Here is a 72,089-nt window from a genome sequence, read left to right as displayed (position 1 = left end):
GACGTCACAGTGCAGTGACGTCACCGGGCCTGCTGTCGAACTTCCAGCATGTCACTCATTAGCTACCCCAACATGTCGTCGGTTCTGCCCTTCCAATTTGAACCAGAGCGGAAAAGTGAAGAGCAGGACAGCACTGTCGGTCGTTCACAAGACGAGCAGCAAAGGCAAAATGCAGAGCACGAAATACTTGATAAGACAAGAGTTGGGCAAAACTGGTGATGTACCTGCGGCAAGTGCGTCTCAATGACAACGGAGCGAGAGATTATATGCTGTTGAAAACTCTGGTTTTTGTAAGCAGATCTTCAAGAAGAGCTATTCTGTGATCAAACTTATTCCAATATAATTATTTAGATTGTTAGCATCCAGAGCTGTCGTGTGCTTACATACAGTACAGGCCAAAAGTTTGAACACACCTTTTCATTCGTGAATTTTTTTTTATGACTAATGACATTATAAACTCTCACTGAAGGTAATACAACTATGAATGAACACATGTGATAGTCAGGATCGGAGTCGTGTCGTGGCTGACTGTCCTCATTAAATTCGTCATCTGACGGGAACAAATCCTGGGATCGACCTGATGAGCTGACAGTAGAGGTGAATTATTAGCTTCCTCTGTGACAAGTGGTACGCCCGAAGGTTCGCCTACTGCTGTAACAACAGGAGCGGCCAGCAGTTTGTCTTTGCCGCTTCACTGCGTGCATTTCACTCGCTATCCGAGCGCGTTGAGGCTTCTTGTGAGGGAAAATAGTTGGAACAGCATTTGATTTTAGTCTCCGCTTATATCCAGCTGCTCCGGTGAGCACTTTCATAAGTTGTCGTCGACTAAAAGCCTCGAACGCGGTAGGAGAAAAATGGCGAGAACAAAGCCTTGGGTCTTTGGGAAGTTTTGTCAGGCATTTTCCCAAACCTTTCTCCTCTTCTTGTGAATAGGAAATCTGTGGAGACTGACATCACTCCGCTTGTTTCCATTTGACTGGAAATTGCATCCAAAAGCAGCACATCATGGCATTTTACTTAGCGAGTTTAAGCAGCAGTATACAATTGTGCACAATTGGAAACATCCCAATTATGTCATCACTCCGAGCCCGTTAGACATGGCGCCAACTATCGGTCAAAATATGTACTAAATATTATAAAATATAGCCATTGATTTAACATTTTATGTGCTTCTCCCAACATATTTTAGTACAAGAGAACAATTGTGGTTTAGTAGAGCCTACATGTCTTTAAGATTGAGGATCCCTTTAATATAATTGATTCGGCCCACTTACAATGAAAATGACAAAAGTCTCATTGTTCATGAGATGTGTGCTATGTTATATGTGAGAGTCCTGCTATAACCATGGGAAGAGTCCTGCTTTGGCCTGGAAGAGGTCCAATTGTGGCATAGGCAGGGGTGAAAGTGACTAGAATTTCTTGCCAGAACTTCCTGACGTGAAGGTCGCCACGGAGCCAGAAATTTTCTTTATTTTTTTATTCATTGGGGGGGGGGGGGGGGGGGGGGGTTTCAAACCTCTTAAACTACTGAAATGCAAAGTAAACTGCTTTAGCACAGTTATTTCTATAACACATACAAAAACTGATTTTCATTCAAAATTGTATTTTTTCAATGATTTGCAAAATAAAATTTAAGAACAACAGCAATAACCCCAACTTCCATTTCCTAATTCTTATTTTCCCTCATTGCCTCACATTTTAAATGCCAAATCTCCATTTTAACTACTTAAGAAGATAGGATGTATATTAAAATTGAAGTTAATGTAAACATTTACTTTTTTTTTTTTTTTTTTTTTTTTATAATAAAGATATACCGGTAAGTAACATACATTCAAAAAAATAAGTACAAATGACTCATATTATGCAGAGTGAAATGGAATATATTTTGAATATCACACAAACATTGACCTTTTTAAACATAAATGAACAAATATAAGTCCAAAGAGCACATTGACAGCTAAGATGTTCTGAACCTCCCCATCAGAGCAAATAAAACTAAGCCTCCTCAATTCTTTTGTTGCCCTTAATGATTTGATCCATTTCATGTTGCATTGCCCTTTTATATCACATCAATTCAACAACCTTTTTTTAATTAAAAAAATTTTTTTTTTTTTTTGCTGTTCCAGAAAACATACACATTTGAACCAATCAGAGCTAACTATCTCTGCTGATCACATGTCAGTATGTCAGCCAATTGAATGGATAAATGAGTCCAGGCGTTTTGCTTTGCTGCATGCATTCACACATTGACGTGACTCATAATCGTCAGACTCAGATAACTGCAGCAACTTGGGAAACCTCCATGCCATCCGTGGGATGAAATAAATAATAAATATTGCTGGAAACGAATTACACTACACAAGCACTTTATTATGCTTGTTGTTAACACTTGTGTATGTAAATCTGATGTTGGTAGATTGTTTTCTTCTTGGAGCTGAAATGCATGTGTGGCAGCTTAGCATTTTTTATTTTTTTACATAGCGTTTTGACGGTTGCCGTCATATTTTCGGAATCAAACCACCGTATACCGGAACAGCATTCCGGCCCTGAATCTCATACCGGAACAGCATTCCGGCCCTGAATCTTATACCGGAACTGCATTCTGGCCCTGAATCTTATACAGGAACTGCCTTCCTGACCGTTCTGGCCCACTTTCACCCCTGGGCATAGGTGAGTTAATAAATAAAACATAATGAACAACCACAATGGGAGTGTATCAAACTCACACATTAAAACTGTTCCTTTCACTATGATAAGGGGTTAGCATTTGCGTCTTAACTCCGCTGCACTGTTGTTGGCTAGCTAACCTGCAAGGCCCTTATGGGTTGCGTAGCGTAAGTTAAGTGAACTGTGTCACATTATTGGCTAGACACCTGTTGCTCATTGAGTTACGCTACAAAATGGTACAGAAAACAATTTTGTTGGTCTAATTAACTACAAGTAAAATATATCAGTTCTAGAATTAGATACTAATTAATATTGTAGCGTTTGCAAAAATTGTCTGCGGAATGTTGCTTCCATAAATCAGCACAGGAGTCTAGCTCACTTTTCACTTTTTATTTTCACATTTATTTACAATCATTGCGTAGTAACCCACCAATGGGAGCGCTGCGTTGCCGTATCGAACGCACCAATAAGAGTGTCGTGCTGGTGTATGGAACACACCAATGGGAGCGTCTCTTTTCCGTATCGAATGCGCCAATAGGAGTGTAGTGCTGCGGCGCCGACAGGAGTCCTAGGGACACTACAATACGTTTCTGTAGAATTTTATTTTGTGTGCTGCATCCATTTTCTTTTGCACTGAGTTTGTGCAAGCAATGCACGATTGCACACATGCGCTGCTTAGAGGTAACATTGGTCGGCTGGGCTGCAAAATTCATCAAATTTTAAATTAACCTCTTTTTTTTTTTTAACCTGTCTTGTTTAGCTGTTTGGCATGGAGAATGGAAATCTAGGTGTCCAGTTGGTCTGAACAGTTTAATGTTTCACATTGAGATTATGACATACTCCCATTGTGATCATTCAACATACCTCGTTTATTATGACAAAGCAGCGAACAGGAAGGGGATATGGGGAAACAGAAGAAAAGAAGCACAAGGAAAGAAAGAAAAGAAACCCAAACAACAACAAGAAATTAATTGAACGCCTTAACTAACTATTAATATGTTGGTGCTATCGTCAGCAGTGTTGGGAATAACGCCGTTATTTTTTTCAGTAACGGGGTAATTTAACTAATTATTTTTTCCGCCGTTACAACGCTGTTACTGTTACTGACGGTCAAAAGCGGTGCGTTACTTACTTTGAATAAATTGAAGAAACTACCAGTCGTAGCGAGTCAACTCTGCTCTGTTTATTTGTCATCCAAGACTTGGGGTGCGTTCAGGTTCATGGCAATGAAAATAGTAAACACACATAGCCTACCTTTGCAAGAACAATGGAGTTGCCGTTTTATACGGTCATAATGTGCAGGTCCTGCACCCATCCGCAGCAAAACTGTTCGTAGCTTTGTGGCGATGTAACATACACCAAACAATAAATACAGCAGAATGTCCATTTCGCGTAATTTTGGAAGCCCATCAACATCTTTACTCCATTTGTCTTCGGCTTGCTCGTAAGGGTCAACATTGTTCACATCCTTAAGTTTGATCACATATCTGTTCTTCGCCTTCGTAACGAGTTTGTCTCTTTATCGAACTGGCAAGTTAAAGTTTAATGTCCCGCGAGCCAAACCTGCTTCCAATATGGCTGCATTGTTGTCAAATCTAATGTGATCCCCCATTCTGTGACGTAAACGCTCGAGCCTAATAGCGCACGTACTTCAGAGCTGGTGTTTTCACACACAAACCGGAACAGCGCGTGCGGAACAGCGTGTGCGGCAAACACACACGCAAAACAGATGCAGAGGGATATGATGGCAGAGCATTCAGAGGAAAATTTGTCCTTTACGAGGTGGAGATATAAACACTATTTCAAGTTGGTCGAAATTAAAGGAAAAAACTTGCATGTAAAGAGTAATTTATGTCCCGGGGCAAAGCTTTTGTCGACATCTGTGATAAGCAATTCAAATCTGTTTATTTTTGTTGCACTTCAAGTGTAGGATAAATTTGTTGCTGGTGAGGTGCAATAAATATTACAAGGTTCTATAACACAACTATATCCCTCCTCCCACATCCAAGCAAAGGAGCCATCGTCACCCCCCCCCCCCCCCCCCCCCCCGGATCCAGGGTGGTCCCCTGGGCCACCCGCCCTCCCATCAACCGGCCTTCAGGGATGGGAAGAGGGGATGCACCACCTACCTCACGCCCACTCCAGCCCACGAGCCGCAGCCCTTCTGCCGGTCACCGTTTAATCGGGCTGGGAGCGACTTCGCTGGGCTCCGCTAGAACTCGGCCCAATCGCCTGGCTCTCACTCGATTCCATTTGTGGCACAAGAAAACACTTGAGTTTGACAGGAGAGATTCTAAAAGCTTTGTAAAGAGCTTCACTAGTTTTGGCGAAAAATAGTTTTTTTGTTGTTGTTGTTGTGAACTACAGTTCCACACAAACGTATATCGAGATCTCATTTAGTTTAGCAATTGGAGGCGTGACAACCATTTTTCAAGTGTCTCAAAGTTACAAGAGAGCACATTTATACAGGTTTCGTTGGCCAAGACGTGTGTCTACGTTCACCGAAGAGAATGCTATGACGACCCCAACACTACCTGCCGCCTAGAACGCACCCTCCCATGGGCAGGGGGCGGATCTAGAAAAATATTTATGGGGTGGCTAGAGAGGATCAGGAATTTTTTGAGGGGTTGGTAAATATTTCACGATGGTATAGTATTACATTATCGACTCCTTAATACATCCCACATTTAACACAATCAGTTCCAATTTACCTAAAGAAATAAAAAATATAAGTTAGTTTTTATGCGTATGACAATTTTGTTGATGAAACATCGGATTTTTTTCCATTCGAGAAAACTTTTTTAACAAAACGGGATATTGAAATTATAATCATTTTGCATTTTGACCAGCCGAAAATAGCGTGCCTCAGGTGGACGACGGGCTCGATGCGAGGCGCGCGCCTCCAGCCGAGAGCCTGCCGCTTAATTTGACTCAACATGGGAAATCTCACCCACGCGGCTACCGGTGCCCCACCCCTTTCCACCTCGCTAAGACCGCGTGCTCGCCTGCCTAACGGCTGGCTATTGGGGTCCCACCGGAGTGCCGCGACGTGGAAGCGATGTGGCTGTTACTCCCGCTCCAGCGCGGAGGCTGGTGGGGTGGCCGGGCAGTGGCCCGGCACTAGCCAGGCCAGCAAGCGAGTGGGCATGTGGGGGGTGGGGTGGTATGGCTGCGCAGCGGCATGCTGACGGCTTTTTTTTTTTAAGGTGTTTTCAGTGGTCAACTAAGGAAATAAAGTACTCGGTGGTGTGCCTGCACAGTCGGCCAGCACACACATACGCACACACACACACAAAAAAAAAGCCCAGTCAAAAGGGGCACTTTGGGCATGTAGGGGCAAAGGGGCAGGTGCTCAAGCACCCTCCGCCGCTCCCTCTGCACGTGCCTGGTTCCGAGCATGTCCAACCAGCGTGAGGCCCTGGGGATGACCCAGGACACGCTGTAAAGACTGTCTCTTGGCTGGCCTGGGAACGCCTTAGGATCCCACCGGAGGAGTTGGTTGAAGTAGCTAGGGAGAGGAAAGTCTGGGTTTTCCTAATAAAGCTGCTGCCCCACCGACCCGACCCCGGATTAAGCAGCAGATAACGGATGGATTGTTCCCCATCGACCAATTGTTACACCCCTTGTGGCTCTGCCCCTGGCCATGATGATTCAGAATCGGCACCTTTTCCCCTAGGATTTTTTTTTTAAGCTCTGGTAGTGGTGGGCTCCATCGGAGTGGGACAGCGTGGCGTTTCATATCATGACAAATAAGACGTTTTTGTAACAACATTTATTTTTTTCAAGAAGAACCATAACAAAGACCTATTTGCAAAGTTTGTATCCTGCCTGCACTTGATTTTCCTGGATTTTGTCAAAAAAAAAGCTAGTTGAAGGCTCTTTCATAACGGAAATCAGCAATGGGTGGTCACATTTATAGTCAATGTGAGGCATACTTCTAGTCCCCCTGCTGCCGGTTCCTCAGGTCTGTCTTCACCTACATAAGAATAAAAAGAAAAAGATCAAGAAAATGAAGATATATAAGCATCTCTAACTGACATTGTACAGTTCTGAACATTGTATAGTTGACCAAATGCCTTACTCTGTTCATTGCAGGAAAATCTCTCTCACAGTTCACTGTTGAGATGGGCACTGTCAACGCAATGGCCGACCGTTGGCTCAAGCAAGAGTACAGCCCTCCCCATTCATTAGTCAGTGATGCCATCTTTGACATCATGTTGACCTGGTCCATATTCTGAAACACATTCAATGGATTAGCCTATACTGTTTCAATTTTATGTTTTCACAGATTACATTACGTAAATTCAATTTAAGTTCTAAAGTGTTTTTCTGGAAGTTACTTATCTGATTGTTTTAAAATTACTCCCTAGTGCAGGGTTCACTAAATCCGGACCTCTGTGCAACTTTTCCTGTCGTGTTTTCCATCTCTCCCTCCTTCAACACACCTGAATCAAAATAATCAGGATCATTATCAGACTTCTGGAGAGGTTACTGATGACATATTCATTTGATTCAGGTGTGTTTGGGGAGAGAGACGTGGAAAACACGACAGGAAAAGTGGCACCGAGGTCCGGATTTAGTGAACCCTGCCCTTGTGCAAACTATATAAAAAAAATATAATAATAATAATAAGAATGATTTGCTTCAATGAGATGAAAAATACTTATTTCGCCATCTGTTTTGTAATGTTTGGGATAAAGAATATGCCAATTTACAAACATTTTACCTTTTTCAACACCGTAATTTAAGGTAAAAACAATACAATTATGATGAATAAAAGTAATTGTAATTAATGAGACCGTGATTTCCCGAATATAAGGCGCACCCGTGTATAATGTGCACCCCAAATTTACTTGTAAAATCTAGGGAAAATTATTGTACCCGTGTATAACGCGCACCCTAATTTTAGCACCAATAAATAGAAGAATACAGGAAAACAGAGCTCCTGTAATAAATGTTTCTTCCATGGATTGATACCGTAAAATAAAAGTGGTGATTTAGGTCGGAAATCAGAAGAGCGCATCGCTGTTGACTAGAATGTAACAATAGGAACTATTGTTATTTGGATTTGAGTTTCCCAAGGGACAGATATAGTTGACAGACACAGAAAGTTTGTGTTGTGTTACATTTGTTACGGTCCGAGTTGCAATAAATGTTGACTCAAATGAGTTCAAAAAACTAGATTCTGTGCTTTACGAAGAGTGAAAAAAAGCAGAATTTAACACAGACGAAATCATTCGACCAATCAGAGTGAAGTATTACCGTGTAGCGAGTTATAACAGAATTCACCGGCTGAACTTATGTTGGCACGTTGTATAGTTCCCAGGGGGAGGTATTTTGTTGAGGGAACAGCCGGAAAGATAGTTATATTCCGCGGGTTGCATGTGAAACAGACATTGCTACCGTATTTTGTTGCAGCCTAAATGTCAATAAAGCAACACGGATTAGCTCCGTTGTTTGATACTCTGCCTCCGACTCCTTCCCTAGCTCGCCACGACCGAAACAAAATGGTGACGTCACGTACCGTAATGGTCGTCAACGGATCGCCGCATACTTTTCTTCAACACAACATGGCCGTGTCAATAAAAAAAAAAAATCGGTCTTTATATATATATATATAATATATTTATATTTTTGTTTCCATCCCTATACCCGTTTATCAGTTGATCTTGGGGAAAAAAAGTGTGTGTTACTATATTTGGGAAATTCCGGTAATTTGTGGTGACCCTTCGTTCTATGTTCATAATTCACCAATGGAACTAATGTGGGGTATGTTGTGTTCCGGGGGTGACTTTTTGTCGCGCGTTTCCTGCCGAGAGACTAGAGAGAGACAAGGGACACGAGCGGCCTAACACGGCAACACAAATTCAACTCAGTATGTGAGAAGACTCACCGACATTCATCCGCTACAAGTTGCACAATTCTTAATACTCACCTTGATTTATGTGGTACAGCCAGGTGCTTGAACTTGGCCATTTCTGTCCATGTTGCGTCCCAAGCAGATTCCCTTTTTGCTTAGTTCTTCTTCCTGGACTTAGTGCGCCTTCCTGATCTGCATCTCCAGCTGTGATCTTGCCTCATTCAGTTTTTGAAAATGTTATCTTAATATTAAAATACGTACAACGCTTGCCATAACCATATGGTTATTTCTACTCCTTGGAACCTGAGAGCTACAGTAAATACAGGGTGTTCCAAAATGTTTGACCCAATTTCGTAGGCCAATAATTTTGACAATTTTTGTTAGAATGACCTCAAATTTTCACAGCTTGTGTAGAAACGTTTCAAGTTTTTGTGTGTAATGTTTGGAATTTCTATCTTTTCAGGTTAAGAAATATCGTTCACTTCAAAAGAAAAGGCATTTTGCGCGTTAGAGTATGCTCGGACTCAGTCACCGAAGACAGTGCAGCGTGCCTTCTTCACAAATTTTGCAAAGAAGGCACCAACTAAACAACAAAACAGAGAATTACAGCTGCACTGCATGGAAACTGTTACCGAGGACCTGCTACAGTGAGTTTGGCACGAGCTCAAATACCGACTCGACGTGTGCAGAGTCACAGGCGGCGCTCATATTGAACATTTATGAAAATCTGTCATAGAACCAACAAATATTTCTACTTTTCTTTGTAAATTTAACCAATAAAACGTATGACCTTCAACATAAAATGTATTTAGTTTCATTAAGATTCATCAAGTAGTTTACGAAATGGGCATTTAGTATTGGGTCAACCATTTTGGAACACCCTGTACATTTGGAACTGAAGGGCACCAGGGAGCGTGAGCCTCACGTTCCAAAGTATTTAATTAGCACGCTAATTAAATATTTCAGAATGTGACGGTCTACATCACCACTACTATAATAGTCTTTTTGTTACCCTACCCCCCTCTTCAGATACCTTTCTCATTCCAAAGTACTTAACACTACTCATCTGAAATTAGAACGAGTGACGTCAGCAACGATCAAATGTTATGCTAGGACACCAGGTGTTTCCAATATTCGGTTTCGGCCAAGAATTTTGCTTTCGGTACACGCCTAATTAATTTCCTTCTTTTACTAACTAACACGTACTCTGTGACCTGGGCTAGCAGTATACTAGTTAAGACTCTTCAGAATTTGGACTGAACTTTTGCAGAAGGATTACTTTGTACATCATCCATTACCGTCCTATAGCTGGTGACATAGTTCATAGGGTCAACTCAAGCAAATCCCAGCAATTGCAAAGGAACATCCCTACATAGAGCGTGGAGTGAAATGTCATGGAATTAAGGTCAACTCCTGAAGCCATAACAGTACTTATATGAAAGCTACTTCTTATTTACCAGTCAAATAAGGGCGCTTTCACCTCAAATCAACAGGACCAGGGTCCAGCTGGAGAGCTACTTCTCAACAACACTTGCAAATGACTTGTTGAAAAGGTTCAGCATTCACACTGCGCCAGGCTAACTTTCCGAGTAGCATCACGTGGACCAAAGGCGCAGTCATTGAATGGACAAATAGAAGAGGAAATACCTCCCTCCTGGGAGGGGAGGGAGTGTGAAGCGTCACAGCACCACACTGTGACGTAATGTAGCATAAATTAAGTCGCCACTCGGCCAGCGCAGGGGTCAGTCCCTCCCGGCTCTATGCTGAGCGAACTGGAGTACAGTGATATGAAAAAGTATCTGAACCTTTTGGAATTTCTCAGATTTCAGCATAAAATCACCATCAAATGTGATCTGATCTTTGTCAAAATCTCACAGATGTAAAAACAGTGTCTGCTTTAACTAAAACCACCCGAACATTTATAGGTTTTTATATTTGAATGGGGATAGCATGCAAACAATGACAGAAGGGGAAAAATAAGTAAGTGAACCCTCTGAGACTTAAAGAACAATTGAAACCAATTTTTTCCAAACAATTTAAGTCAGTTGTGTGCCCAATCACTGATGAGTGGTTTAAAGCTGCCCTGCCGACTATAAAACACACACCTGATAAGAATTGTCTTGATGAGAAGCATTGTCTGATGTGCATTATGGCTCGGTCAAAAGAGCTGTCTGAAGACCGGCGATCAAGGATTGTTGATTTGTTTAAAGCTGGGAAAGGATACCATCTACCATCTCTTAAACTCTGGATGTTCATCCATCGACAGTCAGAAAAGTTGTATACAAATGGAGTTTAGCACTGTTGCTTCTCTCCCAAGGAGTGGCCGTCCACCAAAGATGACGCCAAGAGTTCAGCGCAGAATACCCAGAGAGGTAAAAAAAGAACCGAAGAGTGTCTGCTAAAGACTTACAGAAATCACTGGCACAGTCCAATATTTCTGTGCACACATGAACTCTATGTAAAACTATGGCCAAGAAAGGTGTTCATGGGAGGACTCTGCAAAGGAAGCCACTACTGTCAAAAAAAAAAAAAAATCTTGTTTAATGTTCGCAAAAAGCCACTTGGACACTCCACAGAAGTTTTGACAAAATATGTTGTGGAATGATGAAACCAAAATTGAATTGTTTGGGAGTAACACACAACTTCATGTGAACATTTGGAACAGCTCACCAACATCAACACATCATCCCCACCGTGAAGCATGGTGGAGGGAGCATCCTGATATGGAGCTGTTTTGCTACCTCAGGGACTGGACAACTTGCAATCATTAATGGAAGAGGGAATTCAAAAGTTTATCAAGATCTTTTGTAGGAAAACCTCAGGTCAACTGTCAGACAGTTGAAGCTAAAAAGAGGATGGATGCTGCAACAAGACAGTGATCCAAAACACAGAAGTAAATCAACTTCAGAATGGTTTCAGAAGAACAAAATGCACGTTCTGGAGTGGCCAAGTCAAAGTCCGGACTTGAACCTCATTGAGATGCTGTGGCATTACCTAAAGACAGCCATTCATGCCAGACATCCCGGAAATCTGGCTGAACTACAGCAGTTTTGTAGAGATGAATGGGCCAAGATTAGTCCTGATCAATATTCCAGACTGATCTGCAGCTACAAGAAGTGTCTGGTTGAAGATACCCTGCTTGCAGTATCACAGCCTGGAGCATCACAGTTCCAGGCTGTGACGCTGCACATAAATTAGCAAAAACGCACCCTGTTCCGGTGGGTGCGCTTAAAGCGGACCGAGACCCACAATTTATGAGCAGACCAGAGTCCGTTTGTTTGGTCCGAACAAGTGTTCGGGTACGCGTTCACATTTACAAAACGAAGCAGACTATCTGAGAAAAAACTCAGGTCCGTTTAAAATGAACCAAACAGTGCTAGTGTGAAAAGTCCAACAACTACAGTACAGTATCTGTATGTCGACATTCTGCTAAAGTGATTTTAACTGACGGGTTGGACTTGTCAAACGCACTTGTAGCACACAATAGCACATTATGCCTGTTAAATTGTTTTCCAGCCAACACTCATCTCCTCTGTCTGCATCTGAAATGAATTAATCTGCCTTGGAAGAGAATTATTCATGAATTTATCTGCTCATTGGAATGGTTAGTCTTGTTTTGCATCACAGCTCTCCCCTGATGCCGTTCTGCTGGGACTGTCTGTCAGAATCATCCACTTTTAATGGCACCACTTCACCAAAACAACAAAAGACACTAAAAGTTTGCTTTTTTTTTTTTTAGACAATTTTTTTTTTTTTAAATATAATTAAACCTTCTTAAAGGATATTATTATAATCCCTTTTCCCAGCAGTTATTACAGAGACTTTGTTTCTCTGTTGTTTTGTTTATTTTCAACAGTTAGTTTGTCATTCCGCGGTGGGACGGAGGTGAGTGTAGGTTAATGATGAAACCCCAAAAATGCGATGATTGAAATGTGTTTAGATATCAGAGCTAGAGTCCCAGATGGATCCCAATTCCAGATGTCTACTTCTCTCTTATTGAGAAGAGCGGGTTCAGGAGTTTATTCTTGGTCCTTTGAGGAAAAGCATTAGCAGCTTATTATGCAGCTACATTGATAGCTGGACTGTGTGTTTTAAAAAAAAAAATAATAATCCCGAGGTGGTTTGGCAGTGTCTGGAAAAGACATAAAAATGGACTAAAAACAGTAATAAAGGTTAGCAGAATACTTGCAAATAGAGGAATACCGATATGGGATTTTCAAATGCCAATGTCGATATCTAACAAAAGATGCAGGCGATTGCCGATATCCAAAGCCAATTTTGTAAGCCGATATTTGAGGCTGATATACCATATTTTCCGCACTATAAGACACACCTAAAAGCCTTCAATTTTCTCAAAAGCAGACAGTGCGTCTTATAATCCGATGTGCCTTATACTGTATATGGATCAATATTGGTTAATCATGGCATGACATTCCCTTTAGCGCCGCAGCATCTAGTGCAGGGGTGGGCAAACCGGTCCTCGAGGGCCGCAGTGGGTCCTGGTCTTTGTTCCAACTGACCCAGCACAGATAGTTTAACCAATGAGGTTTCAGCAGAAATGAGAAGCACCTGACTGCAATTGACTGATTGCACTTGTAAAACAGCAGATTGGTGAAAAGGTGTGCTCTTAATGGGTTGCAACAAAAACCCGCACCCACTGCGGCCCTTTGTGGAATAGTTTGCCCACCCCTGATCTAGTGGATGTATAAAGCAACCCAAACAACTACTACTGCGTCTTTTAATGTGGTGCGCCCTCTATATGAAAAGTTTTTAAAGTAGGCCATTCATTGAAGGTGCGCCTTATACTCTGATGAGCCTAATAGTGCAGAAAATAAGGTACCTATTATTATTATTGTTTTTTTGGATCACGTACATTATGAAAAGCGATTTTTAAAATTTTGCTTCAAGAGCTTCAAATTTTCAATGATGACCTGAGACTTAAATGATTAGTTTGGGCTAGTGCTGACATGATAAAATGTCTGAGTGAGTGCCCGTCCGAGACTGGTGATTCCATACTTTTTGCTAGGGGTTGTATCGTATATGTCACACAATTGAAATTATGTCTTTCATCGGTCAATTCCAATGACATATATGTCAGACAATTCCAATGACATCTTTATCCATCAGAAATAACTGTCAGTTCTATTGATGCATTAACGTAATTTGTGGAGGGATGGGTGGGGTGCAACCACGCAATAATCCAAACCGGCCACCACAACCCCCTCCAATTTTAAATCACAGTTACAGACTACAGTGGTACCTCGACATACGATTGCATCGACGTACGATCCTATCGACATCCGACGTAAAATTTGTCATTTGTCTCGACATATGACGACATGCTCAAAATACGACGATTTATTACAGCGTCACAATCCCATCGTTTTCGCGCAGGACGGACGCACCAGGGATTCTCTTGTGACAGAAATCGACACGGGTCCCAAGAAGGTCAGTGCACGTGGTGAAAATAGGAAAAAGGTGACGCTTACTATTGAAATTAAGAAGGAAATGATAGGAAATAATGAGCGTGGTGTGCGCATCAGTGAACTGGCTCGACAATACGGCCGGAAAATGTCTGCGACCTCGACGGTCCTCCTCCGACCTCCGTTCGCCAATTTATTATTAGTTAAAGTGACAGTTATTATGATTGTAACATCGGCAAGGAAGTCGCCAGCGTGGTCAGGTTTAAAATCATTTATTTCGGAACTTGTGCAACACAACACAGCTATTGTCCGCCGTAACTGACGTCACAACAACAGAACATGGAAAGAGAAAGTAAAAACACTTCCGCAGCTCTCTTTTTCTCGTCAGTCATACGGTGCGTTAGGAGCAACATGCAAAACACAACCGCCACATTAGAAACCGATTCAGGTGTTTTGGGAGGGACACAGATGGGGCAGCCACACAGTTTTTTGACCACCTAAACCGTTTGAATAGTTTAATACACTTACAAGACTTATGACCACAGACCACTGAAAACAACTTAAGTCACTTGCAATAAGAAATTCCTGACCCTTATTTGGATTGTGAAATGCCTGGATCGGAATAAACAACAACTGGATCATTATCAGACGGTGCGTCTGAAATTTTACACCCTGATTCGGCCAGATACTTGGACATTGAAAGCCAGTACGTTTACATTATTATTGTAATAATTCCGACTTTTATTTATAATGTATTTGTTTTGCTATGTGTAATTGCTATTTGTAATTGAACCTGCAATATTTATGAAGGATTTGGCGTAGGTTTTTTGCGTTGCGGAAAGAATTCTTATGGGAAAATCACACTTGACATACGACCATTTCGATTTACAAATTACGTCCTGGAATGAAATGAATTCGTGTGTAGAGGTACCACTGTACTTAAGATGATTATTAAGGATAAAAATACGACAATGTGGTAGATTTTCGCAACAATATTCAAAAATAGTGACACTATTCTTTCCTCTCACCCCTCCCCTCCGTGCTCAGATTTGTTTTTGTCCACTATGGACTTGTGTGTCCCTCTGTGTGTTACACATTCACAGTGGTATAACAAAGAGACCTGCTCAACCAACAATTTAAAATTGTTGGTTTGAGAAAATGAAAACGTCTCCCCAGCAGGAGGAAGGATACTAAGGATACTGCTAGGGCTCTAATCCCGCGCATCACTCACAAGTAAGCTTGCCAACTCCGTAATTGGTAGAGCCGGTCGGCCTGATAATATTCATCCTTTAATTTTTTTTTTCTGTACGTAAAAAGTCATTTAAAATAAATAAATAAATAAATAAATAAAAATGTAATTATCATATTTTGCTAATTTTGCCCAAAACTGAATTAATTAGGTACATATTTGAACGTGAGGAATAAGCGGCATGGAAAATGGAAATGATATGATACGATACGATACAGTGGTATTTTTATAAAGAAACCACACACATACAGTGTTATGAAAATGTATATGAACCTCTTGGAATTTCTCACATTTCTGTATAAAATAACCATCGAATGTGATCTGATCTTTGTCAAAATCCCACAGATGAAAAAATTGTCTGCTATAACTAAAATCACCCAAACATTTATAGGTTTTCATATTTTAATGAGGACAGTATGCAAACAATGACAGAAGGGGAAAAAATAAGTAAGTGAACCATCACATTTAATATTTTGTGTCCTGCCTTTTTGGCAGCAATAACTTCAGCCAGGCACTTCCTGTAGCTGGAGATCAGTCTGGCACATCGATCAGGACTAATCTTGACCCATTCTTCTCTACAAAACTGCTGTAGTTCAGTCCGATTCCAGGGATGTCTGTCATGAATCGCTGTCTTTAGGTCATGCCACAGAATCTCAATGGGGTTTAAGTCCGGACTTTGACTTGGCAACTCCAGGACCTGTATTTTGTTCTTCTGAAACAATTCTGAGGTTGACTTACTTCTGTGTTTTGGATCATTATCTTGTTGCAGCAACCTTCCTCTTTTTAGCTTCAACTGTCAGACAGACGGCCACAGGTTTTCCTGCAAAACATCCTAGATAAACTTTAGAATTCATTCTTCCATTAATGATTGCAAGTTGTCTAGGCCCTTAGGCAGGAAAACAGCCCCAAATCCTGATGCTTCCTCCCCCATGCTTCATGGTGGGGATGAGGTGTTGATGTTGGTGAGCTGTTCCATTTTTCCTCCACACATGACGTTGTATGTTACTCCCAACAATGTTACTCGCAACAATGTTTTTTTAGACAGCAGTGGCTTCCTTCATTGAGTCCTCCAATGAACACCATTCTTGGCCATAGTTTTACATATAGTTGATGTGAGCAATGAGATATTGGACTGTGGCAGTGATTTCTGTTAGTCTTTAGCAGACACACTAGGGTTCTTTTTTACCTCTATGAATATTCTGCACTGAACTCTTGGCGTCCTCCTTGGTAGACAGCGACTCCTTGGGAGAGAAGCAACAGTGCCAAATTCTATCAATTTGAAGAAAACGTCTCTGACTGTCGATTGATGAACAACTTTTAGAGATGTTTTTGTATCCTTTCCCAGCTTTATACAAATCAACAATCCTTGATCGCAAGTCTTCAGATAGCTCTTGATGGAGCCATGATGCACATCTGACAATGCTTCCCATCGAGACAATCCTTACCAGGTGTGTGTTTCATAGTCGGCAGGGCAGCTTTAAGCCACTCATCAGTGATTGGGCACACACCTGACTTAAATCGTTTGGTAAAACTTGGTTCAATTGCTCTTTAAAGTGCCTGTGACACGAAAAGCATGTTTATTTCGTAATACTTATTACTTATTACGGTATTTTATGCTCCTGAATGAAATGGACCCCTTGGATGTGTGAAATAACGATCGATATACTATTATTTATTCAATTTTTTTAATCCCGCGCTGCGAAAATGACAGACTTCTGCCTTCTGTCTTGCATTGAGGAAGAGGGCGCTGTGACATGTACGGGTGAGGGAGTCCTCTTCGCTATACAGCCGTACTGTTGTATGAGAAGGACTAAGGATTCAGCTGATTTTGCGGATTAATTCGTTTATTTTTTTCATCACGCCAGCCAAACGGCTGCAGAAAAATCTTGCTTTACAAGGGAGAGGTGTGTGAGGCTTTTGGGGGTTTCAAAAGGTTCCCATTCACCGGTGGATATTGGCTAAAACAAGCCCTACTACTGTGGGACCATGGGACTTACGAGGAAGTGAGTAAACATCGTGTTTTGTATTATGTCAAATACTGGGATCATTTTAATATGTAGGTGGCTTGCATTTTGTGGCTGACATGCTCCTTGTCCCCCCGGCCGACGACCGGCGGCTTATCGCACATCCCCCTGCCGGGAGAGCACTATACTCGGCTTATTGCCCTCTTCATGTGCCCGGTGTTCTGTCAAATTTTCCGACCGATCGGAAATTGCAACTTGGAGTCAAAAATAGCCGCGAATACAGCGATTACAAAGTAAACACTACAAACTTTCTTTAAATAAAGGACTTTTTACATTTGATCATGGATGGGCATGTAAAAAGCTCTCCTCATTCACATATTGTCATGTTAGCTGCATAACAACTGCAGCCACCCTCCTCTTAGTAGTCTCTCGCTGTTTACGACTTCGCCGTGTAGTAAAGCATTATTTTGCCATATTCATGTAACCATTTGGCAGCTACACGCTCCTCCAACGTCGGCCGGTTTGTCCGGCGGTCATTGTCCAGCTGCTTCCCTGCAAACGAACCCTCTGCCCTCAGCAGGGGAACGACGAGCTCTAACTTGTTCGCCGCCAGGCGGTTTGCCGATCAGCGAAGACAATCGACAACCCAGTCGTCATGTGAAAATCCGGGCTAGTTATGTGTGATTTTCCGCTTCGAAGACTTTGAAACATCACTCGGTTCGGGTTAGCATGTCGGCTAGCTGTCACGCCTCTTGGTTTGTTTAACTTCTCCAAAGCCAGGGAAGGGAAATGACATAAGCCCGACTTAGGTGGCATAAAATATCGTTCGGGAGGTGCGACAGTAAAGGAAAAGTCGACAGTTTTGACCATTATGGAGTCATTTTGCCATGTCGTCCTGAATTAATGCATTCTAAATATTTCATATTCCATTTAGCACAAGACTGTTATTTGTCACGACCATGCCATTTATTATTATTGGGGGAAAATACTTGGATAAACAGAATATCCTGTAAAAATATTTGAGTAGAGAGACTGAAACAATGACATTTTGCGGCTCTCTTCGTCGCGTTTTCCTCGTTCTGAATAATTCCTCCTCAATGGGCTGAATAGTAAAACCGATGAAACCATTCTCCCGCTGAAGTCATCCACCTGTTGGGGACGCTAGAGCCCTATAATGGTAGGCGTGGCTGACCGGCATCTTAAAATACTAATTTCTCGTCATCTGCGCTTTGCTAAATTGTTGTATATAATCGAATTGTCTCAAAATATGATTGTAATTCACACAATAATGCTATTTAAGAATTTTTTTCTCCTGTCGTACGCACCTTAAGTATCCTTCGGTAGATGATTCACTTACTTATTTTTAAATATGAAAACCTATAAATGTTTGGGTGGTTTTAGATAAAGCAGACACTGTTTTTACATCTGTGTGATTTTGACAAAGATCAGATCACATTTGATAGTTATTTTATACAGAAATGTGAGAAATTCCAAGAGGTTCATATACATTTTCATAACACTGTATGTGTGTGGTTTCTTTATAAAAATACCTCTGTATCGTATCGTATAATATCATATTATTCAAATATGTACCTAATTAATTCAGTTTTGAGCAAATTTATTAAAATATGATAATTACGTTTTTTTTTTTCTTCTTTAAATCACTTTTTACGTACAGAAAAAGAAATATTAAAGGATGACCATTATCAGGCCGACCGGCTCTACCAATCATGGAGTTGGCAGTTTTATGCAGAAATGTGAGAAATTCCAAAAGTTTCAGATACTTTTTATACCACTGTAGAAGCAATGCCAGCAATGCCAAGGCAAAGGGTATAAAATAATGATATATATATATATATATATATATATATATATATATATATATATATATATATATATATATATATATATATATATATATATATATATATATATTTTTTTTTTAATTAAATTAAAAATTAATTATATGCATGTGTATTTTTCAGCCTTTCAGTTTGGGTTCTTCGGCCAGGCGTTTCCAGTTTTTTTTTTTCAGCCAGGAATTTTGCTTTCGGTGCATCACCACTATTAAGACTGAAGGTATTTTTATTCGTCCTGTGCCGTCACGGTTCATGCACAATCGCATAATTAAACGATTATTTTTTTGTTTCCTCACGGCTTTGTTCCAGCTTTGAGTGTTTGCCCAGTGTGAAGTGGAGTTTGACAACTGCGCTTCAAGGTGTTTCAAAACATTTAGTATCAGTAAAACCTAAAAGGGAGAGCAAAATAAAAGTGGAGACTTGCCTGAGGGAGGCAAACCAAGACTTTGTTTACTGCCAGGCAAACTTAAGTCCTCGGGCCCTGTTGCATGAGCAATTGTTGAGATGAGCTGGCTGTTCGCCAAAGTTGGAGTAAATCAGCACTGTCAGTAAGCAACAACAACATGGGGTGGGGGCCATTTACGTTAGGATGGCGGGGAGTGCGTGTTTGTGTATGCGATCGACGTAGAGATATTGGGCAAGCAGAGAAGTAAAAGGGTGGTGGTGTGGCTGAAAGCTGGGGGATGGAAGAAAACTTAGAATAGTGTGGAGAGAGAGAGAGAGAGAGAGAGAGAGAGAGAGAGAGAGAGAGAGAGAGAGAGAGAGAGAGAGAGAGAGAGAGAGAGAGAGAGAGAGAGAGAGAGAGAGAGAGAGAGAGAGAGAGGGGAAAAAAAGGAGGGAAAATAAGGGAGGACCAGGTCTTCTGTTGTGAAACATGAGCTCGGAAAAAAAGAAACCCTCAGCGTTTAACACTCTACCCAATGTTTTTGCAGTTGTTACTGTTCGAAGGAGGACCGTTGCGTGAGACACACACACGAATGAGCGTAATTGTCCCAGTGCCCCACCCCTGTTGCTTTGCTTGTTTTTCTTCCTCATCGTCATCCCCTTTTGCTGTTATCAAGGTGAGGCGCTAACCTGACAGGCAGCCTGCCTCGTGTCGGTGGCGTCCCGCTAGGCCGCCTGCGTACGTGCCTTTGCCACTGCTAGGAAGACGCTTCTAGAGAGCGGGCATGAAGTGAGCTCGTCTCTCATTACTGCACACCTCAGGCCTCGGCGGAGCCGAGGGCTTCTCATGTGTTTTTGGGAAACCACACGGGCTGTGTATTTTTATCTCTGCTACAGGAATCTTTTTTTTTTTTTTCCCTTCCTGCCAATTAGTTCTCAACAATGACCCCACTTGTTTATGTAGTGTCTACTGAGTGACATCTCCCTGATAATTAGGCTGGGCTTGTGTCTTTCTCAGCTACACGCCAAGTGCATGATTTTCTTTTCAGTGTGGAGAGACAGCTGCCCACTGTGTGAAGGCGTACAGGGCGTATTGCTTAATTGGCTCCAAATGGCTTGTGTATGAGTATGAAAAGTGATAGAGCTGGAATATAGAGGGGTGAACAATAGCCAGCAGGAGACAGAGAAGACAAGTTCAGCAGGTTCATGAGCGCTACTCTGAGGACTTAAATCCCTCCCCTTGACCACAGGATACAAGAGTTTGTGAGTCAGAGATTTCTGTGTGTGTGTGTGTGTATATGTGTGCATATGCATGTGTGTGTCACAGCTGTGAGGCCGCGAGTGACTGCAGCTCAACAAAGCGCCGAGCAAAGCTGGCCTGCTCTTAGTAAACAAAGGGAACTCACAGTGCTGTATAGCGACTGCCCAACCTCCCTTTCACACAGCAAGTAACGAAAAGAACCAGTGGAGCACAGCGGATTAAAAGAAAGAGGGTGTAAGATAAAGTTTTAATATTGAGGAGAAAACTAATTATTACGTTTGCGCTACAAATATGACGTATACTTAATACAATGTCATCAAATGGTTGTTTTACAGTCTATAAAACTCTTCCCTCCCCCTTCCCACATCTCCCCTTGGTAGGGTGGGAGGCTGTTCATCTCAAGCTAAGGTCCTCTACCATCGGCCGGGGAGCTTGAGGGTCCTGCACAGTATCTTTGCTGTTCCTAGGACTGCGTTCTTCTGGACGGAGACGTCTGATGTTTGTCCAGGTATCTGCTGGAGCCAGTTCTTCAGTGTGGTGGACATGGACCCCAGTGGTCCTATGACCACATGCACTACTGTCGTTTTCACTTTCCAGGCTCTCTTTAGCGCTTTCTTGAACCCTTAGTATTTCTCGAGTTTATGTAGTTCCTTTTTCCTGATATTGCCATCATCCACCGTTGGGGATGGCTACATCGATCACAACGGCGTATCCATGATCACAATCTCCGGCTGGTTGGCCACGACCATCTTATCTGTTTGTATCTGGAACTCCCACAGCATTTTAGCCCTCTCATTTTCCACCATCCTGAGAGGTGTTTCCAATTGCGATCTAGGGGTCTCCAGTTCATACTCAGCACAGATGTTTCTCAATACTATACCAGCTACTTGATTATGGCGTTTCATGTACAGTGGTATGATAAAGTATCTGAACCTTTTAGAATTTCTCACATTTCTGCATCAAATCACCATCAAATGTGATCTGATCGTTGTCAAAATCACACAGATGAAGAAAAACTGTCTTCTTTAACTAAAACCACCCAAATATTTATAGGTTTTCAAATTTTAATGAGGATAGTATGTAAACAATGACAGAAGGAAAAATAAGTAAGTGAACCATCACATTTAATATTTTTTGCTTTTTTTGATCAAAGAACTGTCTGAGGACTGAGAAGCAAAATTGTGAGGAAGCATGGGCAATCTCAAGGCTACAAGTCCATCTCCAAAAACCTGAATGTTCCTGTGTGTACCGTGCACAGTGTCATCAATAAGTGTAAAGCCCATTGCACTGTGGTTAACCTCCCTAGATGTGGACGGAAAAGAAAAATTGACGAGAGATTTCAAAGAAAGATTGTGCGGATGATGGATAAAGAACCGTGACCAGTTCAAGCTGTCCGGCAGTCCGAGGGTACAACAGTGTCAACCAGTACTATCTGTCGGCATCTGAATGAAAAGGGACTCTATGGTAGGATACCCAGGAAGACCGCACTCCTGACCCAGAGACATAAAATGCCAGGCTGGAGTTTGACAAAACTTATCTGACAAAGCCAAAAACATTTTGGCTTTTCGCTTTGCTGCCTCTGGCACTGGACTGCTTGACAGTGTGCATGGCATTATGAAGTCTGAAGACTACCACCAGATTCTGAAGCATAATGTAGGGCCCAGTGTGAGAAAGCTGGGTCTCCCTCAGAGGTCATGGGTCTTCCAGCAGGACAATGACCCAAAATACACTTCAAAAAGCACTAGAAAATGCTTTGAGAGGAAGCACTGGACACTTCTAAAGTGACCAGCAATGAGTCCAGACCTGAATTCCATAGAACACCTGTGGAGAGATCTGAAAATGGCAGTTTGGATAAGGCACCTTAAAATCTCAGAGACCTGGACCAGTTGGCCAAAGAAGAATGGTCTACAATTCCAGCAGAGCATTGTAAGAAACTCAATGATGGATATCAGAAGCGTTTGTTCGCAGTTATTTTGTGTAAAGGTTGTGTTACCAAGTATTAGGCTGAGGGAGCTTTTGACTTTTGTCCAGCCCATTTTTGGAGTTTTTTGTAAAATGATAAAGATTGCTTTTCATTCTCTTTCGTGTTTTTTCTTGCAAGCAAAATAAATGAAGATATTACTACCAAAGCATTTGTAATTGCAATCATTTTCTGGGAGAAATTTAGCATTATCTGACAGAATTGCACGGGTGCCAATATTTTTGGCCAGCAGTGTATATTGTGCAGGCCTATGTCATGTGATACATTAAAACTGTTCAGACCAATAGGACACTCAGATCCCCATTCTCTGTGTCAAACAGCTGAACAGGACCGTTTAAAATGAATAAATAAAGAACCACTGCCCTAATGGTTTTAGTTTTGTCCAATGCTTAATTTAAAGTTACTCAGTACTTCTTTCAAAAAGTAACCGAGTTAGTAACTGAACTGAACTGAGTCCTTTTCACACTCATATGCAGAGAAATTCCCATTTTAGGTGACGCGGGATTTGCTCGGGTCATTGCTTTCACGCATGAAAAGATGTAAAGATGAAAAGATGAAGCGGGTTGGACGCTTTCACAGACTTGTCCCGTGTTGCCCACTGGCACTCTCTGTGCGGGGATGGCTGCTGGAGCGATTTTATAAACCGGACATATACGTGTTTTTTGGTCAGCATCGGCTGTCAAACTGTTGGTCAAATCATGTCTTGTTCCGGAGGGAGCATTCCCAACGTCCTAACTCCAGCCAATTTAAGCTCATCCAGACTGTAAGTGGTGGCAAGTGGTAAAATGGGGCCTAAAAAAATCAGAGGGGGAATGAATGCCCGGCCCAACCCGGCCCGAGCCCGTTTAATTAACTACATTTGTAGGCCCGAGGCCGAATCTCCCCCACCCCCCCCCCCTGAAATTTTATCTTTTATTTGTATATTTGTAGGCTAAAGCACAAACCCCTGAATTTTTATGTTTTATTTGTGGGGACTCAGGATAAGGATGAAAAGGATGGGATGTGCCAGTCAGACCTGGAAAGCACTGCTTGCTGCATGGGAAAACGGACTGGTTGCGTTTTGTGTGATCACATTTGTGACGATGCCTGTGTCTTTTGTAACGAATTCTCAGTTGGTAGGAAAAAAAAATCACAAGTTTTCTCAATGTTAAAATAGTCTACATATTTTTATGATCATTTTAAATGCATTTACAAATGAAATAAGGCTGGAAAAGTCTGTTAAACATAAATAAACAGATGCGGTTTTGCGGAGACACAGAGGGGAATATTAAAAAGGGGGCATGGTACCCTCTGGCTCTGCACTTATACTGTTTGCAATGACCATACAGCGCCTTCGCTTTTTTATCCAAATTATTTACAAGTATTTCTTTGTTTAACATCCATAAATCGTTTGAGTATACATATATAAATATATATTTATTTTAAAAAGTTAACGAGTGAGAACCCTGGCCCGGCCCGACCCGAATGTGCTATTTGGACATTTTAATTTATGTTTTCAGTTTAATTTAGCTCTTTCCGGCTTGCTATGTTTATAATTGCGATGTTTGTTTACCGCTTTGCGTTTTACTGTGAAGAGGGAGGAAGTAACGACCGGCCCGCTATGATATTTACATTTATCAGCCATCGTGCTGTGGCCCTGGAATGTAACGCCTGCTTTCACACACACCGCTTCCCGGGTAAGTCCCGGACATGACACTAGGACGCGACCCATGAAATGTCCACGTAATCTCAGACACGGGAAATTGTTTTCACATACAACTGCTACACGGATTAATCCCAAAACATTCACGGTGTTTCGGAGTATGTGAAAGGGGCTGTAGCGAAGCGTTTGACTCTTTGTCAACATTACAATACAAAGCAAAACATTTTTTTTTTTTTTAAGTTTTTATATTATTATCCGCCCAAATAAGCCCCGGAACACAGGGACGCCAAAATCAAGAGGTGGCGGATCCTGTTTCGGCGTGTTCTGGCACAAATTAACCCCTGGTTTTGTCCCATTCATTAACAGTGTGTTCATGTGAAAACAAAGTTTTCAATCTTTTTATGTGGGTAATGAATGACCAGTTAAAGGGTACTCTGCCCTTCACCCAAAGTCATTTAGGATAGGATCCAGAACTGATCTTGAACAGGATAAGTGGTAGAGAAAATTGATGGATGCCTTTGTTTTTTCTTGTGTGGGCAGCGCTACCATAGAGTATGCCAGCCTAACAGGCTGACCTAATGACAGACTGCACCATCCAGCATCTGGAATACAGGCAGTTTGACTCATCTTCCTTCAGTAGTCACGGAGCATGAACTTAATTGAAAGTGAGTAATTCTTCACGCATTAAAACTAACATGATCTTTTTCTCAGAGGAGCCATATTCATCTTCAATTGTTATCCTCAGCTCAAGTAGCTCAGATAAATAGGTAAGCTGGCAATGGAACATTAAGTGATTGTCTGTGTGGTGGTGTTAGGAGCTATTTGAGAAGTTCTTTTGTCTGCAGGGGTGGGGGGTGCTGGGATGGAGTGTGTCAACTCTGCGACTGCTAGTGCAGAGCAGGTGCTGAGGTGCATGTCAACGCCACTTTGCTGTTATCCTCTCGCTCTTACGCAGCAGCCTAATTCACTTAGCGTACTGCATCTCGAGCAAGTTGAAGCCGTGGTTGGATTTGTCGGTCTTTAGCCCGAACAGAAACCCGCCGAGTAGAGTCAGGCAAGTAGGAGTTAAGCTTTCGTGTTTTGATTGACTTTGCAGACATAAACAAGAGCCGCACTTGTGCGTGACCTCTGAGCCGACCTCAGAGATAGAGCTCCTCTAATGGGTGTCTCTTTCAGCAGGAGGCCAGTCCAGTGGAACAGAGGAGCTATTGTTTGGCCCCGGGGAAGCCAATTCTCTCCCCATTAAAGAGCTGAGCCAAGATGAGAAGACCATTGGGTCCACGAGGCTGCGTGAAACAGCCAGGCAGATCACTAACATCTTTAGCAGAATCTCACATTTTCTCTGTAATATATGCAAAATCAAGCAAATATGACACGTGTCCTGCGTTCCCTCACGTAACACACCCAAAACGGGATTAGGAGTGGAACAGTTGTGTACCCGAAGCTAAGCATGAGGAAAGAAGCAGTTTTTCTAGTCTCTAACCACATCCTGCGCTTACGTTTGCATTGATGGGGTGCAGACAAGAGTGTTTTCTTCCCCTAGCAAGCGACCAAACAGGTGAGTCAGGTATTAACGATGCGTGAAACCGTACCTGGCGCATATGACAATACAGTGCCACGTGTCTGCCCCGAGGTTACGGACTGGATGACATAGCAGCATGCTTGGAAACCAAACAAAAATAAAACGTGTACATCCACAAGCCACAGTGTTAGTACTTTGATCAATTTAGGATCCAAATGTGCTCCATTTTAAATGACACTGTAACCATTTAACAATGTTTATTATTGCAGATGATGTTTGTTGTAAAACTACAGCATTGCACCCAGAGTTGTATTTACTCTTCTATCCAGGCACATGATAGAGACATAATATGAAAAACAGCTCTGAGCGTGATGCAGCTCACTGCTATTTTACAAAGCGGCAATCTTAAACCACAATAATAAGCACATTGATGAACAGGAACAATATTCTCATTGAGGACATAAACAAAAACAAATACAACTTGCATCTGCCATATAGGCCTAGCTACAATAACCTTTCGACAGGCTAGAGTGCGAATTCCAAAACCGGAAAAAACTAACATAAAGAGTGCCAATTATTGCATGTTTGCAACTTTTGAAGGTAATCTTCAATGGTTATTAGCATTACAAAAAAAAAAAAACAAAAAAAAAAAGCAGTGACGACCCTAAAATCAAAAGTCTTAAAAACAAATCTTGATGATCCTTGAAAATCAAACTAATGTATTTATTACTCAAATCTTATTCTCATAGTAGATACGCAGATTTTATGAGGTACATTTACCAGTGATAAGCTGTGGAGTTTCATGTTTATGTGTGTCAGGAGCAATCAATCACTTTCATGCCTTGAGGGCATCCATGCTGCGGTGTAACAAATCTGTATAAGCTCAGCAGCCTGTGCCTTAATGCAGTGTGAGGTAACTCTCATTCTGTTGTCATGCAACACTTGCTCATGTATGTGTGGAGGGCAGGCAACAGTTATTGGAGAGGTTTGGAAGCCCCGCTGTGCTTGCTAAATTAATGACCTAACAGCAGGAGGGACATGATTTGGACAGCTAGGCCAGCCTAACAAGCCTTTTTAGCCTCCAAACACAGAATTAATCCTTTTTAGGGGAAAAAGTTTATATGACTAGTGTTGTCAATCTTACTTTAAAAAAGTAATTAGTTACAGTTACAAATGACTCCTCCCAAAAGGTAATTGAGTTAGGAACTCAGTTACTTCATTGTAAGAGTAATTAGCTACTCAGCAAAGTCAATAAGTAATGTTCTACACCTTATTACATTATACATTTTATAAAATTGACACGCCTCTACAGCATTGCGTGGACATCGGGGACAGTGCCTCTGGAATGACAGACCCTTTTTAAGAAGGGGGACTGGAGGGTGTGTTCCAATTATAGAGGTATCACAATCCTCAGCCTCCCCAGTAAAGTCAATTCAGGGGTGCTGGAGAGGAAGGTCCGTCGGGAAGTCGAATCCCGGATTCAGGAGGAGCAGTGTGGTTTCGTCCCGGCTGTGGAACAGTGGACCAGCTCTACACCCTCGGCAGGATTCTCGAGGGTGCATGGGAGTTCGCTCAACCAGTCTACATGTGTTTTGTGGATTTGGAGAAGGCGTTCGACTGTGTGCCTCGGGGAGTCCTGTGGGGGATGCTCCAGAGTACAGAGTACCCAGCCCCTTGGTAAGAGCTGTTCCGTCCATGTACGACCAGTGTCCAGTTTGGTCCGCTTTGCCGGCAGTAAGTCGAATTCGTTCCCAGTGAGGGTTGGACTGCGCCAAGGCTGCCCTTTGTCCCCGATTCTGTTCATAATTTATATGGACAGAATTTCTAGGTGCAGCCAATGTGTTGAGGATGTCCGGTTTGGTGGCCTCAAAATTGCATCTCTGCTTTTTGCAGATGATGTGGTGCTGTTGGCTTCATTAAGCCGTGACCCCCAACTCTCATTGGAGCGGTTTGCAGCCAAGTGAAGCGGTTGGGATGAAGATCAGCACCTCTAAATCCGAGACCATGGTCCTCAGCCCGAAAAGGGGTATCTTGGGGTCTTGTCCACAAGTGAGGGTAGGAGAGAGCGGGAGATGAACAGACGGATCGGTGCAGCGTCTGCATCACTGTAGACACTGCACCGGTCCGTAGTGGTGAAGAAGGAGCTGAGCCGAAAGGCGACGCTGTCAATTTACCAGTCGATTTACGTTCCTACCCGCACCTATCGTCACGAGCTGTGGGTCGTGACCGAAAGAACAAGATCCCGGATATCAGCCGCAGAAATGACTTTCCTCCTCAGGGTGGCCGGGCTCTCCCTTAGAGATAGGTTGAGAAGCTCGGTCATCCGGGAGGGACTCCATGTTGAGCCGCTACTCCTCCGCGTTGAAAGGAGCCAGTTGAGGTGGCTCGGGCATCTGGTTTGGATGCCTCCTGGACGCCTCCCTGGAGAGGTGTTCCGGGCATGTTCCACTGGCTGGAGGCCCCGGGGACGACCCAGCACACGCTGCAGAGACCATGTCTCTCGGCTGGCTCTCGGAATGCTTTGGTGGGGAGAGGGGAGTCTGGGCTTCCCTGTCAAAGCTGCTGTCCCCGCGACCCGGCCCCGGATTAAGCGATGATGATGGATTCTGTGACATCATTCACATCAAAGATGTTTATATTAACTGATTGAAACAAACAAAATAAAAAAAACCATGTAGGTTACACTTTTTACATTTTTAAAAAATTTCACCTACATAAAGATTGTAACAGTATACAAACTTTCAATTGCTGTAAGAAAAATAACTTCTTGTAGTTACTGTTGAACCCGCACTGAACCGTGACCCCCATACCGTGGTACGTACTGAACCGCGACTTGTGTGTTTCGTCATACTCCTAATATATGTATATTTTATACATTCATTCATTCATTTTCCATGCCGCTTTTTCCTCACGAGGGTCACGGAGGTGCTGGAGCCTATCCCAGCCACCTATGGGCAGTAGGCAGGGGACACCCTGAACTGGTTGCCAGCCAATCGCAGGGCACAAGGAGACATACAACCAATCACGCACACACTCATACCTACGGACAATTTAGAGTGTTCAATCAGCCTACCATGCATGTTTTTGGGATGTGGGAGGAAACCGGAGTACCCGGAGGAAACCCACGCAGGCACGGGGAGAACATGCAAACTCCACACAGGAAGGCCGAAGCCCGGAATTGAACCCTTGATCTCAGAACTGTGAGGCAGACGTGCTAACCACTCAGCCACCGTGCCGCTTATTTTATACATATTTTTAAAAATATTTTTATATATTATATATATATATATTTTTTTTTTAATATGCAGGTGAAGCTTTTAATCTCCTTCCTACCTACAGAATTGTCCTAACCTATTTTTATTTATTTTTATTATAGACATATACAGTGTATATATATATATATATATATATATATATATATATATATATATATATATATATATATATATATGTATATATAAAAAAATTTTTAAATGATATTTATCTAACCTATCTTTGCTCTCATTGTTTTGATGGAAAAAACATCACACACAAGGTACATTCATACATCATTCAAAAAAATGGCAAATGACTATCTTTGGTAATAAAAAGAATATACAGGGTAATTCAAAAAGAATGTGCCAAAATCATCATGTGATAGGTCAAAAACATTAAAATAAAATACAAAAAAGTTACAGAACTCTTGCTTGGACACATGTTCAGTATCCCCAACATAAACCGCACTGGACTATAAAACGCAGGATTAAAAATGAGGGTAAAATATAGCGAGTTATAGTCTGAAAATTACGTAACTTTTCAAGTTTTCAAATCAGGTGCTCAAAGGTGGCCATCACCGGCACTTGAAATACATGAAATAATACTTGAAGTTATGTTCTGGCCTGTGCCAGAGTTTTTTTAATGTTTTTCATTTTTGACATATCTCGTGATGATTTAGACACATTCTTTTTGAATCACTGTACTTTTAAGCATAAATAGTTATTGTAAATAATTGCCATACTGCTACTGATTTTTATATTGACATGCTTTTACGCTCAAAATGCATTACTGTTGAGATGATTTATTTTAATGTTTTGGGGAAACAAACACACACCATATAAAACATTTGTCTTCTTGGGAGCTCCAGGGGAAGGCGGCCCCGCGAAAGCACCCCATGCCTGGGCGGTTCTTTCCCTTTACACTCTGTGGAAGTCTCCCCCGGCTCAGTTGTCGTGGCAACAATTTGGGAGTCAAAGAGATGACTAAGGCAATTATGGCTAATGATTTACAAGCTAAACGTCGTAATGACAATATTATTTTCTCCGTAGTCACGCGGTTGAATTATCACATGTTATGTTCATACAAAAGGTTTCATACTTATGCTTCTCTGCATATGTGGGCGTTAATCTGCACACCTCATAGTAAACCTCGTTTTTTTGTCTGATCGTAGCCCAGCCAATTCCAGCGGTCTCGCCACTGAGGCTGAAACTTTCTCTCCCTTTTCTATTCATATTGGATTTCGCTTTCCCTCAACTCCACCAGTGACTTTCTACCCCGATAGCAAGTGACTATTTGCCAGATGCTGCATTAGCTCGGCAGATCTGCATAGCAATCACACCCGCTGAACGTCAGTGTGCCAGGTGCGGCAGGGATCCGACAGTCCAAATGATAGGTTATGCACTGGTCCGGGGCCGACCGTGCAGCCCGGACACATTAAAAACTTGAAATTTAACGTTCGGCGCGTGACATCACAGCAGCGCGTAAAGGCGGGCATCCGCTGCGACACAGCGGGGCGACGGCTTAGACCCGACCCTACGCCAACATTGAGCATTCGACTTTCTGCGTCAAGGAAACGCGTTGCTCTGTAATTCACCGCCATTCCACTAGGGGGGTGTGGTTTTGTCTTTGAACGATTATGGGGGACTCTTGTCGAATTTCTTTAATTTTCCTTTGGTCATTGACAGCAATGGCAACGAAGATGGAACGTGTGTATTTGCAGTTACAGCTATCAATATTGAATAAACAAATCTTAATACAAATGTTGAAGTGTAGACGACAAAGAAGACGTTTGCAAATGTTTGAAAACAGTGTTGTTGTTGTGCTGAACTGGAAACGTTCTGAGCGGACCAATCACAGTCCTTTGACGTTCACGCCACGCGCGTTGACGTGACGCAGAGTCAGGATAATTTCTGGAGGTGCACATCAGGGTACACCGTAGGGTCGTATTCGGGTCTGCGTTAAAGGTTTAGGTCCTCCATCATCGCTGCGCAGAAGCATAAATCAGCCTTAAACCGGAGATCACGCAGGATTCAGGAAACATCATCTCGGCGTAGGGAAATTTTTCGGGTTAGTGCTTTATTCAAAGTCATAATTGTGTTTTGAAGTCACTTCTTGACTGCAACAGAAGTTATTCAATCGAGCGTTGATAAAATGGCGGGTGTATTAAAGTGATCTGCAATGTCTCCAAGTTAAATAATTCAAAATTTGTTTCATGATAACATATAGAGGGAGAAAGAATGTGCTCTGTTTTGCTGTAAATGTTTCAATGTTTGAATACTATTATTCAAACTGAGCCCCTCCTTGTGTTTGTGTATTTGTGTCACTCCCTTGATTGCACAGATGGGTGAGCCTGGGACCAAGTGTCGCTGATCATTGTCAGCCAGCGTACTTAAACTAGTCCTTGGCCTCACATCATCGCCAGATAAACAACTCACCGACTTGACTTTCAGCTAACAAAGAATTTTGTAATCCTGATACTGATCTCAACCCCCCCCCCCACCCCCCCGCCCAGATCCTGTACTGCTATGATGTGGAGTTGCTTGCTCCGATTAAAATGTTTTGTGAAAAACAATGTTGTTGTATGTTGCATTAATATGTTAGCATTAATAAATGGCATGAAAAAGAAGTGTTGTCATTATTGCTTTTAATGGACAAATTTAATTTGCAATATAGACATATTACAGAATATAAAATAAATGGACCCCGAAATTTAATACTGAAAACGGTTTTGGTACAAATCTGGCCTAGATTGGGTAACGTGTGCCATATGTGGCCAATATATTAATGTAGTGTCTGCTACTTTGGACCAGTTCTGGCCCAAAACTGGTTGCTCCCTACCGAGTATGGGCTATTGTTTAAAAAGACACTGGGGCGGATCCATTTTACTAAGCTGGGCTGAAATTTGCAGCACAGCTGGCCCATGTCCGCTCCAGTTATATTTTGCTATCTGGGTACAGTGGTCTTTTTTTCCCTGGTGCTTGGCCGGGTGTTGGTGGTTACAGAAACATGTCGTCTTGTAGTATCATGTTAGGCGGGTACTGAGATACTGACAATCAATCAGCAGCAGTAATAAGGGAGCGAGTGAGCGAACAAGGTGTGTTTACGCCCCACAGAGAGCAAGGGCTGCTGCATAGACTGTAAAGGTTGTCTTTGATCGGGATAGTATAACATCATCAAACTACTTGGAATTAATGCGAAGTAAGATCTTGTTTTTTTTTAATCGGCGCATTATTTTTACCGGGCCAGTGGTGGGAGCAGTCTGGTGGCCCTCACGGTTTCAAAGTACGTCCAGGCCATAATATTGTCGACCTCTGTGTTTAATGTCAAAACTGAGTGATAGAGAATAAAACGTTAAAAGTTTTCAGTTTCTAGCATTTATTATGAAAGTATTTATCTGGTAAACAGTGAACATTAGAGGAAAACTTTGCATGTTGACATGTATAGTGGAGGCCACAGAATCTGAGAGACAGCGAGAACCAAAAGTGGTATATGCCATGTGGCAAAATGGAGTTTGCCATGTGCCAAAATGAATGTTGCCATGTGGCATTTTTTTGCCATGTGGCTTTTTTTTTTTTGCCATGTGGCGTATTTCTGCCATGTGGCAAAATTGATTTTGCCACATGGCTCTTTTTTTTGCCATGTGACAAAATGGATTTTGGTATGTGGCGTTATGTATTTTTTTTTGGTATGTGGCATTTCTTTTGGTATACAGTATAGCATTTTAGCAGACCATGCACGTCCAAATTCTCCATTCATTTTAAATGGCAGAAAGACTATGTGTGGCTATGATTTTTAACTATATACTCACCATTACAGCCATTACCACATGGCAAAAAAAATGCCACATGGCAAAATCCATTTTTTCCCAATTTTCCCACATACCAAATACCACTTTTCATTCTCGGCCCTGCTGCTGAATCTTCTGCTTACACCCCTAAAGGGGCCACTGCGCTCCTTGTAAAAAGTGTTAGTCTGGAGCCCTGACAAAGATTTTACATTTATAAATACAGAAAGACTTGACTCCACTGGACACCTTCAATAAAATTTTATTGAAAAAAAGTACCAATAAACAACTGAAAATCCAGGAAAAAAGATTTATAGAGCAAAGCTCCATATGTACAGCATATTGCACTACATAACACATTGTCTTGACTTCCATAATATATGAACAACCCAAAAATACATATGAACACAAAATGAGTGCACAGTAGAGTCTCAAAAACACACAGTCAATGTTTACAAAAATGCTACATTTTCGCTGGGTCTCCTTTCTTGGTATACAGAGAGTGTGTGATAATCAAGACTTCATTTGAAACTGAGCAGTTAAAGGCATATTCCAGGGTTTTACAAATACATGTACACCTTATCTGGTCTGTAAAGAAGGGCAACCGAACACGCCAAGTTAAAAACAGTGAATTGTTTTGGTTTGCTTTACACGCTGTAAAGAGCTGTGCAAGGAATGTTGAACAACAACAACAACAAATGCCCTTGATATTACAGAGACACAAGGATCCTACTCTTTGAAAATCAAATCCTTATAAAAACAGACACTTTTCCGTTAAGAAAATACATTTTAAAAAAGTTCATCAGTTGAAGAAGGAATCTTATCATTAAAAAAAAAAAAAAAAAAGTTCCTCAAAAACTTCCAATTTATATATAGCGGACTACAAAATTCAAAGACACTGACGGTTTCCGTAAAATACGATTCCCCACACACACGAGGGATGCTCCACTCTTGATGTGTACACACTACAAAGAGTGCAGCGCAGGAACGTCATTTCAACAAAAGAAACGGGGCACCGTGGCAGATTGTTTCCCTTTCCAATAAATGTGAGCCCGCCTGGTCAATGCACTGATATACAGTCGATGTGACGCAACATGAACAATCCAAAGTATACTTTACATCATATATGAACACACAACATATAATGGACCCATGGGATCTTCAGAAACAAAGTACTTTCCAGTGCATGTTGATTACAACACATTGATCAAAAGTCGGGAATTGAACACATAAACTAACACCCTGCGACTGAAAAGAACATTTCGTGACTCTTCTCTCAGATGTATTTTTAGTGATGGATGGCCTTTCGTGAATTAGAAGGCCAAAGACATGTGCCGTTACAATTATTACACAATTTAATAATTATATTGAAACTTCTCCTTCTCGAAAACCACACATGGAGAATCTGCTGAAATGAGCGGCAATGAAAAATGTCTGAACCGGGCGGGCCCAGTCCTAGAAAATGACAACATAGAATACTCCACCCTAGATCCATTTTTTCAAGATCAAACAGGCCCCCCTTGGATTAAAAGATTGGATCAGGTTTGAAGCTGTTTCCGTAAAGAAGAGCAATAGCTGTCATTAATTAGAAAATTGACAGGAAGGTAGCTCCCAGTGTTGTTTTTGGCAGCCATTTTAATTTACGTCTTTTGGACGATAATACTTATTAGTCTTAGTCATATTTTAGTCATTTCAAAATGTGTTGTCTAGTTTTTGTTGACGAAAACTCAGACTAATTTCGTCATGTTTCAGTCAACGTTTACTCAATAAACATCGAAAGTTTCACTCCAAAAATATATTGATTGAAAAAAAGGTTTGAAACTGTTTCGAATGAACATTGACAGACGAGCACATATTGTAAGACCTAAAAGCATCTACAAATCTACCACATGATAATATACAGTGTATCACAAAAGTGACTATGCCCCTCACATTTCTGCAGATATTTAAGTATATCTTTTCATGGGACAACACAGACAAAATGACACTTTGACACAATGAAAAGTAGTTTGTGTGTAGCTTGAACAATAGAGTTCATTTAGTTTCCCCTCAAAATAACTCAAAATATAGCCATTAATATCTAAACTCCAGTCAACAAAAGTGAGTACACCCCTTAGAAACTACATATATCCCTAAATGTCCAAATTGAGTACTGCTTGTCATTTTCCCTCCAAAATGTCATGTGACTCGTTACAGGAGAGCTGTCAGCATTACTGCAGAGATTGAAGAGGTTGGGGATCAGCCTGTTAGTGCTTAGACCATACACCGCACTCTACATCAAATTGGTGTACACCGCTGTCACCCTAGGAGAAAGCCTCTTCTGAAGATGGTACACAAGAAAGCCCGCAAACAGTTTGCTGGAGACATGTCAACAAAGCACAGGGATTACTGGAACCATGTGCTATGGTGTGATGAGACGGACGGGCTTTCTTGTGTACCGTCTTCATAAGAGGCTTTCTCCTGGGGTGACAGCCATGCACACCAATTTGATGTAGAGTGCGGCGTATGGTCTGAGCACTAACAGGCTGACCCCCTACCTCTTCAACGCTGACAACACTCCTGTAACGAGTCACATGACATTTGGGGGGGAAAATGACAAGCAGTACTCAATTTGGACATTTAGGGACGTACGTAGTTCCCATGCGGTGTACTCACTTTTGTTGCCAGGGGTTTAGATATTAATGGCTATATTTTGAGTTATTTTGAGGGGAAAATAAATGAACTTTATTATATAAGCTGCACACAGACTAATTTTCATTGTGTCAAAGTTTCATTTTGTCAGTGTTGTCCCATGAAAAGATATACTTAAATATCTGCAGAAATGCGAGGGGTGTACTCACTTTTGTGATACACTGTACACTCAGCAGGAAAACCGTACATTATTTTCAACTAGAAACTGCAATTTTTGGAGAAATTCAATATTGTCATCGTCATTCGAAAATTTCCCTGCGTCGCGCTAGGATTACGGTCATTTTGATATTGGAACGGTGACGGTCGGTCAAACAGTTTGGGCTGTGTGGCGCGCCGAAGAAATGCCATTTTGAAAAAAAGGAATTTTGCTATCTGGGCCCTTGCCTTGCAGAGACCCATCTAATTGATTATACTCACCTGGACGGCACAAACTATATGTACAAAAAAGATGTCCGAGAGAGAGGACGCTCACCGTTAGCAATAGCCTAATGCTAATGCGAATGCTATGCTAACGCTACAAGTTATATTTAGTGTGTGATGGTCACTTAGCACAGACCTTTAAAGGCTAAAGCAACATTGCATATTCTCTCTTGCCAAGATAAGACAAATCTTACCGTGTGTGTCTCAAAACAAGCAGTGGGGAGACTGAAGAGGACACTAGTGGGTTAGTTGGGGGGGGGGGGGGGGGCAGCATGTCAAATGAGTGACACAACCAGACACTGTTACGATGCAGGCTAACTACACATAATTGTCACACATGCGAAGGAAACTATGGCACATTTTCGTCTCGTTCTCATCTCCTCAGACGAAAACTGGCATTCGTATTGTTATGTTTTAGTCTCCCAAGATACTTTTTTAGCTCGTTATCATCTCGTCATGAAAAAAAAATGTTCATCAACAAAATATTTCCAATATAGTCATCGTCAACTAAAACAACACTGGTAGCTTCTGAAAATTGAAGAAAATTAAAGGCGATTGTAATCTAAATGTCGTTAGCTATGTTCAAATTCTGCTTTCACAGTTATCACAACTGTTATTTTTGGTGTGACAGAGTGGATGTTATACTTGCTATCATATATTTTTATTTTTAACAAAACTATTTGCAAACTAAACCACTGCTCTTCATGACAGAGTAACAACTATCACAACTTGAAATGAGTAAAAGGCTCATAAGGACAACGAGGAGTGATGGCAAACATGAGTGTATACAGTAGAAATGAGCAAATATACATAAAAGAAAAAAAATAAATAAGAAGAAAAAAATAAATTACATTAATGAACAATAGGTGTGTTTCAAAGAAGTACAAAGAAGACGAAGAGCCAGCGGTGGGACGGAGGGGGCTACAGGGACTGGCTCAGCATTGAGGATCCGCAGGAAACTACAACCACATTCAGTGCATATCACACGCCTCCTAACTACACGCTCAGTAGCCCCCGTCACCACCTGCTGACAGACCGTCAGCCCGCAACTCCTTGGTCTAAATGTACCTTTATTTGAACAAATCGGGAGGAAAAAGAGAGACGAGGTTTCATAATACGTGGCAACACCGCTCATAATCTGACTTCTGACTGATTCTCAAGTGGCCCACAAAGCCTTGTCCCTGAGATATGCTGATTACAAGAGGAGAAAAAAAACGAATAATAACGCAGTGATCAACTTGACACATTGTTTGGAGCAAGTAATTACAGACCCTGATACGTTCATGCTCCGTGGGTCCAAAAGTTGGCCTGTGTTCATCAGTGGGGGGGAAAAAAACACAAATCTTTAGCAGTGTCTTCAAAACATAAGCAACGATAGCAACTGCGATGGTACCTCTACTTACGAACGTCTCTCCATACAAAATTTTCAGGTTGAGACACGCCTCAACGGGAAAATATTGCCTCTTGTTACAAAAGACAAAAATACAGTATGGCTGGTACTCTTTCCAGAGTTTACTGAATGTAACATACTAATTTCATTGTTTGCTCGGCTTGCAATGACAATAAAGGAATTGAATTAAATTATAGCTGCTCTGCCATTGGCTATTGCCTATCCTTTCTGGCATCCAATTGGCTAAGAGAGTCCTCTACTGTATGTGTGCATATTCCAGCCCTTCATGTTCCAAAAGCTTTGCATGAGTGAATTAATTCTTATTTTTTTACATTATGCATGAAGGAATAGTATCTTTTCTCGTATTTACTGTTTGACTGTTTGTATTACTTTAACACACTTCATATAATCAATCAGGGAATAGCATCTTTTCTCCTATTACTGTTTGACTGTTTGTATCTCTCTAACACACAGAGTATAAAATAAATAGCATTTATATCATGGTTTAAGAAAAAACAATCAGAATTATTTGACATAGGGCATAAGAGATCCATGACGCCTTCTGACCATGGAAGCCCAACGCGTGCGTCATGCAGCTGACTAAGCAAGATGGATGCTGACAACCAGGTAATAGGCAAGACATCTACAAGCCAATGTTTGCAACACCAAATCCCACAATCAGCTGTTCAGAACACTCCAGGACAAATGGCGGGACGTCCTGTCCCAACACAAGGAACACTGGACATAACCTGATGTCCAACTGATAACACGACTGATAAGACTCCAAGCGCCCCTTTGACGCCGAGGCGGGCAAAATCTCCCACTGTGGTTGCCCCAGTAACGGTGACTCAGCAACTGTGACGCAAGAACGGAACAGCCAAAATTGCGATAGAAGACTATCCTAAACAACGGCCAAACACACCCTTCTTCCGGACCACGGCCTACCTCACTAGAGCTTTTAAATAACTGAATGCTTAACTAATCATTGTCACTTTTCCCGGGAATCTTTTGTTGACTTGTGATATGGTGACCCTGAATCCTCGCCTGGGTCCCTCTGTGCTGTATGATTGCTGTCGACTCAGAATAAATTGTCAACTGGGGTTTCGAAGACTTTTTCCAGCTTTCAAAATGAGGTCAGTACATGGGGTTAAGACTAAGGCGAATGCACAGAGTTTGGGCTTTTTTGCCGGGTTTTGGGGGTTTCGCCGGCACGGGTCGTTGGAGCTGTGCCAGCGTGGGTCTGGCGGTTCGGCTGGCAGGATTCCGGCAATCGGGCTAAAAGGTCAGATTCCTTCATGCACAACTCTGATATTATGTTTATTGGGCAATAATCTAATTGAAACATGTTTTGATGCATTTTTATGGAATATATAAGATTTATGTCTGAATTTTGGGGTGCTTGGAACAGATTAGGGCATTTGCATGGAAAAAGCAAGCTAGGAAACTACTTCCAGAAACACCTAATTTCGTAAGTAGAGGTAACACACTGCAGAGTCTTTAGTTCGCATTGTGAACGGTTGTGGTGCTGAATTTAACTGTCTCACATCTGGATCTGAGTACCAAAAACAATACAAGGTTCACCCCACTGAATACAAAGCAGGTGTAAATCTCGTGAGAGTTGCCTGAGAGGATTCTGTTTCACCCATGAACCGTTTGTTGTGGAAAACGAAACACAAAGCTGTGGCCATTTTCTTTCCTGTCCAGATGCCAAACTGTGACCAGCAGGTCTCAACACTGAATGAAAAACGGGGCGTTGTGGAAATGAACGGAGTGAAAACCTTCATGTGAGACAGTGGTTGGTTAAGTAAGAAATGGCAGTCTTAAAGGGTGTGCTAGTGCAAAAACAGTGGATCCACAGCTCCACTTGAAGGGCATGGAGGTCTGCAAATAACACGGGCAGATCAAAGTAAAAACCCAGGATGGAAAAGTATCTGGTGCTCTCATCTGAAACGTGATTGGCTTGATTGAAGTTGTCACTTAGTACACTTTCTACAAAATATTCTAAGTTAGGGCACTAATATTGAGTAAAGGTTGACCGGCCGATATATGGACTGTTTTCAAGATCGGCCATCAGCTGATATACAGCCGATATAACGGTAACTGTTATGTTCACTGTAAGGGTGATGATCTTATTTAAATAAAGGTGGACTAAAATACTGTTTGGCCGATATATCGGGCTGATGAATTTTTCAAGATCAGCTGACATATAGCCACTAGGATAACTGTAATGTTCAATGTTCGGGCGATGAGCATTGTGATTTGTGATTTCGCACCACCAAGTGGCCAATTTACATAAGGAAATAACAGAAAAAAAAGTTCAAAATGTATACATTTATATACTGAATAATGAATGAACTTGTCTTTCATAATTACGGCGCCCAAGATATGACGTGAATGGAAAAAATTTTGCTCGCGCATACGCCAAATAGTTCATGCAAACGAGCTACAATTTTGTGTGCATGATCTTCCGTATTTTTATGACCATCAGGCGCACCTAAAAGTAAAAAAAAAAAAAAAAAATCTCCAAAATGGAGAGTCTGATAATGTGCACGTAATGTGCGGACTGAGTACCAAAATATGTCTGTCTGACTAAGCAATTTTTGAAAAGGCGGACGAATGCGAGAGCCGCATCAGAACTTTAAAGGGAGAAGCTTGCATTTGATAGGGGGCGTGCCCCTAGTAGCTGTAACGTTCGAGTGCATCTACTGTGAAGAGACTAACGAAGCCCAGTTCAAACTATCACCGATCAATTCAGATACATAAGATGGGGCCATTGATGGATTTGTGGATTGATTAAGATTAGGGATGTCCCGATGCGATCATGTGATTGGAAATCATTTTTCAGAGGATCGGAATCAGGTGGAAATGATTGAGTTTTTATTTTAAAAAAATATAGCTATGCTTTTCTGCTTCATGCAGCCTCTCACTCCCCCTCCTGCTGCTTTTCTTGGTCAGCAGTGCCCTGAAGTTAGCTACTTAAAGTTAACAATGATTGACAGGTTTGTAGCTTTGATCTTGTTAGAGAAGCTTGGTAGCTCTACGATCAAAGGTGTAACTGTGTCAATCATCGTTTAAGTCGTTACACACTCGCGGTAGTGTGCTGTAGCAACTCATTGTGTAAGTGAGAGGCAGTTCTCAGCAGCGTGAGTGGATTTGAGTGGACTCACTCAATGACGCATTTAATAAACACAATCATTTTTCTATGTTAGTCCTTTTTAAAAAATAATTCACATTATGAAGGTGGCACAGTGGGACAACATTATGTTTAAAACTATTGTTCAAAAAAAAAAAAAACATGGGTCAAAAAGATTTTTGGTATCGGAACGGGTTACTAGGACTCGGGTGCAAAAATATGCAATCGGGACACCCTAATTAAGAACTGATTTAGTACGTTGTTAAATTCTATAACCCGCTGACCCTGCTGACTTAAAAAAAAGTTTAAAAAAAAAACAAAAACAAAAAAAAACAAAGAAGATGCTAGCGCGCATGCTAGCGTTTTTTTTTTTTTTCCAGGCGCCCAATAATGCGTTGCGCTTTGTGTGTGTGTTAAATACAAAAATATCACCCTAAAATGAGCCTGCGCCTTTTAGTAAAGGGGGTCCTATGGTCGCGAAAATAAGGTACTTACTTTGTGTGAATGAACTATTTCCTCTTGCGCACAAACTATTTACCTTATTTGTGCGAAACTGTTACAGCGAGCTCATGAAGAAGAGCTGACACCGTACGGGACACGAGGGTAAACACATGAAGTGCAGCTTTACAGACTCACAAGCTACGCCACCGGGCTTGCAAATATACCAGCGATTCCCTCTTGGTATGTCTCTCACCATTAAATGCAATGCCAAGTATTCAATATGTCTTTATAGCTCATCCCCAGCCTAAAGTAAAGTTTGATCATTCATATCGTAGCTTTTGCTGGAACAACAATGAAAGTGCACTCTGATGTGTTTAACCTCGTGTCCAGTAGTTTCAGATATACTTTGTGCCCTCGCTGTAATGATTTCGTGTACATGAAGTAAATAGTTTGTGCGCACATAGTAAGAACCCGTTCACACGAAGTACTAGTACATTCACACAAAGTATTAGCTTGCGCGTGCAAAATAGTAGCTCATGTGCATGAACTATTTAAGAGTGCGAACGAGCTATTTTTTTTCATTCGTGTCATGTCTGGGGCAATGTGCTTTATCTTAAAAAATGATATGGCCTCAAACATCAGTTTACAAAAACTTTTTCTTTCGAAAGATTGGCATCGGCCTTTGAAAGTTCCCTATCATTTGACCCCTAATATTGAGTCTATCATTAGACAGTAATACAGTAGATGGACAAAAGTACTAGGACTACACCAAAAGTAAAGTGAGAGAGGAAGATGTGCAGCTGTAAAACCCCTCACTTTCGAGGAATATTTTGAAAAGATGTTTGAAGGGTTGCTGATGTTAAAAAAGTGGTCTGTTCTAGTTCATTCCAAATGAACAAAACTATGGGCCTTTCCTAAACTGGCCCCGTGACTTTGGAAGCATAGAATTGTATAGAAAAATGTATTGCTAAATGAGAAATACAAGTGAAGAAGTCTGGCCGGAAACCTTCGAGAATTAAACAAGTTATGTGCCAATACTTTTATCCATAAAGTGTTCTAATCTTGATCAATTCATAATCCTTTTTCCTTACAGCCCAAATAGTTCCTCTTCACAGAGGTTTGTAGACAAGAGAGCAATACTCAGTTTCACAAAATCAGCCCCGATACCTGACGGCATACTGACATGTAGCTTGTACGTAGATGAACTTAATATGTGTCTCGGTGAGCAGACAATTCATGTACACAGTCTGTGAAACTGAAAATTATATTACAGCAAATGAATGATTCAGAATGAAAATTGACAAGCGAAATAAAAATAGTGGCTAAATGTAACCAATAAGTGAGGTGCAAAACGCGTTTTTTTCTGAGAAGTTGCCTCTTTGGAAATTATAAATCAACTTGTGTGGTTACATGGAAAAACTTAACAAAGATTAAAAAAAACAAAACAAGCACACCACATTTCCTTTTGTTTTCTAACCATCATGTAAAATTCTTTCAATACTCTTCATGGCAGAAAACATTGAATAAGGCATTCCGAGGGTCCGTGGAGGTCATCAAAAATGGATACATTGTGAAGTGCAAAAATTTAAACTAAATTACTGTACAAAACTACGACACCACACTAATAGCAAAATATGAAAATTGTCATGTTGAGGAATCTCTGGGCATCATGGCATCTTCTGGAAAAGAAAAACCCTTGTACAAAAGTTGGTTGTCTCCGGCCCGCGGTGACCTTGTGAAACCCTTCCACATCTTAACTGTGCCACGCAAACAGACCCGTGATCGATTTGACAGTGCCATTGAGAGTCCAGTTCCTCGTGGAGATGATAGCAACAGACACGAGGGGAAGACCGTCTCACCTCCGTCTTGCACCGCCTCGTCCGGCCAAGAAGCCCATGTCAGAGAGTAGGTCCAGCACGGCCGTGGCCAGACGCCACCACAGCGGCCCCCGGATCCTTTGGTTTCGATGATACTGCGACAACAAACAGAGAGCAACATTGAGTGAAATGCAATCAAAAAATGCTGGGTCATAAATAGGCACGGGCTATAAACACATATTTGTGTTTCCTTATCGTCCCAGTAAAAAGGTAACAGAGGCTGAAACAAAACCACACGCTGAAATGACAATGATATTTTCACACAGGTTTTCTTCACCTCCAGCTCGACAGAAACCCTCCAGGGTTTCCCCCAAAGAAAAAGGATTTTGGCGCAGTGCCACACCAGAATAAAAGCCGCCATGCCTTGCAAATGAGATTTTTTTTTTCAAGATTTAAAGAAACATTCCGATTTATAATTTATATAAATTAACATGACCTCTAAATAAATATATATAGCTCATTATTAACGCACTAGGGATGTGATAAAAACTCGAAATGGTGGTATATCGTAATACTTACAAAAGGTTATTGATATGACCCTGCTAAGAATCGTTATAGACAAGTTTCCGAGGTACTTCCGCATTTCTGCTGGCCATTTCTGTTTTCCACGTTCTCTAACTAAAAAACAATGGAGCTGGAGTGGCATCACTCATTAATATCCCTCAAAAAAGACAATTTGGGAATACCGCGTCCATCTGCCTTTGTCACGACATGGGAGGACAAGATGAAGAAGTCACCAAAATCATAATATTTTTGTATTTTATTGATTTAATGGCTGTGGATGGAAATGGAATCGAAACCTCTGAGGCATCCAGTACCTACCAAAGTTGAATGTGTCCTAATACGGGAATTTTGTGTTCATGAGGGCAGATGTGAAACCAAGACAGTGCCACTACAAAGCAATAACAGGTACTTTATTTACTGTATCTTCAATTTGACTACAGTTCTGTGTGTTGTGTCACAGCTGAGACATCATTAGCTTTGCATTAGCTTCAATGATAAAAAAAATTGAAAACAAAAACCTGTCTTCTACAAGTCATACACTGGCATTTTTGTTACATGTTTTTTGTTTGTTTGTTTTACAGGTGGAAATCGCTGTTAGGCAAGGGAAGACAACTTGATGTGCCTCACAACAACACTTATGTTGATGGCCATATATCTAGGCTACGTGCATTCTACCTTGATGATGGAAAGCTCGATTTATGCTCCACCTTCATAATATTTTTCTAATAATTTTAGATTTGATTTTGACTTATTGACCTATTTTGCACATATGTACACCAATTGTTTGAAATCAGAAAGGAATGGAATCATGTTGTCCAAAAGTTTTATTGCAATCAATATCTGCGATAAAAAAGAATGGCATACTATTTGTGTTTATACTGTATGTACATTTGTGATGAGCTCATAATACCTTAACTATAACCAGATGAAAAATACCTTGTTGTATTTCCTTGTAACAACAAAATCCGTGTCAGTCCTTCTTCATTCGGCAACAGTAATGTTATTTGTAAGTTTTAATTTAAATTGAATTGAGTAATGTAATCTATGAAAACATGGGAATGAAACAGTGTAGTCCTAATGACCAGTGTTGTTAATCTTACTTTAAAAAATGTAATTTTAAATAGAGTTACAAATTACTTCTCCTAAAAAGTAACTGAGTTAGTAACTCAGTTACCTGAATGTAAGAGTACCGTAATTAGTTACTTGGCAAAGTAACTGGTGTTACCTTTCTTTTTTTTTTAAATTTTTTTATTTTTTTTTTTAAAACAAACAAAAAGCAAAACAAACAAAAAAAGTAGCCTTTGCTACGTTTGGAAGTCATTTAATGTTGTGAATCAACCGTTAAAGTTGTTAACATTGCTCCCATTTTTGCATTAGTTCCCTTCTGTCTACTTTCAACGTGAAAGTTTTAAAACTGTTTAAAAAAAACAAGTCACACGATGAGAAGTTCAAAGGATTTTTGGGTCAATTGGCCCTAGCTCAATTCTTCACCCATAGACTTCATAATGTATTGATGGGACACAGGCTGATAAATAGTAGGCCTGCATTGTTTGCGAGGCTGTCAAAGCTGACCGAGGGGAATCACAGACAAAGAGCTTTTTTTTCTTGTGGATAAATGCTTAAATCCCCGAATTTCTCGATTCTTGGTTAAAGGCAAAAAAACGTGCAGTTAGCGTTTATTTTACGTAAATATGTCAAAGTAAAATGCTAGTCTGTTAGTCAATGTAGCTAGCAGCCGCAACAGAGCTTTTTTGGTGAAAATTCTTGTGAATGAATGCTTCAATCCCCGAATTCTTCATAGATATGGACGTAAAATAGTCTTGGTTCTTGGTTAAAAGCAAAAAAAATTGTGCAGTTAGCGTTTATTTTACGTAAATATTGCAAACTAGCGGCTAATTTCCCAGATTGATTTTTTTACAGCGTTTCAAAATGCATGTATGGTACGAAAAATAGAAAAATTACCTCGCACAAATCACTCCTGAGACTATCCTTCCTGTTTGTATGAGGTAGAGCTTTTGTACTTTTTCAACAGAAATCCGGGGTTCGCTGTGTGCGTGTTTGTGAATAGCTCCTCTTGATGTGGGCGGCCTCCTACTTGAATGCGAGGCGCAGTGCATGACCGATCAGCGCTGTCAATACATTATGAAGTCTATGCTTTACCTAAGCTTAACTAGACACAGGGAAATTGCGATAACTAGATAGTAACCTTTGCTATGTTTGGAAGTCATTAAATGTTGTGAATCAACCGTTAAAGCTGTAAAAATTAGTGCCCGTCTGTCTACTTTCGAAATGTGAAAGTTTTAAAACTGTTTCATCATTTAAAGATAGAAGTAAATATTTTGCCGATTTAGGAGTATTTTATATAAAAAAAGTTACCTAGGTTCACTAAGAAGGTTCTCTAAAACAGAGCCTTCCTGAGAAGTCTGCTGATTTAAGATGGCGGGTGTTTACTAACGCCGACGAGTCTATCATTTCGCATGTAATTCTCTGTACATGTGCTAACGCCGCCGTGTCTGTCATTTCACATCTAGTTCTATATAGATGTGATATCTACCGTAGCATCAAGTGGGCGTAGTTTGTAGGCTATCGGCTACAGTCAGGTATTATTGGATCCACCTAGCATCGCCTTTGCAACGGCGTCACAACTCACTTGGCTCCTCCCCACTCCCGCTTTGCTCTCTCGTCTCTGTGAGTCCGTGTCTCTTAGACTTTTCTCACTTCATTCAACCAACGTCGTAACGTGTAGTAATGCTTGCCTTTACATCCTCAGTAAGGGTAACGGCATAACAAAGATGAGAAAAATCAATTAATTAAAAAATCTCAAATTTAAATTTAAAATTAATTTTTAAAAAAATTAGATTCCTCATTAGAGGCGTGCAAAATTTCCGATTCTTAGATTATTCGCGATTTGGCAGTGGAAGATTCGAGAACAAACATCCAAATTCTGATTATTGAATTCCAGGTAAAGCGGAACTAAAACACAGTCAGCGCGGTCTTCGGGACGCAATGAGGAACGAACCGAGAGTAAATATCATGTTCAACTCATGCCACTAGATAAAAAAAAAACAATCATACCTGACTGCGGCCGACAGACGCGACAAACAACGCTCAATTGCTAGTTGCTATAAACATACGGCCACATACGGCTACGGTAGATATCACATACAGTATATGTAGAACTAGATGGGAAATGACAGACGACGGCGGCTTTAAAACATGTATTAGAGAACTAGATGCGAAATGACGGACTTGCCGGCGTTAGTAAACAGCCGCAATCTTAAAGCAGTAGACTTCTCTAGAAGGCTCTGTTGTCGTGAACTTAATTAACTGTTTATCTAAAATACTCCTAAATCATCAAAATCTTGACTTGAATCCATATTTAAATGATGAAACAGTTTTAAAACTTTGACATGTCGAAAGTAGACAGAAGGGAAATTATGGAATAACGGGACCAATTTTAACAACTTTAACGGTTGATTCACAACATTAAATAATTTGAATGTAGTTTAAAGCTGCTGATACAGAATTGGGACTTGAGTATTTTATTTACTGTTATTAACTGTTAACTTGATACTGAAATAGTAGTTTGGTTTAGCCTAAAAGGATTTTTTAACAATTTTAGAACTAATGTAGAAAACATTAAAAGCGGCATCAATAATCGATTTACTGTATAATCAAATCGGAGCCTCTGAATTGTAATCGTAATTGAATCGTTAGGTGCCCAACGATTCCCACCTCAATTACTCACTACTGAAAAAAATAACGCTGTTAGTAACACCGTTATACTCTAACGCCGTTATTAACAACACTGCTAATGCCTAATCCATTTTATGTGTTTCAGAATTTGGACCAGGTCAGCATGATATCAATGATGGCATCACAGACTGACGAATGGGGAGGGGTCTACCCTTGCTTGAGCCAACTGTTGGCCATTGCAATGACAGTGCCCACCTCAACAGTGAACTGTGAGAGCGATTTCTCTGCAACGAACACAGTAAAACATTTGCTCGACTGTTCAATGTAAGTTAGAGATGCTTGTGTGTTTGTATTTTTTTTCCTTGTGCAGGTGAAGACAGACCTGAGGAAGGGGGGACAGTGCAAGGGGACCATCTGGCAGCATGCCTTACACTGACTAAAAATGGTCCCCCCTATTGCTGATTTCCCTTATGAAAGAGCACTCAAATTGTTGTTTTTTTTTTAAATCCAGGAAAATCAAGTGCAGGCAGAATGCAAATTTTGCAAATATATCTTCGTTATGGTTGCTCTTGGGAAAAAAATAGATATTGTTAAAAAAAAAAAAAAAATCTTATTTGTCATGATATGAAACAATTTCCCTGCAGGACGCAAATCCTAGGGGAAACCCTGCCCTCCTTTGTGTGCGACTGGAAATCTTCCCCGAGACAGCCATTTTTCATCAGATATTCCCAGTCCTTCTGTAAATGCGTGTGCACTTTTGTAATCTTTCTGGCAAAACCCAGCAGCTCTGATGCAGGAGGAGGAGACTTGGGTTTTGTTAGCCAATTGGACTGTATGTGTGATTAGCGGGATAATACTATCTCAGTCATTGAGAATCTGAGATAAGATAAGTGCACCAAATGGGATTAGGGAGTTCTTGATGAGAGGCAGGGAGCCTCTGGGAAAGATGTCTCAGCACGCGAGAAGTACAGTAGCAGAGAGGCAGCTCATCTTTGGACGAAAAGCAGACGCCACCACGCTTGATAATACTAAGGTTGTTTCAGACTCAAATGATTCTTTGTGTTTTTTAACCCCTCCAACATTTGCCAGGTTTAATTTAAAGATACTACATGGAATTTTTTGTGTTCATTTCAAATACTTTTCTACACCATGCATGCTCCACCAATGCCCTGATGTGTACAGAGAGCAATGACATTTAAACCGAGACTGCCCCAAAAAAGCCATTTTTCTTCCCTTCAATAGAGTGTTCTGGGCGAACACACGCCTGTGCATGTCCACAAGTTTCATCATGGCAGCAGCACTGTTTTGCCGAGCCTCTGCCCAGTTTCCGCTTGACAAAAACACTTTTCTAACCCACTTAAAATTAGCTACTAACAGTAAACAATTATGTTTGCTTTTTTAAAGTTTCTGGCTAGGGCGGACCGGCATACGGAGAACCGGGGGTTTCCCCAGTGGACCGATGATGGGAGAAATAAGTAGGGTTGTAAAAATGCAGTCAAACCAGCGACATTAACACACTCGCGTAATCCAAGCATTACGGTAAATGCATTCCGACCGAGCGGCAACGCAGTTGACTTCTGTGTGCTTGCGTTGTTCACAACGCAAAAAAACTCTCAATACTCAAAAAATATAGAACACCACCATTGCTACCATTCAAAAATGAAATTAAGTCGCCTGATCTTAAAACCACTCCATCTAAATGTGAGCTACGTGTGCTGTCACGTCAGTGCAATCTTACGTGATTCCCTTGTCATTTTAGTAGATGGTAGGTTACAGTTGTCAGTTTTGTGGCACTAGAAATCCACAATTCTGAATTAATTCTGGCCATGGTTGATGAATATTATTAGTAGACCTCCCTGACTACTCCCACACTCAAAACTATGCATTTTTACTCTACTAATATTTAGAAAAATGAATTAAAAGTCCAACATGTGTATTTTTTTATCTGAATACAGTTCTCATTTTTGTGGCACTGTAAATCCACAATTCTGAATGGGTTCTGGACAAGAATGGTGAATATTAGTAGGGGACCTCTGTGACTCTGAGACTCAAAACTATGCGTTTTTACTGTATGAAACATTTAGAACATTTTAGCTAAAAGCAGTACATGCTTACCTTGATAAGGTTACAGTTCTCATTTTTGTGGTACTATAAATCCACAGTTCTGAATAGGTTCAGGCCAGGGTTGGTGAATATTAGTACAGGACCTCTCTGACTACTCACACACTCAAAACTATGCACTTTTGTAGTACCAATATTTAGAAAATTTGAATAAAAGTTCCTACATATGCATAGGTTGCAGTTCTCTAATTAATGTTTTACTCATGTTATACTTTATCGTATTAATGACCTGTTTGTATTAAAATCTCTTCATGCTTTAAATTCACTACACTATTGTAATTATTTTACTGTAGGCCATAGTCTTCATAATGTATTGTTGGGTCAGATCAGTCATGCACTGCACCTCGCATTTAAGTAGGGGGCCTATTTTCACCGGAAAAGCTCTGTTTACATCAGGCGGCCGCTAGCTACATTCACTAACAGACTAGCATTGTACTTTGACATACGTACGCAAAAATAAATGCTAACTGCACGTTTTTTTTTTTTTTTTTTTTGCTTTTAACCAAGAATCGAGCCTGTTTTATGTCCACATCTATAAATAATTAGGAGATTTAAGCATTTTTTCCCAAGAATCTTAACCGGAAAAAATCTGTTTACACCAGGCGGCCGCTAGCTATATTCACTAACAGACTAGGATTGTACTTCGACATATTTACGTAAAATAAATGATAACTGCAAGTTTTTGTTTTTTTGCTTTTAACCAAGAAAAGACTGTTTTACGTCCATATCTATCAAGAATTCAGAGATTTAAGCATTTATTCACATGAATTTTCAACAAAAAAAGCTCTTTGTGATTCCACTCGGTCAGCTTTGACGGCCTCGCCAACAATGCAGGGCCCCTATTTATCGGGCCCACGCCCCGTGTCCCGTTAATACATTATGAAGTCTATGTGCAGGCTAATTACAGGCTTGGGTTTTTGTTTACTAGGGTCAGGAAATCACTCTACGTATTAAACGATACAACTATAAAGAAATAAACAAGCTTTTTTTTTTAAATGGATAAATAAAATAAAAAAGTTTATTCGTGGACACTGTCAAAAACGTCCTCAGACTATTTCCGTGCAACATTTCTGTAAATAAATACAGCAACACTATGTTATTGCAACATTCTTGTCAACAAAAGCATGTCTTTCTTCACTCAGTGCCTGCTATTGACAACGATAGACATCCAAATCCTTTAAAATGGGAGGACTGGCTTTGAATTCCCATGTTTGAGTGCGATTGATCATGTTCATTCGTCCCTCCCAATCAAAATGAATTGGATGTCTGGCGCCGTCAATGGCAGCCAATGAGTCAACATAGACACTATTCTGGTGGTAAATTTTGGTCTGGTGGAAATTTTTTGACTGTTTCTTCATTAAACAATGACATCTTTTTAAAACGATATATCAGATCTTGGCGGGAGCATATCGATAACCTATTAGGATACAAAGTAGAGGCAGACCGATATATGGACTTTTTTCCAACATCGGCCATTGGCCAATGAACAAAAAAACAGTAAGCTGATTAAAAACAAGGATTAGACAAGCCATCATTCCATTTTGGTGATCTAGGATTGCCATGGTAATGATCAAGACACCATTCCACCTCTTGGTGTGAGATGCAAATGAGAGGCAGAAAATGGTAAGCTAATTGTTTCCCTGAGATTAGTTTCTCATAAGAGTTGGCTATTGTTTATGAAAGTGAGGTTATTCACATGACACTTTCTTGGATGCTGTCCAAAGCCTGTGAGCAGCCAAGAAATGGCGTTTAGGTAAAAACTCAGAGAGTCTCCATTATTTATAATTGTGTGATAAACATGTTAAAAGTGTTGCGTAAGCTTGGCAAACTTCCAATCAGGATCTTTCTATCTATTCCTAACTAATACTACCCTGTTTTTCATGGAAAAAATATAAAAAGGAGAATGAGAATCTGGGAGTGTTGTGAATTCCATTTTGCGTGGGGTACTTTAAGAAATAGTGTAGTTGATGAGGTCAATTTGACACATCAGATCGAGCATGTCTGCACATGGTAAACTTTTTTGTTTTTGCTTCTACGACAGCATCAAACTAAAGTTCAGTCTTTTAACTGACAGAGGGAAATTAAGAAATGCTCTGCAGTGGCATAAAGACATGGTAGCTCAACAGACAATAAAAAGCAATTAGGTGCCAAATCTCGCTGACGTCCGAAAAACATCTTGTACGTGACTCAGCATGTGAATGATGCACTTGTGGAGTCAATCAGTGTGAAAAAAAATACATCGTAAAATTCGCTTACGTCAACTTACGTCCAGAGTTGGGTTGTAACGTGTTTCATTTACTCCGAGAAAAAATGTACTTCTTTGAGTAGTTTTACCACAAAATACTTTTTACTTTTACTTGAGTAGATTTTGAAGAAGAAACACTGCTCCTACTCCTCAACTTTGGGCTACACGAGAGTCGTTACATTTTTCCTCTTTATTCTATATATTTACTTTATTTTTGCCAGAGATGCCAACAGTAGTGTTACCTGTTTCACCAATGAGATCTCCCAACAATAAACACATGACTCCATTATCCCCTAGGATTTTTTGAAGCTGTGGTGGTGGGCTGCATCGGACAGCATCACCATGTCGTGCCACGGCCATAAAATGTTTATCACGTTTTTTTTTTCCCAAGAAGAACCATGAAAAAGATATATTTGAAATATTTCACAGTATGTCACAGTATGTCTGGAGCCGACAAAAATTAAAAGCCTTGTATAAGCCTTATAATGAAAGCAACACCAGCTGTATGTATTGATATTAGCTATACTAGCCTACTATCAAAATGACTAAGTTTGCTACAAAAACATAATTAGCCTTTGTGATTAAATGTTTATTTTCCTTGCATTGGATCCTAAAGAGAATGACGCCCCACGTGACTACTCTGTTGTACGACGCCAGCTCAAGTTTAACTTCAGTACAATATTAATGAATTGAAAGAATGTTTGGGTAATGTTTGTCCTCCTACAGAAACCATATTAAAACAAAAAGTATATTTCCCTCCCCCATGTTTTCCATTTTTAAAACCTTTAAAAAAGCTCTAGGGACCCACTAGGGCAGCGCTCAAGAGCCAGCCCGCTCTAGAGCCGCGGGTTGCAGACAAGGGGTGTGACAAAATATCGAAAGGGTGATATATCGTGATTATTTTGTATCCCAAAAGGTTATCGATATGCTCCTGCCAAGAATCGAGATATCGTTTTAAAAAGGTGTCAATGTCTAAAAAAAAAAAAAAAACTGAAAAAGGAACCAACAAGTTGCTACCAAAATCTTCCACCATAAAAGTGTCTCAGTTAACTCTAAGGCCGCATTGACAGTGCAGGACGCTCGATCCATTTAGACTGGGAACGTTCGTTCATTCGAAACCAGAGCATTCGCAGTCATTCTGTCGGATTTTCAGGGCATTTACAGGTAATTTCCTGTTGAGTTTGAGTAACTGCCTATTCATTCGGGTGATTCCCAGGTCACTTCCTGTTCTGTAACTCAAAATAAACAGGAAGTGAACCGTAAAATACCCCAAAATCAACAGCAAGTAACTGAAAATCAACAGGTAAATAGCCCACAATTACCTCATTGCCTGGCATTGGCTTCCACTGACGGCCAGAGACGTTCAATCCGTTTGAAGTGGGAGGGATGGCAGCGAATGATGGCAGCGAATGAACCATTTGAACCCTCCAAGTTTAAATGGATTGGACGTCTACTAGTGATACACTCATTCCGATTCACAGCAGAAGCTTGTTTTCCTGTTTATTAGTTGTTTGTAGAATATCCTAGAATGATTTCCTGACCAATGTATCGATAATCGTTGTATCGCCATATCGTCAGATCATCGTTATCGTGAGCTTTGTATCGCAAATCGTATCGTATCGTGAGGTACCAAGAGGTACCACTCCTATTGCAGACCCCCGTTGAAGTCCGTCTTTTTCCTTTTATTTGGCCCTATTACGTACTACATTACCACATAAGAAAATTCTAATAGCCGTGAAAAGAGTTTTACCAGTTTCGGAGAGAAGGTGAAGTTTTTTTGTTGTTGTTCGTGAACTACATTTCCATACAAACGCACATCGAGGTACCATTAGCTTAGCACGGAGAGGTATGAGAGTCATTTTTCGAGTGTCCCAGAGCTCGCAAAACTTGAAAAAAAGCACATTTGTCAAAGTTTCGTCATATCTATCTGCCGAAACAGCCTGATAGCACAGATATAGGTACGCCTGCACCTTGTTGTTGACGTTACGCGGCGGCGCTCTGAATATAGAGCAATGCTCTATTATGGGCTGCGCCTTTCGGCGCAAATTCATTCAAACTTTGCCTTCCATCCAACACGGCCGTCCGCCGCTCATTTTCGCCAAAAAAAAAACGATCCAAAGTACTGTAATGCCCCGAATATGAGGAACGAGGAGAGGAGTCGGTATTGGTTAACCACTTTATTGTGGTAACAATAATAAAGAAAAACAATAACAAAATAACAGCGGGCTGCTGTGACATGTGACCACTATCTCTCACTATCTCGCTCGTTCTCCCATTCTTGCTACTCGCGTTACAGCTCCCCAGTCCGATGGTCTCTTAATGGGGCCGCGCTTCGTTATGGACGTTACAATACACAATGAATAGGCTGCCGCTGAACCCTTCACACTTGGCTGCCTCTAGTTTGAAACAGCCTTCAAAAATTTAAAAACAAGAAAAATCTCATTTGCAAGATATGGCGGCTTTTATTTTGGTGTAGCGGTGCGCCACAATCTCTTATTTGTAGGGAAACCCTGTACCATTTAGTGGTAACAGTATTTTTTGTCCACTAGAGGCACTAGAGGTCCCTCACGCTCTTTGGACGGGTAATGGATCATCGTGTTCTGGTCTAAATTTGATGAATTTTGTGTCATCTTTTGAGCATAATACGACAGCAATCTGGCCTGTGTCTGTTGACTAATCCGCGTAGTGATTTGCGTACGTCGCCCTCTAGTGGTTTGCCATGAGTACTGGGGTGTTTGCACACCTATAGCAGCCCAGTGGTAGTCAATGCAAAAAGTAATGTTAGGTACTGAGGCTGTGTGTTGTGGGACGTGACGTCTTTGGACAGCTTTTTTTACGTGGAAAAGGCCACCTGCTGAGTCAGAAGAGGAGCCTACAACTAAGTCTATTATGCACAATATGTGGCTAAGAGCTGGCAAACGAGGCAACAAAAGCAAATGCACTAACAGCATCATACCACGTGGCGAACCATATTGCTAAAGCCAGGAAACCTTTCACGACTGGAGAAGAACTCATTATGCCTGCGACGAAGTATATTTGCCGTCAAGTTTTAGGAGAGGCTGCTGTTAAAAAAGGTCGATTCTACGTATGGTGCATTACATTTTCTCTGCACTTAATGTTGTTTTTTGCCACGTTGGGTTATTTTATATTTACAACCCTTAGCAAAAAGTATGGAATCACCAGTCTCTGACCAGCACTCACTCAGACATTTTTTCATGTAGGACAAACTCTGATAAAAAGCTTGAAAAATGATTAATTGGTTCAAAAGTGCAACTCTTTAGCATTCAGAAACACTAAAAGAAATGAATAAAAAACATTGTATCAAACATAAGTTCCAGCATCATCAACTTTTCACGAGTCAAGAATCTGCATTGGACAAGGTACCAAGAGTCAAGAATCTGCATTGGACAAGGTGATGATGCTGCAACTTTTGTTTGGTGCTGTTCCAGTGAGATTTACAAAGATGACTGCTTGAAGAAGACATCAAAATTCCCTCAGTCCTTGATGACATGGGTTGCATGTCAGGCAAAGGCACTGGGGAGATGGCTGTGGTTAAATCTTCAATAAATGCATACATTGAGATTTTAGACAGCTTTTTTATCCCTTCAATTGAAAATATGTTTGTCATTTTCCCAAGATGACAATGCATCATGCTACAGAGCTAAAACTGTTAAAGCATTCCTTGGAGAAAGACTCATCAAGTCAATGTCATGGCCTGCAAATAACCCAGATCTTAATCCTATTGATAACCTGAGGTGAAAATGGAAAAAATAAAAGGTCCACAGCAAGGCTCCGACCTGCAAGGATGATCTGGCAACTGCAATCAAAGAGAGTTGGCACCAAATTGATGAAGAATACTCATCAAGTCCATGCCTCACAGACTGCAAGCTGTCATAAAAGCCAGAGGTGGTGCTACTAAATACTAGAGATGTGTTTTGATTGTTATTTCTTTGTTTGTTTCTCATGATTCCATATTTTTTTCCTCAGAATGGAGTGATTCCATATATATTTCCCTGCATTTGCTCTATAAAAATAACATTTACTGACCACCACAATGTTTTTATTCATTTGTTTTATTGTTTCTGAATGCCAAAGAGTTGCACTTTTGAACTAATTCATTAATTTTTTTCAAGCTTTTTATCTGAAATTGTTCTACATGATGAAATGTCTGAGTGAGTGCTCGCCTGATTCCATACTTTTTGCTCGGGGTTGTACTATCATTTTCCCCAACACATTGCTGGTCCATGAACAAAAGGCCCATATCACACTGGTCTGCGGTGCAAAAATAGTTGGAAACCACTAGCACAGTATAATAATAACAGTTCATACAGATGAAGTTGTGCTGGGAAAAAATATACACCATTATTTTTGGAAAATTTGTAAGCAGTTACTCACAATGTACTCGTGACTTGAGTATTCTTTTCAACGAATACTTTTTTTTACTTGTACTTAAGTACATTTTTGGATGGCTACTTTTACGTTTACTTGAGTAATATTATTTAGAAACAACACTACTCTTACTTTGGCTACTCCACCCACCTCTGCTTACGTCCCATCCCAGACTACTGTCAAAGAATGTGTATTGGAGTATAATGATATCAATCAAACCAGACCTCTTTATCATACCGTTCAAGTGTGTTTACTACAAGCCAGATGAGTAGAAATTCATCTTTATAAACAGAAACAGACCAATCCTCTGACAGTGACCTTTTGTCCTTTACTTCATCAAGGGGAGAGAGCGACACCAAGACAGAAAGAAGCGAGGAGGCCTGTCAAAACTTAGAAAGAACTCATGCCACCAACTGTCAAAACGAGGCTCTAAATTTAGTCTCCAACAGCACACCAGAGTTTAGCCAGATGCTCGGTGTCGTCACTCGAACGCGCACTGATGTGCTTTATCAGTGTCCCGTGTGGGCTGTCGATCGGGCCAGCTGCTCACAAGCTCGCCCTTATCTTTGCGGCAAAGTGGGCCCGCCTCCGAGCGAGAACAAATTCTCATTGGGGAGGAGACAGAAGAAAATAAATTTAATGATGTTGGACTGCAGCGGACAAACTATCAACAACGAAAAAAACGCAAGGAGTTATCCAAGTCACCTTTGTATTTTTTTCTTTCTTCCCTTTTGCAAAATGCTGAAACAGCAGAGATAATGTCATGTGTGTTGCCTGCACGCGCGCACACACTGCGAGGCAATATTCAAACCAGCTTTCAACACCTCCAATCGAAAGCACCAGGAGTAAAAAAAAAAAAAAAAAAAAAACACGGGGATGAAACCCGACTCTGCTCCTTGCCCTGCGCAAGCTGGAGCCGTCTTCCTGCCATTGTGACTGTCATTATCACGACGTCTCAAATGGCCAGGCAGCTAATGTCGGCAATCCTCTGGGGACTTCGGTGTCCCCTCTAGCCCTCTCTGACAGAAGAGCAATTTATCTGTCAGCATCCTCCGGCACTCCTTCGCTACCTAATCCCTGCTTTTGCCAAGGGGGCCACGAGCTCCCACGGAGGACCCTCACAGCCGCGAGGCTGCCTGATCCATCAAACAGATGGCAGTCCAAGAACTTGGACGGCTCAGGGACAAGTGTCTAAACTGAATAACTGCAATCACCCACTGACAGGAGTGGAAAATGGATGAACGCAACAGTATTATTGAGTGAAGAGTAGTGTTGTTTTCGTCAAGGATGATGATTACGAAAATATTTCGTCAACGAACAAATTTTTCATGATGATGACGAAATCTTAACGAAACGAATGCCAGTTTTTGTCTGACAAGACGAGAATGAAACGAAAATGCACCAAAGTTTCGGTCACATGGTCACAATGTGTAACATTTTTATGTGTAGTTTAGCCTGCATCGTAGCAGTGTTTGGTTGTATCACTCATGTGACGTGCTACGCCCCCCCCCCCAATTCACCAGTGTCCTCTTTAGGCTTGCTTGTTTTGAAACACACACACACAGTAAGATTTGTTTACTCATCTTGGCAAAAGAGAATACATCCCTTGTTTTTTGGAGTTAATGTGTCAACAAAAACTAGACCATGGACTTCATAATGTATTGACAGCTCAGACCGGTCATGCACTGTGCCTGGCATTCAAGTAGAGGGCCGCCCACATCAAGGAGCTATTCACAAACACACGCGCGTGCAGCGATCTAACGCCGGATTTCTGTTGAAAAAGTACGAAAGCTGTACCGCATACAAACAGGAAGGATTGTCTCAGGAGTGATTTGTTCCAGGACTCAAGGTAATTATTATGTTTTCCATACCATGCATGCATTCTAAAACGTTATGAAGAAAAACAATAGGCGAAATTAGCCGCTACTGCAATGGCATCATAGTTCGCAATATTTACATAAAATAAATGCTAACTGCATGTTTTTTTTTGCTTTTACCCAAGAATCGAGACTGTTTTACGTCCATATCTATGAAGAATTCGGGGACTTAAGCATTTATTCACAAGAATTTTCAACAAAAAAAGCTCTGTTTCCATCGGGCGGCCGCTAGCTACATTAACTAACAGACTAGCATTGTACTTCGACATATTTACGTAAAATAAACGCTAACTGCACGTTTTTTTTTTTTCTTTTAAACACGAATCGAGACTGTTTTACGTCCGTATCTATGAAGAATTTGGGGATTTAAGCATTTATTCACAAGAATTTTCAACAAAAAAAGCTTTGTTTACACCAGGCGGCCACTAGCTACATTCACTAACAGACTAGCATTGTACTTCGACATACAGTATTTAGGTAAAATAAACGCTAACTGCACATTTTGTTTGGCTTTTAACCAAGAATCGAGACTATTTTACGTCCATATCAATAAAAAATACGGGGATTTAAGCACTTATTCACAACAATTTTCACCGGAAAAGCTAAGTTTACATCAGGCGGCAGCTAGCCACATTCACTAACAGACTAGCATTGTACTTCGACATATTTACCTAAAATAAACGCTAAGTGCACAGGTTTTTTCTTTTTTTTTTGCTTTTAACCAAGAATCGAGACTGTTTTACATCCACATCTATAAAGAATTCGGGGATTTCGGGATTTATTCACAGGAATTTTCAACGAAAAAAAGCTCTGTCTGTGATTCCACTCGGTCAGCTTTGACAATAAAGGCCCCCTATTTATCGACACATTTTGAAATGGCTGAAATATGACTAAGACTAATAAATACTATCGTCAAAAAGACTAAGACTAAGACGAAAATTGAAAAGGCTGCCAAAAACAACATTGGTTAAGGGAGTTGTTTTACCACGGGCAGTCAGAGGGTGTGATAGTGAGAAGCATCACAAAATGGCAAAAAGCTGATAAACAACTTGTGTTCATGTGTGAGCACGTGCAGGCTGAATGAAACTAATTGCACAACCGCACCACAGAGTTGGAAAAGCAATTACTGAGGCTGCACGCGCTCAAACCGCAAACACGCATATAAACTGTCAATGTTTTAAACTGTTCTCTATTCGAAATTAACTACTCCAATTTCCCAATTCTGCTTACTTTACCACCGCGTGGCCTTGTCATTCCTCTCCTTCAGGATATGACCTCACCTGCGCCCCCGGCTCACTGCTGTTTACTCAACCGGCGAGGGGAACACAAGCCACTTCCTCTGCTCAGCCTTTGCTGTGCGTCTGCACTGCAATAATCCTGGCGTAAGGTCTGTGTGTCTCTGTTGCCAAGGTCGGGATGCGTGACTCAGTGCTGAGCAGCGGCCACGTTAATAACTGCAGCTTGATTAACGCACAAGAATATCATCATCAACTGTTTCTCGCTTCACCATTATGGTTTTATGTGTAGGTGGGGAGTGGTCAGAATAATCATGTGAGCATAGGAAGAGAAGGTGTCATAAACTGGGAAATACAATCAATTTGATATACTGCAGTCTTGTTGTCTTCTCTTTTTACTCTATTGACACGTCATTCTATCTTTTAAAATGCAACAAATCACCATAGACATCATAATGATATTGACGGGTCAGATTCAACCTTTAGTGCGCCACGCCTTCAAATAGGGGGCCAGCCCACAATCTGCTTCAGTTATTTGCAGTCGGTAACAGCGACACATGTAGCAATCCAAACAGCATACAAACAGGAAGGATTCAAGGTAATTATTATATTTTTCGTACCATGTATGCATATTGAAACCTTGTGAAAAAAATCGATGGGAGAAATTTGCCGCTACAGCATTGGCATTATACTTCACAATATTTACATAAAATAAATGCTACCTGCACGGATTTTTTTCCTTTTAACCAAGAATTAAGACTGTTTTACGTCCATATCTATAAAGAATTCAGGGATTTAAGCATTTATTCACAATAATTTTCAACGGAAAAAGCGCTTTGTTTATATATGGCAGCCGCTAATTTCCTTACTGACTAGCCTCATAGTTCGTAATATTTACGTAAAATAAATGCTCCCTGCTCGTTTTTTTTTTGCTTTTAACCAAGAAGACTAGCCTCATAGTTCGTAATATTTACGTAAAATAAATGCTCCCTGCACGTTTTTTTTTTGCTTTTAACCAAGAATCGAGACTGTTTTACGTCCATATCTATAAAGAATTCAGGGATTGAAGCATTTATTCACAAGAATTTTCACCAGAAAAGCTCTGTATACATATGGCGGCCGCCACATTGACTGACATACTAGCATCGTACTTCGACATATTTACGTAAAATAAATGCTAACTGCAGGGTTTTTTTGGCTTTTAAACAAGAATCGAGACTGTTTTACATCTCTATCTATAAAGAATTAATGGAGTTAAGCATTTATTCACAAGAATTTTCAACGGAAAAGCTCCGTTTACATATGGCGGCCGCTAATTTCCTTACTGACTAGCTTCATAATTTGAAACATTTACGTAAAATAAATGCTACCAGCATGGATTTTTTTTTTTTTTGCTTTTAACCAAGAATCGAGACTGTTTTACATCTATCTATATAGAATTAAGGGAATTAAGCATTTATTTACAAGAATTTCCAACAAAAAAAAGCTCTTTGTGATTGCACTCGGTCAGCTTTGACTGTCAAGCCAACAATGCAGGCCCCCTACTAATCTGCCCCGCGCCCTGTGTCCCGTCAATATCATTATCATTATAAATGACACTAGGTAACTCCGTTTTGGTCAATTTTAGCGACGCAGGTGTACAAAAGTGGTAGTGTTTTGCCTTAAGGAAGACTGCATTTCCCATGAGGACCAGCGCACAATGTCGTAAAATCCTGATCTCCCGGTCGCCTGCAGATGGATTAAACGACATTTCTGTTTCCAGTGACTGTGATCTTAGTAATGAGGTAATGAATCCAGTTGTAGAGGTTAGATTTTGTGCCCGAACCCGAACCCGACCCGACCCGACATTCGGGTCGGGTCGGGCCCACAATTTAAGCATTCACGTTCGGGTCGGGCCGCCATGCCGGACTAATAAATTATTTAAAAAAAAAAAAAAAAAAAAAAAATGGAGAGCATGCTCTCTGTATTGCGCTTTTGCTTGTGCGTGTGCACGAACACCGTGGCGCCGGCCGCTTTTTCTTCTTGTCCTCCCGCTGCACGGCCGAGGCGCCGCCCTCTCCTGTTCCCTCTCCTTGTCAGAGAGGCGCGTCCATGTGAGAACAATATCCCACACACTCAGAAATATGTTTAACAAACTTTCCCAGCGTTATTTCGTTGTGTGAATGCTTTGATAATTCTAAAAAAAATATGTAGATTATTTAAACATTAAGAAAACTTGCGTTTTTTTCTGCCAACTCGAAGAAATGAAAATAAATTGCTGCTGCTGCGTTTTTTCCGCATCACTCAAAAAAAAAAAAATCGGGTTTTTCGGGCTCGGGCCTGCAAATCTAGTTAAGTGATCGAGCTCGGGCCGGGTCGGGCCTCAATACCAGCGGGCCGTGTCGGGTCGGGCTGGATTTTTTAGGCCCGAACTAGGCTCTATCCAGTTGTGGCTAAACAATAGCATATGACGATGTTGACAAAAAGAAACGATTGAGTTTGTGCCGTAGTACCCCACCGACACCCACCTGAATTTGTCAGTGCTGACAAGTTCGGTTGGGGGGGGTGGTCACGCCAGCGAGACAAAGCTGGGCCAATGTTTATTCTTGAGTGTCTTTTTTATCCTGGTATTCTCCCTTCTTCTTTTTTTTGTCCTCTCAGACAAAACTTTTGTCGTCTCTTTTGTTGCTCTGTCATGTTTGCAGAAATTGCGTGAAAGTGTTGGCGCCGACTTCGGTCTTTATAATGAATGGGGAAAGGGGAAAGTAACGTATGCCGTAAAGGAGTCAGCACATTTGTAGTTTTTTGTGTGGCAGGGCACACAAAACTCTTAGCATTAGCGTTAGCATTAGCTTTAGCATGGAAGCATCCTCGCATCAACTCTCACTCTCACTTGTTTACATCTCATCGTAACGTACTGTACTGTTCTTTCTGACTGTGTGCATAAGTGCTGGGTTCATTAGTTTGGTAGCCTGGACCGAATCAATCATTTAAGTTTCAGGTCATCATTGTAAATTTGAAGCTGTTGAAGCAATTTTGTTTTTAATAGTCTTTCATAATTTATGTGCTTTTAAAAAAGTATATTGGCTGAAATCTTTTTTAGAGATCGGTATCGGCATTTGAAAATCCCCCATCGTTCGACCTCTAGTAAAAACGCATCTGCGGCTCTCATTTCATTCAGACAAGTTGAAGTATCATGAAATTTGCTGACATGTCACACGATACTGATTCGACCTTCAAGATTTTGTGTGACTGTCACAGGCATGCATTTCCTTAAAACGGTTGGTGAAACTTCAAATTGTGTAAACCTTGGAGGATTTCAATTTTAAAGTTCAACTATGTTTTGGAGTTTGAGGTTAATTTCTCCACCTCATGACCTCATTGACTGTTACTGTATTCCCCGCAACCAACCCCCACCACTGCATCCCAGCCCACATGTGTGTAGACGTCTTATTACGGTTTCTCGGCTGACCACTCCTCGCTCAGTAAAGGGGCTGAGAGGAGACTCCCTGGAACCACAGCTGCTCCCCTCAGACTCACGCGTTCAGCTTCAGGTTACATGTTTACACACTTCTGCTTTGTATGAGAGTTAAAATATAGGTTTAACCAGTTGTGCAACAGGACGCTTATCCTTTGCAAAAGAAATCTCCAAAGGACTCGTACACTACTGCAGTGTCACACTTTTATAACGCCGCGCATAAAAGGCATAAAAGTGATGCTGTGCAGCGCAATGACTTTGTGGACGGTGTCACCCTGACCACAGTACAGTGTTCTGAGGCCAAGCATCCTCCATGCTATTTGCCTACATCACCGCCTGCAGAAAAAACAGATGAGTGGAGAGTAATAAACAGGAAGAGGAGGCAGGGGAGGGCCTGGTGAGGTGGGGGAAGGGCCGCTCTGGTTCAGCTTGTCTTTAGCTTGGGAGGGAAGGGGAACATACACACACAGTGTCTCCAAAACAAATACGAAGCTAACACAATAAAAGAGAACAAACTCTTGACCCGACATACTGTAACTCTTTGCTGGACTTTTAGGGGCCACTGTTATTTACAATAAGTGTGTGAAAGTAAAATATGGGCCACTTTAGAAATAAATGAAAGGTGCTCCTAATGTGACGCACTTACAGTGTTGCTGTAGGTATTCATGATGATGTGCAATAACTCTGCAACAACTAATTGATGATATCGATTAATAAATTAGTTGCCAATGAATTTAATCATCAGTTTTTTTGCCAGCAGCTACAAGCAGTACCGTTTGGGTCCTTGTTTTTCTGTGTAATGTGAGGCCGCGCGTGCACGTCAGTGATTAGAGCAACAGAGAGAGAGTTCACTGCCACACTCAGGTTGAGTTGCTGAATCAATAACACTGTTTTACGAAATGTCAAGAGTTAGTCTTTTGTGTTGTTGGATCCAGTGTGCCTCCGGTGATCAAATGAAGCCATTTGTATTGTTTGTATTCTTCGTTGATGAGACATGACTACTTATCACGGCACGCTAAGATAGAGTAGTTAGCGATTATGTTAATCAGTGTCTTAAGTGTCTGTTTGTATTGTGTTTTGGAGAAGCATATTCGCACTTGAGTTTTTGTTAGAGAGTAAACTTGTCACATTTCTTTTGATAAAATAAAATTTAAAAAAAAAAAAAAAAACCTAAACCATAACCTTATTCATATAACAGCTTAGAGTCTCCTTTTAACACAAACTAAATCTGTAAATTGTCATACAATAGAATGTGCTATAAAATTGGATTTGGATTATATTTATGAACAGCTGTTTGATAAAGAAAACAGATGCATTACAGTCTACCTCCTCCTTATTCAATTTTGCTGTTTAACTTGTTTAAAGAAAATAAACGAGTCATTCACACAATTTATATCAGCGCTTTGACTTTTTTTGTCTTGTGGGCAATCAGCAGCACTTTTTTAAAAAATTGAACGAAAAGGACTTTTGTCGGACTTGCGTACTGAGGAATTCTTTTAAAAAGTTTAGCAAGTTGTATATGCTTAAAACAGTACAGTACATACAGCACAGTATAGTAGACTACAATTAAGTCAGGAAGCTGTAATATTATTTTTGAAGGAAATAGTCATCCAGTTTGTCTTCATTGTTACTTACAACTAAAACAACTTCAAGTTAAACTGTGAAGGTAATTGGAAAAAGTGACTTTTATCCGATTATTCGATTAATTGTTTAATTAAGTGTCCGATTAATCATTTATAAAAAATAATCGTTAGTTGCAGCCCTAATCTGCAATACCATTGATGACTTAATCTGGTGTAATTATATTTAATTATATTAATCACGGTTGCTTGGATAATGACAGAATAACACCAGGTAAACTACATAACATTGGCTACACTTAACATATCATCCCCATGCATTTAAATAATGTAAGTGGGTTAAAATTATACAGGCAGTTCTCAGTATGGCACAATGCAAGTTGACACTATGACGCATGAGACGAGCTGCAGTGTGAAAATAATTACCTAATAATATTTTGCAATGTCAATTTAAGGGCTCATTCTTGTTTTGCATCTCACTGACAGAGTAGCCAAAAATTTACCTCAAGTAAGAGTAGCGTTACTTCAAAATAATATTACCATATTTTCCGTACAGTAAGGCCCACCTAAAAGCCTTCAATTTTCTCAAAAGCAGACACTGCGCTGAATAATCCAATGCACCTTATATATGGATCAATATTGGTTCATCATGGCATGACATTCCCTTTAGCGCTGCTCCATCTAGTGGATGTATAACACAACCCCAACCACTAGTACTACAACTGCGCCTTATCATGCGGCGCCCCTTTTATATGAAAACATTTTAAAACAGTTTAAAAAAAGGCCATTCATTGAAGATGCGCCTTTAAGTGCGGAAAATACGGTACTCATGTAAAAGTAGTCATCCAACACATGTACTCAAGTATAAGTAAAAAAAGAAGTATTTAGTGAAAATAAAATACTCATGTAATGAGTAACATTGTGAGGAACTGTTTACGATGTTTGGTATTTTTTTTCCTCTGCAGAAAGTTATCTATATGAACTGTTGTTATGTTTATACTGTACTTTAACCTATTACATAACAACATTGAGCCAAAAAAAATACAAAAAAAAAAAAAAAAAAACGGCGAGAAAAAAAAAACAACACAACTGAAGCCTCATTTGTCAAAAGAGCATGACTGCCCTCTAGTGAGAAAACATATTTCCTAAAATGAAACTAAAAAGCTCATATCTCTGGGTCATGTTGACACCAGCGCTCTATGTCAAATACTTCATTTTTTATGGTGCTCGAGAGACCCCACATGATTGAACAGTCTGGCGTGATTATAGACTGGCAAGCTTCAGTCTGACTGGTATAATGGAGTCATGTGCTTATTGTAGCGACATCTTGTTGGTGAAAATGATTGAGCCACTCTGGCAAAAAAAAAAAAAAAAAAAAAGTAAAATCTAATATGTACAATAAAGAGGAAAAATGTAAAGACTAGTGTCGCCCAAAGTAGCGGAGTAAGAGTAGCGTTTCTTCTTCACAAATCTAGTCAAGTAAAAGTAAAAAGTATGGCTGAGTAAAACTACTCTTAGCGGTACATTTTTCTCAAAATGTTACGCAAGTAAATGTAACGGAGTAAATGTAACGCGTTACTACCCACCTCTGCTCTATAAAATAGCCATTGAGAAATAATATATTGTATAGAAAGTAATTTACATCAATAAGTATGTAAGACACATCCATCCTTGGGTTGGAGATAAGTATTCTGCCAGTTCGTTTCACAGCAAGAGTAACGTACATTTTAATCTCCTTTACTCATACAGTGGTAGCTGTACTTACGAAATTAATTGGTTCTGGAAGTATTTTCGTAAACTGAAAATATGTAGATGCATTTTCCATATAAAAGCCCGAATCTATTCTAAGACCCCCAAAATTCAGACATAAATCTTTTATAAAGCATGAAAAAGCATCAAAACATGCCACAAATATATGTAACAATTAGATTATTGCACAATAAACATAAAATGAGAGTTGTGCGTAATGTAAAAAAACAATAACAAAAAGTTCATACACACGCATAAAGCTGTTGGAACACGAGTGGCAAATGAAGAGGACGCTGGGATACACACATACACATACAGTAGAGGTCCGTCATAGCCAATTGGATGCCAGGAAGATGCTAGGCAATAGACAATGGCAGAACAGCGATAAATAAGTTACGTTCAGTAAACTCTGGGAGCTGAGAGTACCAGCCATACTGTATTTTTGCCTGAAATTTCTTTCGTAACAAGAGGCGATATTTTCCCGTTGAGGCATGTCTTAACCTGAAAAATCTCTATGTAGAGACATCTGAAAGTAAGGGTACCACTGTATTTTGGGATTCCAATGTCGCTGCTAGAAGCAGTGTTACTTGTGTTTGTGTCATTTCCTCCTCACCAGCTGTAACTGTTCCCGATGAAACTGGTCCCCAATAAGCTGGAGTTTCTGACCGATGGAGGCCTCGATGCTGCGTGCCACGGGCTGCCGCTGCTCCATTGCGTCTTCGCTTTCTTGCCGCCTTTCTTCCCGACCCCCGACAAGCTCAAAATGTGCCGGAAAGTGCAATCGAAAACCTGCGTTACCTGTTTAAAAGTAGAGTAGTTATTAAAAAATGTTTAGCAGTGGAAAGAAAATAGAACAGCAATAATACCTGATGGGTTTTTCTTTGTGTATGTGTAAGGATTATATAGCAGGCAGCAAGAGCTGCCAAGAACTGCAGAAGAAGGCAGTCTGCTTGGCTTCAAATGAAACTTTCACAGCTGCAGTATTTTCTCCTAAGCCAATCACACTGAGTCATTTTACAGCGTTAAAAGTCACACTCACATAATGTCGTGCAAAGTCGGTATCTATCGTCACCGTGGAGCAAGCCGCCAATGATTACATGTACAGTATATGGTGCCATTGAAACTTTGCTGTCACTGATAATCAGTTATAGCCTACTAACACAGGTAGTAGCCCCTGTCGTGTCTCCTCAGTCACAATGGCAGCCTGGCGCCTTTTGAATAGCAAAGCAGCTGGGTACACTCCACGCACGCCATAAAAACTCACCGTGACCACGACTATCAGGCGCCACAGGTCTCATCAGCGCAATCATCCCTCACATTAAAGCCTCACGCTTGTGTTTTACAACGACCGTCTCGCCCTCACCGTCCCTCGCCGGTGATTAGCTCAGACTCACCGTAGAAGAGTGGTCTTGGCTCCTCTGCGATTCCACAGGGCAGCATGCCGTTGTTCAATGCCAGGACAGGGCCAGGTGTTTGCGTAGCCCGCTCCTCAGACTTTATCTCCTTGAATGTGGTACGCCAGAAGTGGGGATCTGGCTCAAACACATCGTCTTCCTCATCCTCCATGCGGGGACGCTACACGATGAGCACGCTGAAAGGGTAAATGAGGGAAAGAGAGAAATATGAGATTGATCCCACAATAATTTGTTGAGTATCTCTGATGTCTTTCTAAAACACTCATTATCAGTAGTGGGTAGTAACTAGGGCTGCAGCTATCAATTATTTAAGTAATCGAAAAATGGGATTAGGAACATTTAATGCGTTGTAGAATGAATTTTCAGGGTTTTTTCTTTATGTAAACAAGCAGAAATTGTGCAGAGACATGGGTTCCTTGCTCCCTTTTATATACACCAATATATATCATTCACAAGATAAACCCCCTAAGCCTGGATTAAACGGTTTTATACGACTATTAGTAATGTCCTGATCGCATATTTCTGCACCAGAGTCCGAGCCACCAGATTCTGAGAATCTGCTGAAACCGAGTCCTGATCCGATACCGACAAAAATTATTGTTTCTTTTGCTTTGATGCTCACGTTGTCGAGAACAGCCTCTCACTTACACAATGATTGAGTTGCCGCATCACACTTAAGGCTGTGTACCCAGCTTATTGATGATTAGCACGTTTGTGCCTTTGATCGTAGAGCTACCAAGGCGTCTCTGGCCATATCAAAGCGACAAACCTGTCAATCATCATTAACTTTAAGTACCAAAGGCAAGCTGCACTGTTGACCAAGAGAAACAGTTTGGTCGCACTGCTTAGCAGGAGGGAGGGTGAGAGGCAGTACAAGCATGACGCAGAAAACCATAAAACCCAATCCTTTTCACCCGATTCCGATCCTCTGGAAAATGGCGCGGTTGGCCAGACTTCCGATCACGTAATCGGATCGGGACATCTCGAATGAATACAAAGCAGTCATAGTGAGTCAACTAAAGTCTTCCCAAACAGCTATTCGAGTCATATGGTCAAAATTCTTCGTTTTAATATCAAAATATATATCGCAAACCCCAAAAAGTCCCAATGTCAGTTTTTTCCAATATCATTTAGCTCTACCACGCAATACTTTTTACTTTTACTTGAGCAGATTTGTGAAGAACACTACTCTTACTCTGCTACTTTGGGCTACACTAGAGTCGTTACATTTTTACTCTTTTTTCTACGTAACGGCTTTATTTTTGCCAGAAATACCGACAGTAGCTCTACCAGATTCACCAATGAGATGTCGCAACAATAAACACATGACTCCAGTATGCCATTCAGAGGTAACAATGTTTTTTTTTTTCTACTAGAGGGCCCTCATTCTTTTTGGTCGGGTAATAGGTCATAGTGTTCTGGTCTGAATTTGATGATTTTTGTGTCATCTATCTTTTTGGCATAGTACGGTCATTTAAGAGGCTCGCTATAGTGCAGTATAACAATAACAGTTAATATAGATGAAGTTGTGCTGGGAAAAAATATACCATTACTTAAAATAGACATAAAAACACAGATATTATAAGCAGTTACTCACAATGTTACTCATTACTTGAGTATTCTTTATAACGAATACTTTTTTTACTTGGACTTGAGTAAATTTTTGGATGACTACTTTTACTTTTACTTGACTAATATTATTTAGAAGTAATGCTACTTTTGCTTGAGTCAATTTTTTCGGGCTAATCTACCCACCTCTGCTCATTTGTATAATAGACAACCTATGTGTGTGCTCCAATCGATAAAACCACAATGGACAAGCTGGGTATGAGACAAGGCTTCTCTCCGTGGAATGATAATAGTTTTGTTCCTTTCACTGTTTCAACCACATAGTTCACTGTGGTCAAAAATTAGCTTCTGAGGTAAATGAAATAAAGATTTATATTTGTCCATGGTGACTCGACCGTAACACAGAAGGTTATGAAGTTAGTTTAATGTGTACATTTAACACAACCAGTGTTTGAATGTAACTCTTAACTCTGCTAAAGTACATTTTTGTGTATCTGTCCTTTACTTGAGTACAAATATGAAGTGGTACTTTTTACTTTTACTTCACAACATTTTACAGTAACTACCTGTACTTTTTACTCCAAAACTTTTCAAATTGTCACCTCGGTTACACATTAGTTTATTTTCTTTTTTTCTCATTATGAATTGATAGTTTCGTTTTCATGCCCAATCGATAAGCCCTGTGCATGCAAGATTAAGCAGGTGAACAAGATGTTGACCAATAAAAGCACCACACTCTTGTACAGTACGTGGCGGTTTGTACCTGATAGTTGCTTGCAATCCGCCATTTAGCTAAGTTTTGGAGTTTGGGAGCTTGTTAAGCATCTGTTTACAGTGCAGTCAATTTAATTGCTTTGTTTTTTTCCCATTCGGTACAGTTTAAAATAAAACTAAGGAGTCAATGAATTTTCTGGTTCATTCTTTGAATATTGACTCAGATCTCTTTATGTAAGTATATATATATATTAAAATATTGTCACACCGTGGTGAGGTTTGTTGTGTCTTGGTGTCATATCCTGCTTTATTTTGAAGGTTTTACCCTCCTCATTTCAGTGCGCTCACCCTTCTTCATGTCCTCCCTAATCACCAATTGATCCCACCTGTTTCTAATTATCTTCTGTGTGTAAATATATAGTCACGCTTCATTTTTTGTGTGCGAGAATGTCATCATCCGCTGAAGCGTCACCCGAGCCATTTTTTCATCCAAAGCCGAAGGGTATCCGATCCTGAACCATTTGTTAGCCATTTGACTTTGTGTTTTTGATTTTGACAGTTTTGTCCTCCTTGGTGGAGCGAATTTTTATTTTAGTGACCTGCCTTGTTTGTTTTTACACTGAGTGAACATTGTGAAATGTTTTTTTATTAATGCAGGACTCAAATGCAGTTTTCCTGGTTGAGTCCAGTCCTGACAAATATAATATACATATATTTCATTTATGCATTGGGAGAAAATACTTTTAATTTTTACTTGTAAATTTTAAAGCAAGTACTTTTACTTGAATATTTTTTTCTTAGATATTTGTACTTACGTTTTTGCACCTGTATCTGTACTTTTACTATAAAAAAAAAAAAAAAAAAGTACTTCATCCACCACTGAACACAACGCATATACACATTGAAATAACAATCTTGCAACTCTGCTGCCAAAAGGCAAAAGGTGCTATTCTCCAGTGACATTGATTTATTACACTCTACACTGAGTCAACGAGGGAGTCAAAGAGTTATCAAAATATGGTTGAAATACAAGTTGCTTCACCAGCTAATCCCCCCCGTCAATATAGGCTTGTAATACAGGGTTAGACTACTACCACACCACCAAATTAGGCCTCACAGAAAAAAAGTAATGACAGTCCTGGTGAAAAATGTTCAATCTCTCTCCCTACTCTGGAGTGTCAGTTTGCCAACTCTATGACATGAAGTTTTCATTTCTTCACCCCACACAAGCAGATCATGTGCTCGATCTTATGATATACAGTACATTATAGTATACAATCAGCACTTTGGGTAAAACCACTCCATTCTTTGTTTATACAAACATACGACGAGGAGGAGAGAACCATGAGCCAGAGAAAAAAAAGAGCCAGAGAAAAAAAAAAAAAACACTCCAGATAACCTGAGTTGCTCTCATCGCAGTGAGCAGGATTTGTGTCATGGCTCCCCCTGCTGTAGCACACAACGCAACCAATGGAAGAAAATGGGGGGTATGCACTTAAATGTGTCTCGGAGAGTATAAATTAAGACAATACAGAATGAAATTAAATTGATATGTCTACTAATATGTGACATTGTTTCGGTTGTAAACTACATATTTCAACCATGTGTTTCAACCATACTCACAAGTTAACAAAAAATAATGACACCCAAATGACAAAAAAAAAAAAAAAAAAAAAAAAAAAAAAAAAAAACATTCTCAATACAGTTTGATAGAAACCTGCCTCTATGATAAAGGTCAACATTTCTGGCACATTTTCAAACACTGTTCTAAGGAATGAGGCACGTGACTGATTTATCATAACAATGCACGCGTGATAAAATGAAACATTTTAATACAATATTAATGTCATTGCAATAAAATAAGAGTAAAAGGCGTCCTATTTATTTACAGGTATTTAAATGACACGCTTTCAATTACATGGAAAAGCCTGTGTCACATCTTAGTTTCGGTTTCGGCGTCATATAACAATTAAATTTAATTCAACGAGATAAATGTAGAAGCCATTTCGTGTTAATTCACGCAAAAGCCGGTTCACCGGTCCGAAAAACAGCGAGCCGAACAGGAACGTACCAGTTACACGGTCCTCGTTGTTTATGTGCACTTCTGCTCGCAAATGAAACAAAGATGAACGGACGTAAATATCCTGCCAGATCAGCCAAGTTTAGCCCGTATCTCCGCAACGACAACTTCCATTCTGTTGGGAAAACTGCTACAAGCCGATTTCATTTCGCCGACGTCAGCTCCAAAACTAACTCCGCCGCTGGGGCGTGGCTCCTCAACTAGATAAATAGAGCATTTTAAAGACGCAGACATTTTCGTCGGTCAACTGCAGTGGCCCCGGGTGGGGACGCTACGTTGCCCTTTAAGATCGTTTCCCCGTAACCAATCGTCGACTTTGTTGTGATCCCGCCTCTGCCATCGCGTATTCAGACACGTGGACGGGAAATTCCCACTCTCACGCGAGACTCTTGCACGCTTCTACTACTTTATGGACTATCATCAGAACTACACGGCGGCTGTGCCTGTAAAAATCCTTCAAATGCCGCATACGTATCATATTTACTCAGGGGTGAAAGTGGCTAGAAATTCTTGCGGAACTCCCCGACATACAGGTCGCAACGGAGCCAGATTTTTTTGTTTTTGTTTCGAGTCAAACCTCCAAAAACCATAGAAATGCATTAAAAAAACTGCTTTTGGCAGTTATACCTATAAAACACAACATGTTTTACACATG

At 40.7% G+C, this 72,089-nt stretch overlaps 1 protein-coding gene across 1 annotated transcript; it reads right to left on the bottom strand.

Moving 5' to 3' along the window:
• Positions 1-35,615: 35,615 nt before the first annotated feature.
• Positions 35,616-71,664, bottom strand: LOC130931407 (bcl-2-modifying factor-like). The gene is made up of 4 exons (XM_057860177.1): positions 71,426-71,664; positions 67,051-67,247; positions 66,270-66,454; positions 35,616-42,898 (listed from the first exon to the last, which is right to left on the bottom strand). The coding sequence occupies exons 2-4, from the start codon at positions 67,220-67,222 to the stop codon at positions 42,782-42,784; spliced, it is 474 nt and encodes a 157-aa protein (XP_057716160.1). The 5' UTR covers positions 67,223-67,247; positions 71,426-71,664; the 3' UTR covers positions 35,616-42,781.
• Between the last annotated feature and the right edge of the window lie 425 nt (positions 71,665-72,089).

This window comes from Corythoichthys intestinalis, chromosome 15, assembly GCF_030265065.1.
Source record: "Corythoichthys intestinalis isolate RoL2023-P3 chromosome 15, ASM3026506v1, whole genome shotgun sequence".
Lineage (NCBI taxonomy): Eukaryota > Metazoa > Chordata > Actinopteri > Syngnathiformes > Syngnathidae > Corythoichthys > Corythoichthys intestinalis.
The sequence above is the reverse complement of the archived record's forward strand: the minus strand, read 5'-3'. Positions and strand labels throughout refer to the sequence as shown.

What these genes read in the sequence shown, in the direction of transcription:
- LOC130931407 (XM_057860177.1), bottom strand. Translation starts at nt 67,222, where the DNA reads ATGGAGGATGAGGAAGACGATGTGTTTGAGCCAGATCCCCACTTCTGG. An exon ending in GCCAAGACCACTCTTCTACG is followed by an intron (nt 66,455 to 67,050) that starts GTGAGTCTGAGC and finishes ACTTTTAAACAG; the next exon opens with GTAACGCAGGTTTTCGATTG. An exon ending in ATCGGGAACAGTTACAGCTG is followed by an intron (nt 42,899 to 66,269) that starts GTGAGGAGGAAA and finishes TTGTTGTCGCAG; the next exon opens with TATCATCGAAACCAAAGGAT.